The sequence below is a fragment of the Rhipicephalus sanguineus genome, chromosome 3 (assembly GCF_013339695.2).
Source record: "Rhipicephalus sanguineus isolate Rsan-2018 chromosome 3, BIME_Rsan_1.4, whole genome shotgun sequence".
NCBI lineage: Eukaryota > Metazoa > Arthropoda > Arachnida > Ixodida > Ixodidae > Rhipicephalus > Rhipicephalus sanguineus.
In genome coordinates, this window is record NC_051178.1 from 105971789 (window position 1) to 106043877 (window position 72089).

The window sequence follows — 72089 nt, forward strand, 5'->3', positions numbered from 1 at the left end:
GGATTCAAACCTGCGCACCCAGGTCAGCGTCCTTAACCACTTGGCTATTCAGGGACTTTTCTTTCTATATTACAGAGAAGGAAAAAGTTGCCCTTAGTGTTATATTAAAATATTAATAATCAGTCATACTAAAACACAAATCAAACACACGAAACCAGTCTAGAGCGTCACTAGAACGTTCATATATTCCGCGTATTTGAATCACTTGTTCCTGGAATATGTTTTTAGTTGATCGCGTAGGCTCAGCCTTTCTGTCAATCAGTCTTGCTCTCCAGAGACTATGCAGACCAATGAGAAAGATTAGGTCATAGGGGACTGTCCTGTCCTTTGTCGCATCAAGACACCTAATGTTTGCAGGATTGATTTCAAAGTCTTTTTTCACTGTTCGCTGCAGAACATCCCAAAAGAAGACTACATCATAACAATCAATAAAACAATGATCAATAGTTTTCTAATGTACTAACTCGAGTTAACAAAACGTGCGTGTCTCTGTGAACAAAGGATTTCCTTTTTAAAATGCACGCAGGTACTCTTGTTGTGTAGACATGGCAAAATGCTAAAGGGCTTTTTGTTCCCTGGGACGTAAATTGCAGATTGTGCAAAAGCTCGGCTATCCAGGCACGCTATAAGAGCATAGCATAGCCTTGAATAGTATAGTGTAGCAAAGGGGGGAGGGGAGTGGACGTGAAATGATGAGATGTAATGGTAGGGAGGAGGGAAAGGAGGAGGGGAGAAAGTGAAGCGTAGCATTGAAAGAATGAGAAAGAGAGAGAATACGAAGGCAGAAAGAAAAAGAGACAGAGAGAACGTCAACGAGAGAGAGAGAGAGAAAAGATAGAAATAAAGAGGAAGCAAGCATCGTGTCGTCTAGTGGCTAGATGCCCCATTGCGTGGCCAAGCCGCGCATGCGCAGTAGCTAAACGACGCTCACCGATGGAGACATCCTGCGCAACCTCCGCTCTGTAGACCTCGAGAACTGGTATGGTGGCGCTGCTGCTCTGGCCCTCTGTCGGGCCGGCGGCGCACTGTTAGGATTGTCGCCTACGTGCCCGTCTGCATGTTTGAAGACGGCGGTGACGGTAGCGGCGGTCGATATTCCCCAAGAACAGCCACCGTAGTTCTCTCTTTTTTTTTGTCTGCGTGCATTAATGCGCTGCGCTTACTTATGCTTACTTGTGTTTTTATTCCTATCAGAAAAACCTCTCAAACTACAGGTGTCTAGAGCTGTAGCGGAAAAACCGGCCTGCAGCGACTCTTGTTAACGTAAGCATTCAAGAAAACCTCGTCCCCTTTTCGCCTCGAGGCATTCGAGAAAGAGAGACCCCAATCAGTCATTCTTTTCGCTGAAAACCGAATTGCGAACTCTACTAACAAAGAAAAAGAAAAGATAAAACACGGCTGCTTGCGCCACAAACAAGTTCCGTTCAGTCACGCACACACACACATACACACACACACGCATTTAAGGCCATGAGATTGCAAGCGCTAATCAGTTCGTCACTGAATGTCGTCGGCTAGAGAAGCGCATCGCCAGACAAGGCCGCCAGCTGCGCGTGAGCATTAGCACGAGAAGCGACGATCGTGTGTTGTTCCGCGGTTTTCGTAGGACTGAATTCATGTGTTTAAAAAAAAAGTGGCTCGTCGCTTGGCACGAAGTTGCACACGAGTGGTCAGTGTGTCGTCTGAAAAAAGAATTGCTGTGCGTGGTGGAACCTTCGCGCTATTGGGAAATGCAAAGTGCAACTGAAAACCGTGCACTACGACGTTCGAGTGGAGGTGAGCTTGTGGTTTTTCAATATTCTACGTACGCTGAGCCACATCGAACTCTTTTCGTTCCAAATGAAGAGGACGCTGCTAATGCTTGTCTGATTCCGCACCGGCTGCACCTGCTCGCCGTTCCGACTGGCGAGAAATCCCGCGTGAGAGCAGAACAAGCATACTACCCCTCTAGGTGGCCGTTGTGAGACTGCCATCTCCCTATTTCTTTGTAACCTTGTTAGTTTGTGCATACATTTGAAATAAATAACAAAAGGCGAAAAAAAGCTCAGCAGAGTGAGGACACTTATGGAAGGAATTCGAGGCGTCGCTTACGCGCCGCACAGCCGCGGTCAGGAGTAGTCTTTAATTTTCGTAGGATTTCTACGCTAACAAGCAGAATTTTGCAGGTAGTTGCTTCCGAACGGTGTTCCTACAGCTATTGCGGCAGCTATGCACGCAGACGTACGAAAAAGTACCGGACTTCTGCTATGTTTTCACGTCCTATCGGCAAGGAGCCATGGTTTCCTACCGTCACAGCACGCCCGGGAGCAACAAACGACAATCCCAACTTTTCCGCCGCGGGCGTCTGGCGGCGCTGCCTGTTCGGTTCGAAGCAGCAATGCACGAAGCCTATAGTGCATAGCCTTGCTGCGTACTCTCGAGGAGGAAGCCGCGCATGTCGTAGCTAGGCGTGTCGGTCGACGGGGAGTACGAGCGGCGACGAGCCCGCGCTTAGCTGTGCCAAGCTTTGCCCGACTTCGAATTTTTTATTTTGCTTTTTATTTGATTTCTATCTATTTCCGACATAGCGTGTGCCGTTCGACGACTACCTTGATTCCAGCAGTAGTGAAGCTGGCAAAATATACGGGCGCCGTAGGCCCACTGTCACATCGTGTTGCCCCCGAGTGATACAAGCAAACCTGTGAGGCTCAACAACTGCGCCTTCGCAATTGCGGTTTACTCTATGGGAAGTTGCATGACAGCGACCGTTATAACAGTGGTGCCGTTATAACGTGACTTACCATACCGAGTGCCGATGGTCCAATGAAATTAAATTCACTTGTAGCTCTACCATTGCATCTTTAAGAATAATCGGCAAATTTTGTACTGCTGTATGGCGAGCAGCATACCAAATTCGTCTTACGTTATGTTTTGCCTTGAAGGATATATGCTGCCGCATATATCTTCCAAACACATACTAAGAAGCACACTGTCTAAACCGGCGTAGCTAAATAACGGACTTTTTAGAAAGCTCCTATAACATGTACATTATATCTCAAATTTCAAGCACCGTACGATATAAGGTTACCATGGCCGATACTGATCGGATGCCGAGGAAAATAACGTCGCGGCCGCGTAAACCATGTGTATCACCTGCGGGGTAACTTCTGGCACAGGCAAGATGCCAAGGATTTTTCGGGACATGGTGTATTTAAAAGCTGCCCACAGAAGAGGCGATTCTGTGCACTTCAGGACAGTGGGTACGAGCGAGAACGTCCACAGCAGAACCAGAACCGGGCACTACTGGCGTCTTCGCACTAAGCGAATTCCAAAAGTGCACGCCGTAGCTGTCGTTTACCGCACTCAGCACCACAGGCGCCATTGCAGGAATAAACAAGTTATTCCATATTTCCCACGGAACAACGAAGAACGTGGACTGATTCCAGAAATTGATGCGGCTAGAATATTCAGCGTCGGAAGGAAGCCGCGACATCAACCAAGGACCGCATACGAGCCGTGAGACAGGATTGTAGATGCGTGCGCACTTGTCAATAATCCTTGCGAGGGTGGGATGATGCTTGTCGAAGAACAGCATACCGTTTGCTACGGAAGCGCCCTCTTCCGTAGACTGGTAAAACGCGCTATTCCTTACTCCCTTCAGCGACTTCATCACGATCACGTCACTGTCCAAATAGCCGCCGCCTCTCTTCCAAAGCACGACGTATCGGAGAAAGTCGCTGAGATGAACTACAGAGTGAGGGCTTCGATGCAGCGCTCCTCCTTCTGCCTCCAACGGCGCCAGTGGAGTCCCCGCGAGTTCTGCTGTCACGTTCAGTGCAGACGATCGAAAGTTCGGGTATTTTGAGAGCGCGCGATGGTATCGGCAGGCAGAGGAGCTTATGTTTCCGGTGGACAGGAGATGCACAATACAGCCGTTGTTGTGGCGGCAAGTTGACTCGATGCTGCAGGCTTGTCTGGCGTTGAGTTTCCGTTTATAGGTGGTTTCGAGAAACCATATATGGTCATGGCTGCTGTTCCCAGATTCTGCACAGAAAAGGGAGAAACGCAAATGGTGTAGTTCACTTGACTCGGTCACTAATATTGAACGTGGATCCAGCTGACACTTGAGTGCACACTACGTGAGCACCTCCATGGATTGTTAAAGTGCATTTAGTATTTCAGCAACCTACAGCTACTTCCTACGATCCCTGTGCGCTCTATGACTTTCTTACTAGTTGAGATAGATAGCTAGACTAATGAATAATTAAGCATAAATACGTAATATCCTATAAAATGCGAGGCATTTTTCAGCTAACCATTGGCACTTTGAGCGTTTCTATCTACGTATCTATCTATCTATCTATCTATCTATCTATCTATCTATCTATCTAGCCGACTACGTATGAGTGCTCTCATGATCGCCTCCTTAACTTGCTGTAGACCAAAACTGGCATGGGAGGGTAAGAGGATTTGACGAATATGACTGTCGGGTCATGACATGAATAACATGACAATCCTGTCGAGTACGTCGTCAAACCCTTATCTCCAGACACTGGTGGCACATACCCGTTTACCACGAGCCGCGGTGTACGGGTAGGCGCCACAGGTGATTGACAGTTTTTATCTACCCAGGAACGGCGAGAACAGACATGGGTAATTGAAATGCGAGAGCATTCAGAGAAACCGACATCGGCAGCGTTGACCCGATGAATGGAAAGAATGAAAATTAGGATCCCAGCAGGAATCGAACCCAAGGATTCTGCGTGGCAGTCAGGTATTCTACCACAGAGCTACGCCAGGTCTATAAACTGATTTGGAAAAACAGCCTACGCAGGCGTAATATCTGTGCAACGTCAATTGAGGTTGTGGTGCTGGCTGGCTTCTTTTACAAGAAAGCAATAAACACTACACATACACTCCTACGATGCAGGTGTCATATCAGATTAATGCATGCGGTTCTAGTGTTGGCTGCGCTTTTAAAGCAGTGTAATAAACATTACATTTGTATTCCTATGATATAGCATGCTATATTGAAGCATTGCTCAACCACGAAGGAGAACGTTAACAAAAGTTACGTATGATATTCACATGATTGCACCATAAAGTGCACTTAGTTTCGATAATACTGACATATGTACTCTAACGTGAGGTCTGACGTTACGTCCACCATAAGTTACCTTTTAAACGCCATTGTTGTCGGCGTGCCTGTAAAACCCACGATGTGCACGCAGCTACTACACTCACAGAAACACGTCGATCCACCTCGTAACGCTTGGCTCAAAGCCATCAAATACAGCATAGAAGTACTCGCTGACTGCTTCGCGTAAAACCGATTCGCAAACCGCGTGGGATCTGCCGACTTTTTATTTCTGGACGCTGGAAGGATTATGTGTAGCGGTCTCCCTATTCCGCTTCCTCTGTTTACATCAATTTTAACCACCTGTGATTTTCTTAACCTCGACTTCAAATTATGAAGGAGCATTGTTGCGCATAGGCTCCGTCTAAATAGGCCACCGCGGCGTGCAGTCAAACTTAGCTCAATGAAAAAAAGAAAGAAGTCGCATCTTCAAGTGAAATGTGGTGCACTGATGGTGATAGCAATACTACATTGACAAGTACACAACGCCACACATTCCTGTGAACATCAGCATAATAATTAGTGACCTTGGTGACAACGCGTGCACGGGCAAACACGAACGCGTCTCATTCAACAACTGCGAGCACTAGCTTTTTTAGCGCTCGCCTGACGAACAGAAAGAAGCATCGCACCGCCGCCCGCAATTCAGTGAGATGACACGACCTCCAACAAGCACGCGAAGGCAGCCCGCACAATGTGATCAGCCATGTTGTCTTGCGTAGCCATTGAGCCCACAGCCGCCCTCAAAAATGGCTGCGTCGTGTCTGCGTATACTAATGGTGCCGCCGCTCAAGCCAGGCTAATTAAAGACCCAGCAGCACACTTAACCTACAGGCACAATTACCGGAGGTTCGCCGACCCCGAGACCATGGTCCACTTTGTGCCGATCACCTCTGGCCCATGAAAGCCCCATGGTCACAAAAACCTACAAACAACAATGCCTCTCTGCTGCAACGCCTCAAGTACATTGATGCACCCGGTGCGACCCCTCCTCCAAGCATTCCTCAGCCTGCTGGTGTTCGTGGAGACCACCGGCATCACCAGTAACCCCCGAGCTTCGGCCTCCCGAGGCTATTCCCATCGACATGTGTGCAACCGTATACAGTGGAACCTCGGTGATACGAATCTCATGGGATCACCAAAAATATTCGTATCATCCGAAATTCGTATCACCAGAAAGCATGGAAAATTAGCATGCGACAAATGAAAGCTGGCGTAAATTTTCATTTATTGTTTTTCAGGGCCGCAGCAACGTCAGGAAGAACCCTGAATGATTGTCAGTTAAGTATTTAGGGATTGGCAATCATACCAGCACTCGTAAATATACGACCCGTACACGCGCATTTAATTAATGGACCAGGTGCGTTGTCACCCGCGACAGCAGTAGCACCTTCCAAATTTTAGTGTGCTTTTGTTGCATTATACCGGAGTACTGCAGCAAAAGTAACAAAAGGCGCGCTTTGACGCGATGGATCAAGGCCACAAGATTACAGAACGACGGGCCTGTGTTATGATTTTGTTATCGCGGAGGTGTTGGGGATGTTTTTTTGGAGATTTTGGCCGTGCCTAAGACCGTCCTCGCCTTCTCTCGGTCCTCGTCCACCTTTCATAGGATGTGTGATGCACGAGGCAGGCACGTGTAAACACATTACAACGACAGTAGCCCGCGTCGACGCGTTAGAAAAAAAATCATGGCGCTAATGTCCCCTGTAATCTAAACGCGAAGGTACACGGAGGCACATGACAGCCTCAAAGATTCGCGCGCACAATCTCGGAGGTCGTGGCGCGTCTCTGAAGGTTTATTCTGACCGTAAGAAAAGTGTTTTTCTTACACCGTGATTCTGACGATTTAGCGGTGCGGCGCGGATTCCCACGCTTGCGTTCCCGCGCTCGCACGTGCTGGGCGCGTCTTCCGCGACAGCGCCTCTTCGTACCTGGGCGGTATACCGTACGTTCGTATCAAGCGTCGCTGGGGGAAAACCGGTTCGCAACAACCGTACTCATTACAGTGCAGGCTAATGGGCCTTGGCCAGGACCAACGAAAAATTCGTATCACCCCGAAATTCGTATGAGCTGTGATCGTACCACCGAGGTTTCACTGTATATAGAATGGACGAGACTCCTCCTTGTTTTTTTTTTTTTTTTTTTTTGGGGGGGGGGGGGGCGAAGCTCCTTAAAACGGCACCCGTTCGTCCCCGTCATAGTACGTAACCAGTCTTAACGCTAGTACCAGATCTTGACCTCTAAGGTGGTGCCGGTGGGAGATTTCTCCTGTGCGTTGTTGAACAATAAAAAATTCGCAGCGTGCGCGTTAACTAAAAGCCGACTTCTTCTGTCTCTCATTCCCCATTAGCAGCCATTGGCATGTTCCAGTAGGAAACGTTAGTAGAAGTAGCAGTGTAAGTGTTAGCTAAAAGCCGACTTCTTCTGTCTCTCATTCCCCATTAGCAGCCATTGTTTACCTCCAAGGTAGTGCCTGGTGAGATTTCTCCTGTACGTGATTAAACAATAAAAATGCACAGCGTACACGTAAAATTAAAGTGAGCTGCAAGTCGCCAGGACTCTCATCGACCCTTTAGTATAAACCGGCCCGATCTCACGTCGTTGATGATGTACTGGGCGTGAAGCTGCGCGACGTCGCCGCCAAGATCCTGCCGTACGAGAGCTTCGCCCCACTCATCATCATTCACCCCGTGGATATGCTGTGAAATTTTTTTTACAGCGAAAGCTGTTATGAGATCACAACAAGGGCCATTTTTGGCGCCGTAGTTGTCCGCCAGCGCCACCGCCGGTGTCCGTAACCACTATCGCTCGAAGCAAGAAAAAAAAAAAGACAGGTGAAAAAAATTTTCAAAAATAGAACAAGGTTCGAACCTGGGCCCTCTGCGTGGGATCCCAGTATTCTACCTCAGAGCCATGCTGGTGCTTGAAACTGCTTTGGCAAAAGACCCTATACTCTCTTCATGTCGGGAAGGAACCACATTACCATATGTAATGTAGCCTGGTGGAAGAGTAAAATAACAACCAAGTGTCACACAACGCGAATTCTGTAACCAGGCATCACACAATGCGAATTGCTCTAAGAGTGGATTGTTGAGTGCTTCCAACCCATTACAAAGGGCTCTGCCATAATTCTTCATCGTCATCAGCCACAGCATCAACATTGTGCACATAATGCCTTACAGGTGTTCTGCGCAGAATGACGGAAAATTGCATAGTGGCTGCTTCCCTACTTCACAGAAATTATGATGATTTACAGCGTAGTGCGTTCCTCGGAAGTGCACATCTATTGGTTGCCAAGGAAGCCCGTAAGGCCCCCAAGATCCATTTCCCCAGGGTCTCAATAAAGTTATTTCTCTCTCTCTCTATCTCTTTCTAACGTTAGCGTATGTTATAAAGCGTGATGGGAGAGTGAAATAACGACCTGGCGCCACAGAATGCGAATTACGTAACTAGTGGGTCCTTTGAAGCTTCCAACCCATTACAAAAGGCTCAGTCATAATTCTTCATCGTCACCACCCGTCGCATCAAGAAACTGCACAGAATGCCTTACAGATGGTACCTCGCTTCTCCGCAGAATGACGAGTAATGTCGTGGCGGGTGCTTCCCAACTTCAAAAAAATTATGATTTGTGGCGTAGTGGGTACTTTGCTAGTGCAGTTGTATTAGTAGCCACAAGAGAGTTTATAACGGGCTCTATAAATGCCGCTGTTTGAGCTTTCGCTGTGACTGTGCTGCGCTTTCCGCACAGGCCTGGCGTTTTTTTTTCTTTCTTTTCTCTCACTTTTCTTTAATTCCCCTAATCCCACTCCCTACGACACCGCACCATTCTCCCTTATGAGCTGCAGAACTCAACGTCGTTTCGACATCTCAATCTCTGATACTATCCATAGTAAATCTTAGTGACCAGATGACTAAAGCAAATACGACCATGTCGTAAGAGACGATTGGATCATGCGCAGACTTCCATGACACCTCACCAACACAGCACACTGATTGCGCAGAAACTAAAAAGGCAACAAAACGTTCAAGTTGTAAAAGGCGAGTGGGTCATACGCATATTGTCATGACGCCTGATCAACAAATCACACTGACTGAGCCGAATCTAGGAAAGCGAATTCCATGCTGAACAAAGTTAAGGACGGAACGCTGACGCACTGGGAACTAAGTGACCGTATATAAAATGTTTCTGATAACTCTGGGGTAGTGATGTCACGGCTACTTTTCAAAACAATATTCTATTTTAACAAGGCTTAGCCCTTGAACTGCTTGCAGTCTTGAGCTAAACGAGAGCCTGTTCCAGTCGGTAATGACCGTTTGCCTTCTCTAAGGCGCTCATTGGCACAGCGGCTTCATGGGCCCATATATAGCTTGCCACTTGACAATAGAATCTTGTATACCACACCAACGCTGCATTCTACACACTTCAGGTGTTTGTTTACACATTCTGAAACTCTATTATAAATTCCACGTTGTTGTAATAATATTAACAACAACAACAACAACAACAACAACAATAATAATAATAATAATAATAATAATAATAATAATAATAATAATAATAATAATAATAATATTATGGACTATAATTGAACTGGGCTCGTCATCTCATATTAGTTGTCCTAAGGATAATGAGATACTGCTTAACGTATTAGTTTGGATGGCCGTAGAGACCGAGATTGTCGGACAACGCACCGTAGTTACGATAGGGGTACACGTACGCGTCAGATGGCATAGATGTCGCTACGCTTTTTCCGTAAACAATGTTGAGCGTCTTCTCCTATCGTTGTCCGTCGCTCCTCTCGACGTCGTCTGCGCTTTCCCTTTTCTCTGTTGAGGTCCACATACTCCGACATAAACAGCCCCATTTCTTTATTTTTCTACTTTTTCTACAGGAATAGATCCAATCAAATTGGTGAACATCCTGGCAAACAGTGATTTGTATTAAAAGCAAACACTATTTGCTACCGAGCAGGATTTCCAGAAATCAACCATGAAGTAGGACCATTGGCACGCAACGTGGTCAACAAGTTCATATCAAAAGATCCTCAAATTTCTGCTACACAAAACAAACAACAATTTGATTGCCGTGCAGCACAATTTCTAGGACTTTAACGGGAAAATAAAATCAGGCGCTCCCAATTTTAGATGTAACGCCGGTGGAAGCAAATAAACTTCGAATAATATAAAGCTAGAGCCCCATTGATACTGAGGTCAAGTCAAGCACTCAAACGTTGGCAGGAACTAACTTCTTCGTCACCTACTCGATCTGACAGCTTCGTGCGCGCTTAAGTTGGAGACGCGCACACGGCACCTCTGTAAAATAATAGCAATTACAATAATTTCTTGACTTCTATATGCCACAACTATATTATCATTATGACGGAGGCCGTAGGAGGGTGCTAAGGTTTAATTTTAACAGCCCTAGTAACTTCTTTTTAATGGGACACTAAACAGAAACAATGATACGGTTTAGATTGATAAAGTGTACTTTGAGAACTATGATGTCGTTAATTTCACCATCATAGGTGTATTAATAAAGGAGAAAATGAAGTTCAAAGTTTCATTTTTAAATTTCGCGCCAGAATTTCCAAGCGTGTCGTCACGGATTTCAATGTGTACTCATCGAATTTTGGCGCCATTGGCTCAACAAAATTTTCTCAAACTTAGTGTGTTAACTTATGGCCTCTTCAGAAGACAGGTGTACTTCATTCTTAGCGTTTAGGAACTACGTAGGCCCTAGTAGGCGCCGTTAAAATATGTGACGTCACGGCGAATGGTGCGGGAACTTCAAGGTGGCGTCGGCACCCATATTTTCTTTTTGCGCGATTTCTCGCTTACAAAGCGTCTTCTCGCGGCAAGCGTCGTGTTTTTGGTATCGTGAAAGAATAATTTACTAATACGAGAACAATCGTTTTGCTCGTTAGTGTCCATTTAAGAACGTGCAATTGTAACTCCTTTGGTGTTGACAGAAGGACACAGGCATTGTGCAAGGGTAGTGTGATTGACTACTGAGCAGATACGTTACTCGGTCCGTAAAGGTTGGCAGTATGTCATTTTTATTAGACTTCTGTCCCTTCCCATCCCTATAGAAACCCGCATCAGCAATTATTGCTAAGAATTTCTCAGCTCTCATTGCATGAGAACACCCGAAAATTCCCAAAACAACCAATCCTACAAGTCTACCGATCGCAGAGACCACAAGTGGAGACCACTCACCATTTGTGAGATCATGTCCTTCCGTGAGCAGGATGCTTGCCCAGTGCTGTCCAGTCGGCGTTTTCGGAGTAACTGTACCTGCGATAATCCCCGTGAGCTCGTTATAGTTCTTAAACCACGAGAACGCCCGCGGATTCTCACAAAACCGTGATTGTGAAAAACTTACCGTGCGTCTTTTCGTAGAAAAAATATAAATCCTAAACGACGCGACATCGTGCCAACACCTCATCACTTTACCACAACTAAACTTATGCTACATAGAAATCAATGTTACAAAAGGCAGCCCGCCGTGGTAGATTCGACACTAAGGATTTGTGCTGCTAATCCAGAAGAAACGGGCTTCGTTTCCTGCCAGAGCGACATTTGCTCGATACTAGCGAAATGCAACATAAGTGCATATGGATTCCGGGGCACGTTAAAGAACTTGAGTTTGTCCAAGTTGATCCGGGTTCATTCGTTACGCAGTGGCCTGTAAGCATATCGTCAGTTCGGCAAGAAATACTCAAGAGCATATTTTAACTGCCCCTCTACACGCAAGTAATGCTCAAGAATGAAATTTAACTGCCTCTCTACACCCTTAACCATGGCGTTCTATTCCATTTCGGACCACATCCGTGAGCTTATAGTTCCGTCGCGAGCTGTCAGCTCAATCCGGCCGTCAACTCTACTGCTACCAGCGCGCACCTATTAAAAAAGATAACAAAATACTACCTATCAGATAATTAGTAATATCTACAATTGGGTGTTTGTTATATTCTTCAATCCTTTTTTTTTATTTTAGAAGGGTGCGTGTTCATACTAGTGTGAAGTCTTTATTTTCTGTCTTTGCAGTTGTGCTCTAGGGAGCTTATTGAGTATTTGTTTTTGCGCTCGCAATGCCTCGTGCTCGCTTCGTCTCATTTGCGAGGAGTACAAGTAAGATTCGTTATACTGCTCATTCATATGAAGTATATTTACTTGAAACTAAACCGGAAATGCGATGCCGTTAAAGAGCCCGTGCCGCAGAACTTCCGGTGCCGCCGTCGGCGGCATTTGTTGTGAGAAAAAAAATCGGCTTTTTCCTTGAGCTGAAAGTCTCGACAGATGCAAATATATAAATATTAAAAATCGTGCACTAGAGCGGAACTTTGAAACCAGGACTTCTGGGTAGGAGTCATGTGTTCTATTACAGAGCCACGCAAGGACTCAAGCATTTTCGCCTGAATCGAAAATGCGCCCCCGCGGCCGGGATTCGGTCCCTCGACCTTCCGGTCTGCAATCAAACACAATAAACACTAGACCACCGGGGCGGGTAATTATAACATGATTATGTTTCGCATGCGATCACGAGTGTACAGAAGGGTGGTGCGTGTTATTGAACACGCGGCCACGTGCCTTACTGCAACAATATATATATATATATATATATATATATATATATATATATATATATATATATATATATATATATATATATATATAGCTCGACAGAAGTAGAATTTTGCTATCTCATCAGCACTCTGAGGGTGTGTTCCTTGTTTCTAGCCCCTTGTTTATATTCGTAGATCTTGCTTTTGACGTTTTGCCCTGAGCGAGGGTAGTCAGATCGTGTGACATATGCGTCATATATATAAGCTTTCCTTTCTAAAAAAAACCGGTGTGGTGTTGTGCCAGAACACCTGACCGAACGTGGAAGCAGGAATCAACCCCTGCATGCTTTGTCTGCAATCCGGGGAAAACGGCGTCTTCACCCGGCCGGCTCCTTCAACTGACGCCAGTCGTTCTTCAAAGCTGCCCAGCTATGGAAAGGCTGCTCAACACCTGCGGCCGGCGGACGGTCAAGAGGTTAGAAGAAAGTCAACACCTGCGGCCGGCGGACGGTCAAGAGATTAGAAGAACGTCAACACCTGCGGCCGGCGGACGGTCAAGAGATGAGAAGAACGTCAGCACCTGCGGCCGGCGGACGGTCAAGAGATTAGAAGAAAGTCAACACCTGCGGCCGGCGGAAGGTCAAGACACTAGAAGAACGTCAACACCTGCGACCGGCGGACCGTCAACTGGACAATGGACGGCTAGAGGATTTAAGGCCGTGCCGGTCCATCGATCAGGGGGAATCGGAGAAGGAGAACGACTCGAACGGAGTCGAACCAGCCGACGTGGTCGGGCTGGCAGTTATGTTGCCTGGTAGCAAAAATATGTAAATAGTTTGTACATAAAATCTTTTCCTTCTTCACCTTGCCATTACTGACTACTCCGAGCACGATACACACCCGTGTTCGCACCGGCCACGCAACCCGAGTCCCAACAGCGGTTCCAGAGGAGGGATGCAACGACGCGTATTCCCAGCAGCGAGCCTGAGGGACGACATCGGAACCTAAAGGTGGCGGTAGCGATGGGCCACGCAACCTCAGTAAAGATGGCCAACCGGCACGCAGAGTGCCTCGGACGTGGGAAAGGCTCAGTTTTAGCCTTAGTGTCAGACGGCCTGCAGGAAGTAACTGAGGTTAAGGATACGTTGTTCAGCCAGTGGGGTAATGTAGGTTCGGCCGAATGCAAAGGCCCAAGAGAGAGGTCTCTGCAGGGCAGTGATAAAGCCCCAGTAATGGAAGAGACTCCTCAGAGCAAGCTGACTAGCTTAGAGAGCGTCGCGGCTGTCGTTCAGTCACAAGACATAACTGACGAAGACCGCGAAGGTAGCTCAGTTCAGCTGTTTGGAGCTTTGACTCCACAGAGTTCCGTACATGCGAGTACGAGGGACGAGGCGCCTAGTATTGCGAGCCGCTCCGAGGCGCAAGAGAATGAGGCGCGCCGCAGAGACCAAGAAGAGGTCGGGAAGCGTCGCGAGGCACAGGAGGCTGAGGCCCGTCGCGAGGCGCTTCAGGACGCAGAGGCGCGTCACAGGGCCCTAGAGGAAGAGGCGCATCAGAGAGAACGAGAGGCTGAGGGGCTTCGATGGGCGAGAGCGGACGAGGCGCTTCGAAAAGCGAAAGAGGCGCGAGAACAAGAGGCACTTCACATAGCGCGAGAAGCTGAGGCGCGTGAGGACGAAGCGCGTCGAAAAGTGCAAGACGAGGCGCGCCGCGGAGACCAAGAGGTCGAGATAAGTCGCGAAGCACAGGACGCAGACGACGCCTTCGGAGGCCTGAGAAAAGGGGCTATCCAGGATAGTGATAGATCACCTGAAGCTAGAGAGACATCTCAAGGCGAGCTAACTGAGTTAGGGAGTGCCGGGACTGTCGCTATGTCAGAAGTACAGACACCTAGCGACGACACCGAGGATAGGCTAGTTGAGCCGCCTGAGGTTTTGGCGGTGGATATCGAAGGCAGCGTACTTGCGCGCGCGTGCGTCGAAGCTGCCAGCATTCCGAGCCGTTCAGTGAGGAAAAGGCGCCGGCGAAAGAAAAAGGGGAACGAAAGAGAGACCAGTAGCGGTAAGCGTGCTAAAGCGCTAGCAGAACGCGACGACCGCATCTCTCGAGACGCCAAGTTGAAGGCTTGGCCTGAGATCCCAAAAAGGCGTGCTAGGAAACGTCCCAAGTTGAGAGTTCCGCGGGGATCTAGATTGTGCGCTAAGCGCATCGCGAGGAAACGAATGTCGCTGAGATTCAGGCGCCGAGGTTTCCGTCTGTTCTCATCTTTTTCACTGCCGTGTAGAGGCAGGAGCGCAACGAGGTGTCGCGCACATAGGTATCGTGACAAAGGCCCCAAAGTATGCACAAAGAGTCGTGCAAAAAGAAAGCGTCCGCAAGACAGAAATGCGGCAAAGGTCGCGACGCGTTTGAGGAAGAAGTTCGGACGTCGGCGCGAAATTGCGAGAGGGGCGCGATTGTCATTGTTGACCGGTTTCTACAGCATGCGTCTGAACCACCAAGAGAACAGGAGGAGAGTAGCGCATGGTTCGCGGAATCGGTCAGAGGATGAATTGATGCGCAATCATCAGGACAGTAAGCGCGAGACAGCTGAAGAGCATGTTGATGCGGATGAGCATCGGAGGCGGACGGAATGCTCCAAAGTCTGCACCAAGAAGCGTGCGAAAGGGAGAAAGCGTCCGAAAGATAGAAATGCGACAAAGGTCGCGATGCGGTTGAGAAAGAAGTTCAAAAGTCGGCGCGACATTGCAAGACAAGCGCGATTGCCGTCAGGGACAGGTTTCTACCGCATGCGCCCGAACCGCCGAAGGAAAAAGAAAAGAGAAACGCATGATTCGCGGAAAGGGTCAGTGGGTAAAAGAACTCCCCGTTGTTCCTTTCGCGGAACGTTGAAACAGGTGCGACAACGCGAGGTTGGTGACCTTCGCGAGGTGGCAGGAGGCGACAAAGAAAAGTCCGCTACAGGGAAAGTAGTGAGGCTCGACGAGGGGGTGATTAACTTTCATGCGTATCGTACACCCCGCTTGACGAGAAAAGCCTTCTGGGCGCGACCACCGCGAGTGCGCCTGAAGAGTTGTTGAGGACAGCTGTTAGCTTTTCCTGGAATATCGACTCCGGATTTGTTGGAAGGAATTTTGAGTGTTGATTTTGGTTACTAATTAGTATTCCTTGTATGAAAAGAGTTTGTGGCGTTTTCGTTGCGTGTCATGCGTAGACACAAGGAATCATTGGGCAGTTTTCGGGTGGCGTGCGCTGAGTTAGCGTTGGCGTTTGAGGCCTGCTGTTTCCGTCACTTAGCGGGAGCCCGCAAGCGGTTGGCGTATGACACGTGCGCAGTTACACGAAAGGCCGGCGCAGGGCTTTGTGTGCGCCGTTCGGGAGCTCCCTAGTTAGTCAAGGTGTCCCACGAGTTGTTAGCGGAACCTTAGGCGTTAAGCTGAGAGCTTGCGAGAAGGATAGGCAAGGCTAGGCTTTGTGCGAGTTTTGGTAGAGCCACGCGAAAATTGGTTTTGTTTGTTTGTTGTTCTTTTCGCGTGCGTTCTGTGTAGGAGCGAATGAGTAGAGGTTATAGCGAGTCACTCGGTTGTTTGTAAAAATTGTGACCGCAAGAGTAGAGCTAGGTTAGTCGTACATCCGCGGAGTAGAAGCTCGCAGTGGCACTAGTACGTGCAATGGGCCTTTTTCAGGTCCGAAGAGCGCCTCTAGTGGAGATCGCTGAAATCGAAACTGAGGGTCCATGGCCTCCGAAGTTGCCCACCGCGTGCCGGTAGATATTCTCGGAGGCCTGGCATTTTTCGGGAAAATTTGCAAATCTTCCACGCCAGGTGGCGCTCAGTCCGCTCCTGTCGCCACGCCGTGACCCTCAAAAAACATGGCGCGCGTGTCGTCACCGCCGCCGCGCATGCGCAGACTACCCTCCTGAAAAAAGGCCCATTACGGATGTCGTTTGCGAGTTCAGTTCCTGATGTGGGTGCAGCGTGACAGAGTGCTCACGGGAACATGCCTAGCTTTAGTGGCACAATATTAAGAATAACATGCGGAAGCAATGACCCGCATGGGAGTGAGTTGTCGGCGTAAAATAATACACGTTAGCCGTGAGTAAAGATTTGTACGACCGCTAATTGTGAAAGAGTGGTGTTTGTCGAGCGTAACCGAATGTTACTTGTTTGTGTTTACTGTAGAGGCAGTAATTTGGACCTATGTAGCGTCTATATTTTGGAGGGTAATCTCCTAGCGTTGTAGTTGAAAACGGTTTCAACAGAGGTAACTGTAGGTTGAGTTTTCTTTTGTTTTTGTACTAGTTAGCATGAGCTTTTGGGGCGAAAGGTAGTTCAACATTGTTTTTGTGAACGGTGTAAGCTTTATTTTCAATTTCAGTTCATAGTTAGTAGAACCATGTTGTGTTCTTATTGTGTTACGCTTACGCTGAGAGCGTTTAGTGTGGATTTAGCGAAGCCTTTGAGCTTCCGTTGGCTTCCTTGGTTGTTTATCTTCCATTCCTAAGCAGCTATAGTACAATTACAATTCTTGTATTACCTCGGAGTTGTTTCTTTAACAACACCTGAAATTGAGGTCTGTGGTTGAACTCGTCGCCATGAGATACGCACTTCTCCTCGTTTTATTTAAAGCGGGAACGTTAGTTGTCAGTAAGCTTTGTTTCATTCATGTCTGGCAATTGGAGGGAGTGCGGAGGGCACTTGCAGCGTTGGGTGTAGTTTGACAATGGTTGCCCTGTCGAGTTCGTCTTATCCTCAGGAATCTCGAGTCCATGCCAGCTGAGTGTTCGTGTGGAATGTCACGAGAGCAGTGATCCTGGGAGCTTCGCCTCGAGCCGTGGATGAGCCTGGTGTCCGGCCGCATCAATTCAGCCGAGCTACGTGGAGCAGCTCGTCCTCCTGATGCATTGTTTTGTGGCGGGGGTGCTGTTGTGCCAGAACACCTGACCGAACGTGGAAGCAGGGATCAACCCCTGCATGCTTTGTCTGCAATCCGGGGAAAACGGCGTCTTCACCCGGCCGGCTCCGTCAACTGACGCCAGTCGTTCTTCAAAGCTGCCCAGCTATGGAAAGGCTGCTCAACACCTGCGGCCGGCGGACGGTCAAGAGGTTAGAAGAAAGTCAACACCTGCGGCCGGCGGACGGTCAAGAGATTAGAAGAACGTCAACACCTGCGGCCGGCGGACGGTCAAGAGATGAGAAGAACGTCAGCACCTGCGGCCGGCGGACGGTCAAGAGATTAGAAGAAAGTCAACACCTGCGGCCGGCGGACGGTCAAGAGATTAGAAGAACGTCAACACCTGCGGCCGGCGGAAGGTCAAGACACTAGAAGAACGTCAACACCTGCGACCGGCGGACCGTCAACTGGACAATGGACGGCTAGAGGATTTAAGGCCGTGCCGGTCCATCGATCAGGGGGAATCGGAGAAGGAGAACGACTCGAACGGAGTCGAACCAGCCGACGTGGTCGGGCTGGCAGTCATGTTGCCTGGTAGCAAAAATATGTAAATAGTTTGTACATAAAATCTTTTCCTTCTTCACCTTGCCATTACTGACTACTCCGAGCACGATACACACCCGTGTTCGCACCGGCCACGCAACCCGAGTCCCAACAGCGGTTCCAGAGGAGGGATGCAACGACGCGTATTCCCAGCAGCGAGCCTGAGGGACGACATCGGAACCTAAAGGTGGCGGTAGCGAGGGGCCCTACCTCATTCCTAACAGTGGCGAGTCAGCGCATGTGCTGTTTCCGTCTTTCTTCTAGTGTCCGTGTTTGTGTGCGCGCCATATTCTGTCAAAATGAAAAGTCGACAAGAATTTTATCAATTCTCACAGCACGTGAAGACCCGGAAATTTCTTAATGTAGTCTTCTCACAAATTTGCCACATATACGTGTGCGCGAAGAGACCACAAGTAAATACCACTCACCATTGGGGGCATCACGTGCACGTTCTTCTTCCAAGATATATGTCATTTTCCAGACCGGCCTAAGCAGCATGCTCGCTGTAAGTGCACCTGCGGTAATTAGCGTGAGCTTGTTAGTGCTTACAGCGCGACAACTGCCGCAGATTCCCAAAAAACCACTCTAAAAATGAACTGCGCTCTCTGTGCACAAAACGCGAAAGTATGACAACAAAACGGCGCGATTTAGGGCGACATCAACTCCTTATTGGACGATTCAACCTTGAAGCGATATAGCATTCAATGTTGGAACAGGACACCCTCAGTGCTAGCTTAATCTAGCATTGCAGGTACGCGAGGACCGCGAACGTATCGCTTATCAGAGACGACGGCGCTTCCTTGCCATGCGCCACCATCAAAAATTATGACGCACTGTGAAGCCGACGCCTATAGTGTCGCGGTCCTCGGACATAGTTCTTTCGCTCGCAGTGGGGGTTAGAGGGCTGCATTGCGATAGCACATAAGCGCAGTCACGTTGTTTTACTTCATATTTCGTGATCGTTCTTTAAACGCTGAAAAAACAATTACACCATCTGCCGCTAAAGGGAACCATGTGTGGATGCGAAGCAGCTGGGAGATGGCTAGCTTCAGTGGGAGATGGTGTAATTTTTTTTCTTGCGTTCCCGAGCCTGTGCATTCCTCTGGCGTAGAATCAGCACTGTCTTCCAGTCTCCATCCAGCTCCCGCTGCGTGTAACTGCCAGCGTCCGCGGTATTCGACTTCCGCCAAGTCGCAAGATCATGTGCGTCTGCCTCTCTGCAGTCCATGCCATTGGTGTCGTCGTGGGATTCTTCAGCGAGGGTAGAAGAGCACGAGCGCCCCGCGTCTAGAGCCACAGAAGCAGAGGCGGCCATCGGCCGCTCGTGCCACAACAAGACGCCGGAGGCGTCGCTGCCTTCTACTCGTCGCAGGAGAGAATATAGAGTAATAGTAGAGTGACCTAGAATAGGGGGAGTGTCCAAAGCGCCGCGCGAATACATGGGAGCATAGAGTTTCCTACAATATTAGGAAACTCTATGCATGGGAGGAGCTGGGGCCTTTTGCGGTGAACTTCCACGCCGCGGCGCTGCCGTGCCGGACCCGTTAAAGGGCCCGTGGGCTTTCTCCGCGGCGGAAGCCGCGCCAAAGCGGCGAGCGTCTGCTACGCGCGTGATATTTTGGCCGCTATTTGCTAAAATTGTGGAAATTCGGGCAGCATTTAATACTGCGTCACTGCAACATAATACTGCAGCGACTCATCACACAGAGAGCGCGTTTGGGTGTTGTGAAACGGGGTTTTTGTATATATCCTTCCAGCTGGTTTGTCACCGCATTGGTCCACAATTCCGCGGCTGTTTGAGGAACGCATCCTGCGCGCACATCATCGTGAGAAAAGGCGCTTAGCTTACTTTCGTGTGGAATGATGAACGTAAACTTGCTGCAGGAGAGAATAAACTGGAGATAATCAGGAGAACGGTAGCACATGCACGTAGTAACTAGCTCATGCATGCTAACGCGTTTGCACCCTTCATATCCTATCTTTTATTTCGTGCATTCGATTTGTTTTACAAGGCTGCCTCCGGCGCTCTGCTGTTTCAAGCCATTTCATGCGAAGCCGAATGTGTCAGTCGGCGTGGCCGCGGCACCAAAAGTAAAAAATTACTCGCGTAACTCGCGTCTCGTTCACTTGGTATACACGAAAATTGGCACGGAGGGGCACGAATGTACGTATGCCCAACACGACCGACAGGTCATATGCATCACTAACTTGACAAGCTTGCCATTTGCGTAACGACTAACAATAATAATATGGTGTATGGCGCGCAAACCCGCATTTAGCCAGAAATAATTCTGACGATGTGTGGTCTGACGATTTGTTTCCGTCAGGTTATAAAAAACGTGGTGGTCACCAATATTGATGTCAACATGTTAGACTTACCCATGCATATTGAAGAACTGACCGCGTAGATAAAATGTATGCGAAAAAATTACATGAAAAAAAAGATGGTCCCTTTTGCATTCGCCTGAGATGACTCGAAAACGAAAGCCATCTTTTTCGTCAGTCGATGCATTGAACCTCCCTCGCCCCTCTCCGAAAGCTTTCTGCACATAACGTGGTTTCTGACTGCCCACAGGACCGAAGGCATTGCAAGCTTTCTGCACCTCACCTGCTTTTACATTGCCTACATCGGGGGCCGATCACGGAGGCAATGGAAAGCGACCATGTCATGTGATGGCGTCATCATATGACGTCATAGTGACGTCACAAGTTCTGTCGACGTAATCGCATGATGATTTTGTGCATCACTCGTGTTGGCTACGCGGGACGCCGATGGTCAATTTTCGTGTTTGATGAGGCATCTAAGGCTTTAGCGTTAAAAAAAAAAGACAAACCAAAGAAAATGAAACGATAACAGTGCAACATCGTGTATGCCTCACTTCATGTTACAATTGATCGCCCGAAAACAAACGCGATTCTCAGTTCAGAGCAGCTAATTGCACGCATCTGCGGGACAAAAGAGGCTTGCTTTACCCGTCTGGTCATCTCTTTATAGACGATTTTCCGTAGCGGCGCACGGGTGGTGCCATGTTTGATCACGTGATCGTAACTGGCCTTCCCCCAGCCATTTGCCCCAGCCAACGCATTGGGCCAGCGAAGCGGCCGTGGCCGTACTACACAAGCTGGTTGCTGCAGGGTGTAAGCAAGTCACATGCTTGCGCAGCAAAACATAGTTCTACATGTAATCGCCTCAGAGTTGAAAACGTTGAGACATTTGCGTTTGTTTGGTGCGTACCACGCCACGACGATAAGTGATATATTTAATCTGCGTCGTATTTATGGTGTATGTCTTTAATTGTTGTATTAGCAACCGCCAGTAGCTGGGGTTACAAGCCAACATGGCAGCACCCATGCAGACGCGACACCCCGCTTCGATCCGAACTCGCGTTTGCTACTCGCCCACTGTCCTCACAGCAATAAATAAATGGCAAAATCGGCCATCGCTTTGTGTCAGCTCACGCTGGAGAAGAAACGTCAGGTATGCTTTGTCTCTATTATTGCGATCAGCTGTGGTTATTTAGCCATGCCTGCTAAGCCTTGTCTCGGACAATATGAGAATGAATCTTGGAAATACTGCAAAATACCGACGAGTACATCGCTCTCGAAGCTTCAGGACGCGAATATAAAGCAAATAAATGCGTAGGTTTTGAACTTACGGGCCACACAGCACAGGACGACGACGTGATAAATTCGAGGCGGAAGGAAACTACATCCACAGGTGCCGCCATGTTTACTTTTCCGGCGCTGCCGTCTGCGCCGTCTGCTCGCTTTTACTCGTGTGCGCGCAGACGCTACGGGAACGCCGAGCCATCGCCTCCTATATTAAATATGCCTGAGGAATGGCTCGAGCTCCCAGCGGAGCCGGCCTGCCTTCAGTTTTGGACAAGCGCCGAGCGGTGGCGCTCGCGACCGACACTATTATCACGGCGGCGGGCTTAGTGTGTGCTTCGTTATCCATCCTTCTTGGTCTTTTTTTTCTTTTTTTCTCTTCCTTTCTTGTTTTTTTTTACCCGGCTTCAGAGACAACAGCCACCTATCATCATCATCATCTTCGAGATCGGCAACTTTGCACGGTTGTTTCGGAGGCTATGCCAAATGTCAAAACTACGGGAGCGGCCGCCACATGTGGCGCTAGCGACCGACACTAGTGGAAAGGAGGAAAAGGAGAGGGTTTGGCAGCTGGTTTTTTGGTGATGCGGCAGGCATCTTTAATATAGGAGGCGATGGCCGAGCAGACGACGCGACGCGGATGGAGACATATTGAGCAGCGCTGCCAAAGGTCGCGGCATGGGAATGGCCATGGAGACGGCCACGGTAGGGGGACGGCCACGGTGCGGTGGCGCCAGTGGCGCCATCTAGTTTGATTTAATAAACCAGCTACAGAAAATCGTCTATATTTATTCAAGAGATCTGCAGACTCGCTATTTAGCGCCAGAGCGCAAAGCTTAGCGGATAAAAAAGCAATAATGAGACGTGTCCGTTAAAATTGAACGCGATGCGCGCGTCTCCCTCCCTGTGCGAGTGCGCGGATTGTGGCCGGGCTACACGGGGGACGCGTGAGCGCGTCTACTTTCTGCGTGCCCCTAACGGCCAATGTCAGCGGACTTGGGACGGGCCAGTGCGAGGAACGCAGCTCCCTCTGGCCAGTGTACGGTGCCTATTGAGGTCATCAGGAAAAAGCGGGAAATTGCGGTCGGGTGCCCTGTTGGCGCGCACTCAACTGCCGCACAAACAATTGTATTTTATGTAACTACTCGTCCACATCTTTTCGTAAAGTCTCTGAACCGGGCGAACGCTAACCTCCGAGAACCGTGAAAACATCTGAAGTTGAGAATGATTGGTTTGAAACTGTTTTCATTTCGTGGCTTGAAGCAATGCACGCATCTCGCGCGAACGTTTCATAATGACGTTCAGCGATACAATGCAACATGCGATAATATATATATATATATATATATATATATATATATATATATATATATATATATATATATATATATATTGTATTTTCGTTCAGGCAGCTTGTACAGTAAGAATGGGGGCATTTGCAACTTTATTTCATGATACCTGGATATTTGCAAAGCATTTTCTATATTACGCCTTTTATGCAAAAACTTGCGGAATAAGGTTAGTTTACCTGGCATTGCTTTTCTTTCAAATGTTTGCGTACGCTGAGCCTTGTTGTACGCTACCTCAGAAACAAAAATAAGCCAACAGCATTGCGGTCGTATGGCCGTCTCTACTATTTTTTATCTTTTTTTTTGTTTCCCTTGCGTCTTCCCGGTGTGCTCCGTACATAATAAAGAGCTTGTGGAGGCTAATGAATTGTCAAATAAAGCGGTGTGCATATGGCTAGCAAACCAGTGGAGACTATGAGTAAAAAGCTCGTGAACTCACTGCGCGCAAGTATTTCAGCTGACTTCGCGTGCGATTTACTTTTTTTATAACTACTAATTCGTGCATGCGTGATGTTATTGCCCGATTACTCTTGCGAATAGGGTTTTTGTATTCGTTTTTTGCTTGTGCGTGTCTGTTTTGCGCGTTTTACACACGCACCAACGTTCTCGAACTCTGTGACCGGAACTAGGCCACGCTGATGCCGTTTGACACATAATTATTTTGCATTCTGTTGTTGCCCCAGCACTAACACAACGCTTAAAGATGGATAAGCTTCATTCCGCACCGCATTACTTAAGTTAAGTAGACTTCAAGTGCCCTGTGTGGAAACGCGGCGCAAGACACTACAGCGCATAGCAGACACCCCTCGCTTTCCGCGCGCTTCCCGAGCGCGGAAAGCCCACGGGTCCGGCGCAGCAGCGGCGCGGCGCGGGAGTTCACGGCAAAAGGACCACGCGGGAGCCGGCGCTTTGGACACTCCTCCTATTCTAGGTCACTCTAGTAATAGCTGGGCGGGTTTGCGAGCCAGCGGGCCCAGCGGACGAGTGGAGAGGCTACTGCGCATGCGCTGCACGGTGCTTTACGGAGCGAACCGCTCGCCCGCTCATTTCGTCTCCTCAGCGAAGTGTGCGCAGCGGACGAGCGTGCGAGTGTTTACCAAGATGGCAGCCCCCAACATGTCGTCGCATGTCGTCGGCGGCACCTCCAATAAATCAATTGAAATCTAAGAAAAAAGGCCTTTGATAATATTGTTTTCGCAGTAATTTCAAGTTAATTTGGCAGGTGACGAAGCAAGGCCTCTGCTCGATCGACAGTAACTTCAACCGTGTTCAACAGATGGCGCAACAATGCGATCCGCTGAAACGAGCGGGGCGACGCTTACCAATTACTCTTCTTTTCGTCTTGCGCTCCGCTGCCCTCTCCGCTCCTCCGCTGGGCCCGCTGGCCCGCTGAGCCGCTTAGCTATTACTCACTAATGAAGCGCCTGAGAGGGGCGGAGCGTAGGAGAGGAGAGAGAGGGGGAGAGGACGCGCATGCGCTGGCGCATCACGTGGGGGGAGAGGCTGCGCCGCGGCTGCAGCGCGGGGGAGGAGAGGAGAGAAGGCGATCGAATACCTGCGTAATGGCGGAGAGTGGGAGAGATTGTCTGCGCATGCGCAGTAAGGGTGGTCACGCCGCACACCACCACTACCGGATTGAACTCCACCATAAGGTCATCATCATCATCATCATCAGCCTGTCTACGCCCACTGCAGGGCAAAGGCCTCTCCCATGTTCCGCCAATCAACCCGGTCCTGTGCTTTCTGCTGCCACGTTATACCTACAAACTTCTTAATCTCATCTACCCACCTAATTTTCTGTCTCCCCCTCACGCGTTTACCATCTCTTGGAATCCAGTCAGTTACCCTTAACGACCACCGGTTATCCTGCCGACGTGCTACGTGCCCGGCCCATATCCATTTCTTCTTCTTGATTTCAACTATGATGTCCTTAACCCCCGTTTGTTCCCTGACCCACTCTGCTCTCTTCCTGTCTCTTAAGGTTACACCTATCATTTTCCTTTCCATCGCTCGCTGCGTCGTCCTCAATTTAAGTGCCACCATAAGGTACTTCGCATCTAAAATCGCCACGAGTTGCTCGGAGGATTTCACGCGAGACGGACGTGCCGCCCGCGATGCCCCGCTCGCCCGTTCAGGACGCGCTCGTGCCTCTCGCCGTCGGCGCACCGTGACGGCTGCCTCGACCGCCATGCCGTGCGCCTCTCATCGGCGGGGCCTTCGCCGCCTCGTCACCGACGTGCATCGTGCCCCTGGCTGAATCATGGTCCCTTCCGTGAACTCCTGTGACCGGCTCCCCAATCTTTCCTGTCCTCTTCTCTCTTCGTCGCCCCTGTCGACCTCTGATCACATCCTTCCCTATTTCTCTCTACTTTTCTTTTATCCCCCTTACGCCACCCCTATAAGGCACTGCGCCGTGTCGCCTAAAGGCAGACAGAAATTAGGTGCCTTTTTCCTTTTCCTCCCGAACTACCAAGAAGAAGAATCGCCACACAGCATGTACTACGTTGCCACAAAAAGTTGGATCGGTCGTTTTGCCATGCCCTCTACCACGCAACGAAACACGCTTGGCCCAGAAGTGAATAATAAAAATTTTGCATAATTGATCTTAGTTAAACTAAAAATTAGGAGAAATTTAAAAATAACCGAAAAACTTCCACACGGCAGCAAACCGTACGTTGTTGCTTTGGTTCAATTGGAATTTACCACTGTTTCTAAGTGCTTGGTTCTATTCATGTGAAACACCCAGTATGCTATTGATGTTTTTCATACACTGTTACCAAGCGATGCGAATTCTGTGAATTTTTGTTCGAATTTCATTACTCTACAATAATTCTCAGAGGCCGCTGATAGGCTGTTCATAGGAAGGACTTCGATTCTCCTATTTTACCTGACCGACGGTCTCCATTAATTAAATTGCTAATTAATTTAATTTGCTTAATCACTACCGTAATTGATATCTCGAGACGTCCTACGATGTCTCCCTCTCCAGAAAAAGCACTTATGAAGTAGCTCGCAAATATTCTATTTTCCTTATTTTTGAGGATTTTCGGACACATCCTGAGACACCCCGTAAAGCGCTACGATAGGTATGATCTTCAGATGAATTGACCATGCGCATGACGTTAACTCGCAGCGAAAACTTGCCCTGCTACCGTGAAAATATCATGGTACTGCGTATCGTATTTGGTGCGAGTGTGTTTGGTGCCTTGGTGAGTGAATTAGCACCCAGGAACTGTCGTTACAGGCTGCGCATCCTCTCGCGCCAGTGTTATGGCGATTTCTAAAAAGAAGAAAACAAAAAGCGCGCCGTGACGGGCCTGTAGACATGCAACCATGACAGCATGCATTATTAAGGTGAAACGCTTAGAGGCCTCATCACAAGTGAAAAGTGACAAAACAACGTAAGATTGGGGGTTAAAGGGGAGGGGGGGGAGTATCAATACAATCGTTTGACATGGAAAATAAGATGGCTTTCACTTTCGAGTCGTCTTAGGCAAACGTATAAAGGACGATGTGAGTTTTCTAAGCGTCACTATAGGAATGCCACTAACTACTGGAAACACATACAAAAACTATGCGGAACTACGACAAGGCTAGTTGAGTAACTATTCTTCGACTGTTAAAGGCAAGAAAGGCGCAGCTCTGCCTCGACTTTGCTCACCCCTAGTCCGCAATTCATACGCCACGATGCAAAATCCTGCGATTGCTGAAATCCAGACCAATGTTCTGAGCCTCTTGGGGGACGCATCTTTCAGCTCCATCCTGCCACTCTTGTCACCGCTGAGGCTTGCTTGATTTCTTGCCAGGTTGTCGTTGTTTTGTTCGGTTGGTTGATCAGTTGTTCCTCAGTAAAGTGGCGCAACCCACCCCGGTGCATCGGTCACGAAACGGACGCCAAGACAATTCGAGACCATTGACCAAAGCCGCGTTCTTCTTCTTGTCCACAGTAACTTATGATGGTGATTATAGGAACAATATTTCGCGCATGTAAATATTATTTGATAAATCTCGGTTGCTTATGAAAAGTGTTAAATCAATTAGAATGAACACTATATTTTTTTTTATTTATAACGTAAAAGCGTTGACGGCTGAGCAGCCCTACAGCCAACCGTACGGCCCTGCGGCTGAGCTACTGCATGCTGTCAGCGCCACGAGTGGCTTGTCGAAGCGGTAATGTCTTCCGAGATTTTGGACGATCACCGCTATGAAGAAATAGATGAATAGATAAAGAAAGAATTCCTTTCCGCTGTTCAGACCTGAACCCAGGCCCTCATGCTCCGAAGGTGAGTGTCTTTGCCACTGGGCTACACCAAGGATGGATGGTGGAACTTTATTAAATATAGTCCTGAGAGACGCGACTAGCGCGCAGTGGGCTTCTCCCACGTTGGGACGGGCAGGCTTAGCCTGACCGCCGCATCGTGGGCTCTCTGGACGGCCCAAAGCTGATCCCCCTTGTTGGGGCTTCTGATGGCGGAGCTCCACTTGGCTGGGTCGGCTTGTTCACTGCCCAGTAACGAGGGGCATCGCCAGAGCATATGCTCTAGGTTAGCTATTTCCCCACAAAGGGGACACGAGCTGCTAGTGTAAGTATCCGGGTAAATTTTGTGAAATAAGGCCAGATTTGGATATGAATCAGTCTGCAGGAGTCTAAGCGTCATGGCCTGGGCTCTGTGTAGTTTTCTGTGAGGAGGGGGGTTGACCCTCCTGCCTAGGTAGAAGTGCTGCGTAATTTCATTGTATGTGGTGGGCTGATCTCTATTTTCCAACGTCGTGGGCTGGGGAGAACCTCCGTGGGCGCGGAACGTCATACCTCGCGCCTTGGAGTGGGCCAGCTCGTTGAGGTTGGTGGGGCCTCCTTCAAAATGACCCATGTGAGCAGGGAACCACGTTAAGATGTGGTTAGAGATGTCTTTTTCACCGAGAATACGGCGTGCTTCCTTGGCGATTGCGCCGACGGCGAAGGCACGGACGGCTGCCCGTGAGTCGCTGGTAATTGTCGTCCACTGTGGCCGACGGGATACCCATGGCCATCAGGAGTCGCCTCCCAGCCTTCGTGCCCGAGAGTCTGATGACCTGTGCCCTCTCCTGTGCCTCTGCAATCTCCTCGAGCGTATTGTGCATTCCCAGCTGTAGGAGTCGTTCCGTCTGCGTGTAGTTCGGGATACCAAGAGCACTCTTGATGCCTCTCCGGATCATGGCGTTTAATTTATCCCGCTCAGCCCTCCTCCAGACATGCATGGCCGCGACGTAGGTAAAGTGGCACAGTAAGAACGCGTGGATAAGCCTGACCAGGTTGTCTTCTGCAAGACCACTGCGTCTGTTGGCGACCCTTCTGATAAGGCCGATGGTGCTTTCAGTCTTTTTTGCGAGCCGGAGGATCGTTTGGCTATTGGTGCCCGACGACTCCACGATCATACCGAGGATGCGGATCGACGCGACCCTAGGGATTATGTCCCCACTCTTCGTATGCAGGTTGATGTCACTCTCTGCCAGGGGCTTCCAGTCTTTTGGCTTGCGTCCCCGCCTGCTGGGTCTATACAAAAGCAGCTCTGATTTACTCGGTGAGCACCTGAGGCCCGTGTCCTGCAGAAAGGACTCTGTGTAGTCGATGGCTTCCTGGAGGGCAGATTCAATGTGCCCATCGCTGCCTTCAGCACACCAGATCGTTATGTCGTCCGCGTAAACAGTATGTCCGATGCCTTGAATCTTGCCCAGACCCTTCGATAGACCAACCATGGCGATAATGAACAATAGCGGTGAAATCACGGACCCTTGTGGGGTGCCCCTATTGCTCAGTGCCATTTTGTCCGTTTCGATCTCGCCGACCTTGAGCAGGGCGCTGCGTCCCTGGAGGAAAGATCGAACGAAAGCATGGAAGGCCGCGCCCAGGCCTAGGTTCGAGATTGAGTTGAGAATGAACGAGTGATGTATATTATCAAAAGCCTTCTCTAGGTCAAGACCGAGAATGGCCCTCGTGTCCCGGGTGTTACTGTCGAATATCTGAGTCTTGATGAGCCTCATAGCGTCCTGAGTTGAAAGACCGGGCCTAAATCCCACCATGTTGTGAGGAAACAGCTCGTTGTCCTCGATAAACCCTGTGATTCTGTTGTGGATGACGTGCTCTGCCACCTTCCCCACACAGGATGTAAGAGAGATAGGCCGTAGGCTTTCCAAGCTCGGTGGCTTGCCGGGCTTAGGAATGAGGATGACCCGCGCAATCTTCCACTGCTCAGGGACTGCGCCCTCCTTCCATATACAGTTGATTTCGTCCGCGAGAAACTCGACCGACTCGTCCTCGAGGTTTCTGAGTGCCTTGTTTGTTACACCATCCGGGCCTGGCGTTCAAGACAGTACACCAAGGAGAAATTTTTTTTAAAACCTCCTTGGGCTACACACCCATCCTTGACGAAATGTGAATACGTGTGCATCTAAACCATATGAATGCGTTTGTACCCACGGTGCAAAACGAATGTAAAGGCAGAACACTTTTTACGCACGCTTCACTGACTTTTGTGGCATTGCATTAAAAACCGTCTTCAGGACACGACGTAGAACCGACATGGATGATTTTACATATCAGTAAAATTTTTCCTTTGCAAAAATTTATTTCCACGCGCACTTTCGTTGGACCCCCTGAGGCGGCTGACCTGTGATATGCTGATATGCTGGGATGGATGGATGGATGGAATATGGAATATGGATGGATGCTACGAGCGTCCCTCTATAAAGGGTGTGGTCGCTCGATAAAAACAGAGGTGCGGCCCATAGAGTTTCATACAATAACCCAGAGAGGAAACTGGCGCTGCGATCGTTCAACCACCATGGGAATGATGGGAAGTACAGGCTTCGGATTGGATTCCGTTAGCTAGCGAACTGTCTACGGATCTTTTTCTACAGTTTCAGTTTCGTTCTTTGCCAGGCGTGGGCAGTGGGGTGAAAAGCACTCAAGCAGTGCCTTTGTTGTTCAAAGAGGCTGAAGACCGCTAGGTTTTAGGGGCGAATCTCCTTAAAGCGGCACCCGTTCGTCCCCGTCGTAGTGCGTAACCAGTCTTAACGCTAGTACCAGATCTTGACCTCCAAGGTGGTGCCGGTGGGAGATTTCTCCTATGCGTTGTTGAACAATAAAAAATTCGCAGCGTGCGCATTAACTAAAAGCCGAATTCTTCTGTCTCTCATTCCCCATTAGCAGCTATTGGCATGTTCCAGTAGGAAGCGTTAGTAGAAGTAGAAATGTAAGTGTTAGCTAAAAGCCGACTTCTGTCTCTCATTCCCATTAGACGCCATTGTTTACCTCCAAGGTAGTGCCTGGTGAGATTTCTCCTGTGCGTGATTAAACAATAAAAATTTTGTTCAAAACGCCGTTGATTGATGAAATAAACCAACGAAAGACGCCAGATGTTTTCTAAAAGCAAAACGAAAAGACGCCAGATGTTTCTAAAGCAAAACGAAAAGACGCCAGTTGCTTAAGTATATAATAAATAAAAAATAAAAAGTTGAATGTTCAAGGGCTAAAGGGGTCGTGGCAGCGCCAGTGCAAGTTGTCGAAACGAGTAACAATTTCACGGGAAGCCTTTAGTCAACGCCACTAAAGCCGGGTACATCTCCTTGGCGTGAACCCAACGGCAGCACATGCAATGACCCTCACAGTTAAACACGATGTGCGGTACACGCTTTTACTTCGTTGAAACAAGACGTCAAATGAAGCCTTGACGTTTACCTCAAATACGATAACAAGTACGGCGACTACAGACATAAATGCGGTATTTACGGCAACACAAGAGTCGAAATTCAAGAAGGCAATCTCAGGCCACTTCGCCATGCTTCGCTTTGAGTCACAGTTGCCATAGTTACAGCAGACAGTAAAAGAAACTGGTGGCGAAAGTTTCGTAAAAAAAAGGTTACAAGCGACCTTAGTAAATGTGATTAATGTTGCTGTTTTGTTTTATGAAATGGTAAGAAACAATTCCTTTATTTTAAATTTTACGCTAAATCTGACATTCTTTGTTTTTAATACCTAAATAGGTACTGCGCAGAAATAGACCTCGAGTGCCTCATTTCGTCCTCCCCGACTGGCATTTCAGTTACATGCACAGAAATGTGCGTAACACAGAAATGCGGTAAACTACGGCATTGCTTTGTCTTGTGGCCGGTGCTGCATCGGCTGGATGGGGCGCTGCTTAAACTATAGCACTTCAGAGAGCATGCATGCATGGGTCTCTGGGTAGCCACTTGGTTCAATGTTCCAAGTGTAAATGTATACCTAGTCTTCTCTGGACCCCAATAAAGTTTGCATCATCATCATCATCATCATCAGTTTTGATGATTGCCAAGTAATGGCAAGGTGCAGTGAAAAAAGGGCGCGGGAAATTCATGAAGCGTTTTTGATTAGCGAGGCAGGCAAGGATTGTGTGAGTGCACCGTCGATTCATCTGTTAGATAAGGAAATTCAGTATCTTATGACTAGAAGCCCGAATTTCAACATGTTAGCCATTTTGCACATGTGCATTCCCCTCCAATTTCTGACGCATCACCCCCATCCTAGTGCGTATATATTCCCGCCATTTCAACAATAAAGTTCGTTGTAAGGGGGTGTTATGTACCATTTTGCCCTCTGTTCAAGCATTATGCGCACTAAAAAAGGCCTCTTTATCGAATTAAGGCTGTGGACGTACGTTAGAAGTGTCTTCAAAGAAATTAGGATTAAGTATGCAAGTAGAGACATAGCACAAAATGAAAAAAAATGGCGCAGAAGTAAGTGGTAACACAAAGAGGTCATAATTGTGAAGCATGTAGTTCGTTTTTGACAAGTGGTAAAAAGTAGATAAGGCTATGCTGTATGTAATCGTGAAGTTCAGCTTGTTGCATTCACGCGCCACAAAAGAAATACGCTGATATCCTTCCGTATCGACGGGGGTTACTTTAATGATAGTGCGTGTTTATGTCGGGTTGGTCGTGTTTGCGTGACGGTTAAATACTCAGAACTGTCCATTTTCAATTCGTTATGGATAAGTTAGTACATAATTTTTATTCGTGCAATCTTGGCTCGATTATGTAAGGTTGAGAATACCATTCTGTTTTGGTAGATCCGTGGGTGAGTTTTAAATTATATTTATTGCAAATGCGTCGCAGTGCCTTCCTTCGAACTGCTTATTTTTTTATTAGCTCTTTAGTTATAGGAAACCAGAGAACGTTGGATCATCCAAAAATTATCTGACTCCCAAAAATTATCTGGCAAGTGTGTTATCAGCTTGTAGCGATGTGCTCCAGTGTGCTAGCCTGATATGTATGCTTAGAAAAAACGTTTTTTGTGCGGCAGAGGTATTATTGTTAACATGGCGTTCAAATGTGAAGCCATCTGGTAATCTTCAGCCAAGGTACTTAACTCCTTCACTGTGTTAAATTTGTCGTTATTTTTAGTGTAAATAATTTCTGATCGGCGCTTTTTTAATGTTTAATAGCTTTAATTTGATGTTTATGTAGCTGATTTTTAAAGTTTAGATTCATTTGCCACTCGTTGCACCTTGTAGGCTAATGATAAAGAGTCGCTCAAAGCTAGATAACCGTTATGTGAATTAATTTCTTGGTATAAAACGGAGTCCTCAGCAAAGAGTCTGATATTGACAGGAATATTAGTAGGTAGATGAGTAATATATAAAAGAACTAAAATAAAACCGAGGCCAGAACGCTTGCTCGTGGAATTCCGGATCTTACGCTAGATTTAGTGGAATATTGTTGGTTAACTTCCACAAAGTGAATGCCTTTATTTAGGTACTCTTTATTGCTGTCGTGAATAGCTACTTTGCCCAAGATAAGTTCGAGTTTATAAATTATTTTTTTTTTATGTTAGACGCGATCGAAACCTTTTGAAAAGTCTAAAAAGATGAGATCAATTTGTTTCTGTAGATCAATACTTGACAGTACATCGTGAAAAAGCTCAGTCGGGACGTCTAGTAAACGTAATTTAGTTTCTTGATATGTAAAGTGCTTCCTCAGAAATAATAAATCTAGTATGGAACAGCTGGATCTATATGCGTGCGCAAGGGGGGGGGGGAGTGAGGGGGGCTGGCCCCGCCCCCCTCCCTTTAACCGTCAAAGGGGGACAGACACCAAGTCTACCCCACACCTTCGCTCGGTCGAACCTGTCCCCTCATTTAGGCCTAACGCAGGTTCTTGACGATAACGACGACAGCCGAAGACCTCTGATATTGCATTCCAAGAACTGCTTACTTCCCAAAGATCGACCAAACGGAGAAACGGGAGGGGGGGGGGGGGAGCGCTGCGATGTAACTTGAATTTTAGTGCGTCTATGTAGATTGTCTGTAATCCAATCGAGAGTAGCTCCTCTTCTTAATGTTAGTTCTAGTTTATGAATTCTCTCCACCCACCCACCCCCTAATACGGTACCCTGCGCACGCCTATGGCCGGCTCTCTGTGCACGCGTAGGTTCAATCATTATTTGGGTAAGATTCAACGATGACATAAAATCGAACACATTCACACAGAGTGAATCATGTTGCTTTATCGACCAGTTCACTTTAGGACGATTGAAATCACCTGCGGTTATTATTCTAGACCCAGGCCCATATTGATCTGTATATGCATGAAACCGCGGGGCATCGTGCCGGGCCGGAAGAACGAATGCAATGAACGCACGCTACGACTGCAGTGCACGCTGCAAAACACAGCTTGCAAAAAAAAAAGTCAGTTTCGCTGCAGCGGCGAAGCAATGAATACGATAGCAACAAATTGGAATGTAACGCGAAGAACGGGATGCAGCTCGAAATTGCCAGCGCGTCGTTCAAGCCCAAAGGACGCACGAAAAGAACGCACACAGGACGAGCGCGAACTATCATGAGTCACAGCTCGACACTTGAAGCGCCCTGCTGAAACATAATGCAGGACGAACGAAACGAACGCACAGTAGTGACAGACTTTCGAGCAGCGGAGGGCACACGTGACCGTTAGCGGTGCTGATGGTAGGTAGCTCGCCGGGGACCTCGTTGAGGGCGATGTCAAATCCCAGCAGAATTTGCATGTGAGGACTTCGTGCGCAGTGTCTTCCGCGTGGTTCCTGACAGGGCTGACCTATTCGAAGTACCTCTATCCGAAGTACCTTTAAGGTCTGACCTATCAGACCTGACCTATCCTGATCCATCCATTTAACGGTGTGGGAGACGCTTGTGCAGTCGAGATGCCTACTGCTATTGTGATCGTTTGCGTGTGCATCAGACCGAACACGTCTCGTTGCAACGCGGAATCGTTCCTGAAAGGAACGATGAAGACCTTAAAGCCACATAGAACGCCGATTCTCAATGTGTAGATATCAATGTGTCGAAAGAACACGACATATCGACGGAGAGTTTCATACCAGATCGCTATTCGTTAAAACTGGAGACGCTACGGAGATTGGAAGTGCAATCGCTGTTGTAGGTGTAAGGGCGGTGTATGTATCTGTACAGTCGCCCGTGAAAGTGGGAGTACGTGTGTGCAATCAACGGCTACATGGTCTAAAATAAAGACCATACAACCTAACGAATTGTGCCTTCGACTTTAACGTTCAAAAAATGCAACCCTAAACAAGCAATCAAATCACATTTGCATCGCATCGGTTCGCTCAGCATTTCTTGGGTTCGCTGCGCGGTCATTCGCTTTGAACTTTGGCTTTGATTGAGCTTGCATGCGAGGAAGCTTCGCGTTCAATCATATTTCTTTAAGAAAGGCGGTCTTATTTTTTTTACTTGACACGAAGATTTTGGCTCACAGGAATGGCTGCTCATCCCCGGGCTGATCGCCTCAGAAAGGCTCGTTATCAAAAACAGTGATGGGCTTCGAATAAGCCAAGCTTCGACTACTTTGTATGCTTCTGAATGCGATTTTCTACAGGGTTCCATGTAACATGCGCTGCTGTTTCTAGCGCTTTGTTATGCTGCATCACGTAATATTTTCTCATTATTTTCTTTATTTGTAACTCGATGTGCACATGCGCAACAATATATGATAATGTTTCAAAACGGTGAGTGGGGACAGATGTTGATAGTAGCGCAAGTCTGTCGTCCGCCCTCTTATCTCTGTGTGTCGTTTTTTTTGTGTTCGATACTCTTTTTGTTAATACGTCACGTGAGAACTCTCCGCATATCACGCAGCGTCAATTTCATTTGAGTTCGCCGATTGGATGGCGAGTCTAGCCTCACTAGTAAAAAACAGTTCGGTCCGTTGAAAGATCCCCCACTACGCTGCCAGTGTCGAGTGTTCCTGCTAGCGTTCCTTCAGCAGACATCTCCTGGCCAAAGATGCGTGAAATCGTCCACATTCAGACAGGGCAATGTGGAAACCAGATCGGCGCGAAGGTAAGCAGCCTCTTTCTTTGCTCATTCAGCCTTTAGCTTGCAGGATTGCCTCCGGGCGTGGGCGCGGTTAGGCCGGGCGGTATGTCAAGTTCCCGCTCCGGCTAAAAACGACGCGCCGGTTAATTCGGTATACTATTGGTGCTAGCGTACTTCAGGATTACGTTCGAGGCTTTATCGTTAGCACGCGTATATGAGTGGGCATCTTTGTGCAGTGTGTAGAGCTTCGTCTACAAAAGTAAGCAGCCGAATAAGCCCGACCCGCCCACAATGCCGGCGCGATGGTGTTGTTTAGGCCGTTGAGAAAGAGCTGCTCCAGTGTGACTCACTTTGAAAGACTAACGACCTTTGTTTTTCGCTCCTGTCTTTAAAGGGGACAGCAGTAGTCAACGTTCACGCAGAATGCCACCCCCTTGCGCGTAGTTCTTCACTCCTAGGCCAGCCTGCTTGTCCGTCTAGTCATTGTGGGTGCGGAACAATATCGTATCCGAGTTTTCCTTCCGTGACCTATCCGTCCTTCATTACGTTCACTCGGCTGGGCCATTTCGACCTGCTTTCGATTTGCGATTCCACAAATCCGCTGTGCACATATCGTGGCACTCCTAACGTCATCTAGGACGCTCTGCCAATTGCTTTAGGGGGCACGCTCTCCGTGGTAAAGATTCCCTGAAACAATCCATTCTCTTGACAACTTCTGAAAGTCGGCTAATAAGTCTTCCTAATCGTGTTAACCGAAGTCGGAATTGCTAACATCGTCCCGTGCATCGTATGTTCTACGCAATAGCAAAACGCGCGAGCGTTGGGGACGAACGCGGATGAAGCAGAGATGAAACCCTGCGTTGGTTCCTCAAGCGAAAAGGGAACCCCCCGCTCGTCCTCCGTCGGGTGAAGGAGCTTTGATCATAAGGGCATCAAAAAATCAGATCATAAGGGCATCAGCAAACCGCCCATTCCGCGTTGAGATGATCGACAGCACGAAAATCGCTTCGCTCTCTGGAGAGGTCGTATTCCCTTGCACCAGTGTTGTTTAGTCATGCGAGATCAGATTCAAAGGTTAGCTGATAGCCTTATTCCAAAAAGATTCCCATTTATTGCCATCGCATCCATTGCTTAGCCATGGCTGCTAAGCAATGTTTTTTTTTTGTTGTTGTTTTTTCTACAGGCAGCTATCAGTCATTGTGGCCACCCGGCCGCATTTGCTTGTTTAGTGTCCATTTTGTGTGGCTTCTTACGGGGTGGTTTGGCTACGTGTTCTGTGTTAGTGTGGTGTTACTCCGAGACGCATTTTCAGCAGCGCGAAGATATTTCAAGTCACTGGTGTCGCATCGTCTTATCGGCTTCTCGTCATGCTTGGCTTTTACCTCTTATCTGAATTTGCGCGGGTATTGTCGGTGTTTTTAAGTCATAGTTGCCAGGCGACTTTTCAACCTTTAGCTTGCTGTCTTATTAACGCATCGAAATAAACTGCACTTCGTCAGTGTTCGAAGCCGGGGTGGCCGATATTGCAATGTTCGGGTCAGTTCAAGTGGTAGTACTTCGACTTTTGTCTGAAGACCCCTAAAAAAACCCTTCAATAAGGGACCACTTCCATCTGGCTTATCGCGCCCTCAAAAAAAAGTCAGCATCGAGTAGTTCTTCGCGAGAGTTTCTTCTTGCGCATCAAGGGCGTAGCCAGAGTTGGTCAACCCTCCCCCAAATTTATAGCTATCATAATGAAGTAGTTGTGATTTTTCTTAATGTAAGTACCTGAAACCTCATTTTAACGGTATCTAATGGTCGTCGGTAGATCCAACAAAAAATACGTGATACCGTGGTGGTGTAGGGGCAACGGTGCTGGGCTGCTAACCCGAAGGTCACGGGTTCGATCCCGGCCACGGCGGTCGCATTTAGATCGAGGCGAAATGCTAGAGGCCCGTGTAATGTGCGATGAGAGTGCACGTTAAAGAACGTCAGATGGTCGAAGAGTCCTCCACTACGGCATGCCTCATAATCATATCGTGGTTTTGGCACGTGAAAACCCAGAAATGACTTTTTACGTGATATTCGAAAACTGAATCTAAAACTGCGATTCAAGGGACGCTCATCACTCAGTTGCAAAAAAATATTTGGTGGTGGGTTGCGGCTTGGTGCATATTCTTGCGAGATATCGGAAGCTGCAATGGCCTTGCCAACTATAGTGCAGTTAATCATGTCCTGTACTGTTATAGCCCTCCCGCCCCGCTAGCTATCTGCGCCTGACGTGGTTTGGCACGGCCTCTGATCTGCCCACCCTTTACCAAGCTGCGATGTGATGTGATGACTTAATCATGAAATGGCATCACAAATTCGGGTGAGGTATTTCTCGTGTTGACGCCGTGGGACTCCGCCGACGGTTAATTTTCCCGTTTGATTAGGCATCTAAGGCTTCCGCCTTAATAAATGCACAGCTTAACTATTCGCATGCCTACACGAACACTCCTCAGGTGTCGCTGCCATTGGCAGTAAACTAAATACCTTGTCAGGCAGGTATTGTTTCCAACTAAGTCATCGGCTGTGACGATATTCGACAGATATCGCCCACCTGCAGCTCAGTGTTTTTTCTTTTTCATATCTGGCCCCAAGCTGGAAAGAGATCCAGTCAACAATTGCGTACACGATACCTCGGATATCTGCAGAGGTCTGTTGACCATATAAGCTCTTTACGAGGAATGTCTTTCACCCTTGCAGTTCTGGGAGGTGATCTCCGAGGAGCATGGCATTGATCCCACCGGCAGCTACCACGGTGACTCAGACTTGCAGCTGGAACGTATCAACGTCTATTACAATGAAGCTCATGGTGAGGTCCATACATTACTCCTTGGCTGTTGTGCGTTGCCCAGTGATCTATCGTTTTGTACCTTTCGTGTGCCCTTTTTATCCCAAAACATTGTGGCTCTCCATTTCCCTATTGAGATTGCTACGTTACGCTTATATCGGGCAGCATGTTAAAGCATAGAAACGCACGACAAGTGCAGTGGTACCACGGTGTAACAAAGTATTTCTTACACCGTGAGTAGAACCAACCTTATACGTTCTTCACGGGGCCGCAGCCGTCGCAACGCAGTAAACGGGGAAACGCAAAGCGCCAAGATCTCGTTAAAACTGGCGAAAGAAGCGTCGCCATATAAGAGAAAAGCATCACCGCACACGTCCTTTCCTCAGTGGAATTAGTTTATGGTTAAATGTTCTTGGTGTTAGCTTGCCATTCCTTTCGCGCCTCGGCAAGGACCCTCAACGTTTTCCTCCACTTAGGTGGCCTTGCGCCAGTCAACATCGAAAAACTCAATCGAGGTGCCTCCTCAGCACATCCAGCGCCACAACAGTTCGTGACGTAGTCGACGGGAACATTGCCGGGATAACGTGTGTAAAGGGGGATTGTGATGCATGGTTGTCAGCAGAATATATGTCGAGACAGGACCCCAGAAATGTCATGCGCGGGTAAACGTCTAGATGGCGGTTGACCACAATGCCACAACACGCGACTGTATTTAGTGTTGGTGCACTCGCAACCGCACACTCTACATAAATCCTACCCACGGACAGCGGAATCTTGATTTGTGACTGTCTTATTTTTCTCTGTGCAGGAGGCAAATACGTGCCGCGTGCAATTCTTGTGGATCTGGAGCCAGGCACCATGGACTCCGTGCGGTCTGGACCCTTCGGACAGATCTTCAGGCCAGACAACTTTGTCTTTGGTACGTAGTTTCGCATTTGTAGCTTCTTCGACGTTTCAACTTTTCTGGGCAGCTGTCTCGATCAGTTGACGTTGTGGCGAGTCGTGTATTTCGTTTTTTTGCCGCGGCGGCAGACTTCGCGAAAAGCCCGGCGCCGGCGAGTCAACGGAAATCTGGGTGTACACAAATAGGCCCTCGAAGTTGCGCCTATCACATGCACATTGTGAATCCCCGATGCTCGCTCAGTCGTGGACTTGTCAACGATCAGCCGTTTGTGATACTGAAATTTGACCCGTTATCGAGGTCACTTGTACTTTCCCGTTTGCACACTTCATTTTGCCTTTCGCTGGTGCAGTTCATTGTTTCACACATGACCGCCCTTGTTGCTGGTCGCGACAGAAGTATTGCGCTGCCAGTCACATGGGTGAACGTCCAATTCACGGCATGGAGAAAGGAAAAGGGGAGCAGTGCTCAATGCGAAAGGAATATAGATTGAAAAAATCTCGCTTGCCCCATTTTTTCCGATAGGCGAAGGGCTCCTATTTCTTTTTCTAATGTACCATGTCCTGGCAATCTGTCAACTTCATTTTGTTACCATTCCTTCGCACGAACCTGTTTTTAAGATTTATATAATCAGAGTTGGGCTATCTGAATGTTTTGTGCTAACCTTATCAAAATGTTTGATGGACAGTTGTGCGTGTGTCAGCACACCAGAGCTACACACAACTGACAGATACACTGCTTCCTGTTGATTTCGCGCCTTTTGAGTCTCCTCGCACGTTCTTTCTGCAGGATATTCGTGCTCGTTACTTAGTAGTGTTACATGTAAAGTTATATTGCGTGCAGTGCGCAGCACTCTGCTGTTTTTGCTTCCTTCTATGTCTCAAGTTTATTCAAATTTTTACCTTCCAAAATTTAAAAGGCCCTGAAATACACTGTAGGAATTGATGTAATGCGAAGCAGTCGGCGAGTACCTGCAAACACCTTGTCCTGTTTTAGGGACAAATCAAGACTCTCATGGCATGTCATTCGCCGTCTCATGTAGGAAAATTTTTTGGGAGGCTGGTTTCTTCATGTTCTTTGAAATAAATTCGACAGGCAATCAAACCACGGACTGCATCGACGGCGAGGGTTATTTTCGGCAAACTTTAATTTATTTCACTTTACTTCATTGTTACAACGCCACACTTAACGCGAACTAATGGCCCCTATGCTTTCCCTGGCCTAATTGTCGGTTGGGTTCAATTGGTTTTCCGTAAACGTGATGTGACCCTCTCGATCCGTTTTTGGTGAGCTGTTATTTCTTAGGCGTACTCACTTGACATGAATTTCACTCTGATCTGTCATTTATGTTCATCATTCGCCCATGTCATGCGACGGCAATTTATATATGTATCAAGTTCATTCACTGCCACGAGAGCACACAGACGTGGGCGGGTACATAGACTACGTCCAAATCCTTTTGGTTCTCCAAGACATGCACCCGAATGTGACATCAGCTTCCATAACTAAAATAAGCTCGAAGTCAAGCATGACCTCCTCATCCCCCACCTTCGTCCTTCCACGGAGATATACAGTCGCACCACTAAGCCGGAGGTCATGGGTTCTACTCCCCGCCAGTGTGCCCACATATTGATATGGTCTTTGCAGATATACCCTCATTTGCAGCAAACTCTATATAACTCGAAGGAACCCCCACACGCTTTGTCTCAGTGGCTAGATGCATTGATAATTATGACCTTTTGCAACAAATCGCACACATGTCCCATCACTTGCATTGCTGCTGCCCAGGTGTTTTTATTTCTGCTTTGGCACGTAGAGGCAGGTAATTTGGTTTCCTTCTAGATATTTCACAAAATTCTCACTTCAACGAAGCGCGAATGTTCAGCTACAACAAGCAACAGCGCCTAATATTTCTTAATACGAATAAGGAAGGTCCATTCATTCCTACCGGTGCACATTTGCACCTCATGAATTCCCAACGGTGAAGATTTTATTAAGCAGCTTTCAATTACCTTGAAGATATGGCGGGTAAACGAAGACCTTTAGTTTGTTTTCTATTCAGATTTGGAGTTCGAGTTATAGGAATTGTTATGTACCCTTTTTTTTTAGTTCCCTTGTCGCCTACGTTTATCCGATGTGCTTGCAGGCCAGAGCGGTGCGGGCAACAACTGGGCCAAGGGTCACTACACAGAGGGTGCCGAGCTCGTCGACTCCGTGCTGGACGTCGTTCGCAAGGAGGCCGAGGGTTGTGACTGCCTGCAGGGCTTCCAGCTCACGCACTCGCTTGGAGGCGGCACCGGTTCCGGCATGGGCACCCTGCTCATCTCCAAGATTCGCGAGGAGTACCCGGACCGCATCATGTGCACCTTCTCGGTCGTCCCCTCGCCCAAGGTTTCCGACACCGTAGTCGAGCCGTACAATGCGACCCTGTCGATCCACCAGCTAGTCGAGAACACCGACGAGACGTTTTGCATCGACAACGAGGCCCTCTACGACATATGTTTCCGCACGCTGAAGCTTACCACGCCCACGTACGGAGACCTGAACCACCTCGTGTCTGCAACTATGTCCGGTGTCACCACTTGCCTTAGGTGAGTCGTCATATCGGCCTTATCTTGGCTCGCTCTCCTAGCTACATTCAAAGAATACCAGTTAGATGGATATGGTTGTTTTGGGTATTAGCTAGCTCGCCCTAATGGGTTTGTGCCTCGTGCTCTTTCCAGGTTCCCAGGCCAGCTGAATGCTGACCTGCGCAAGCTAGCAGTCAACATGGTTCCCTTCCCCCGTCTGCACTTCTTCGTGCCCGGCTTCGCCCCCCTCACTGCCCGCGGCTCGCAGAAATACAGTGCTCTCACTGTACCCGAGCTGACCCAACAGATGTTCAACGCCAAGAACATGATGGCGGCGTGCGACCCAAGGCACGGACGCTACCTTACAGTGGCGGCCATCTTTCGTGGCCGCATGAGCATGCGCGAAGTGGATGACCAGATGATGAACATACAGAACAAGAACTCCCCTTACTTTGTCGAGTGGATCCCGAACAACGTCAAGACGGCCGTGTGCGACATTCCTCCGCGCGGGCTCAAGATGTCCGCCACATTTATCGGAAACACCACGGCCATCCAAGAGCTCTTCAAGCGAATCTCCGAGCAATTCACAGGTGGGTAGCAAGGGCCTCGCGTTGTTAATTGTAATATGGTGTGAAATGCAGAGTCTCGTTACTTCAAACACCGGTCTCTTAAATCGATGGAGGAAATGATGGCGGAATTACGGCTTCTGGTGGCTATTGGCTGTTATTAACGCCAGCCTTATCTCTTTCGACATTTGCAGGCAGTATGCTTGTTTTTCCTCGTGTATAACCTGTAAAAAATGTGCAGTAATACGCAGATAAAATCGAGTTGCGGTTTATAGGCAAATTCTTGTGCGCAAGTTGACTTACGGGTAATGCGAGAGAGAAGGCACTAAGCGGTGATATTTCTTTCAAATGTTTTCGCAATTGGAAAGTTAGTTATGCCCGAGAAAATACGGTAGACGCAGCTATGAGACGGGGATGCACCATTGGACTGTATGGCTTGCAGGACCTGTTTTCATTTTTCTTCGCGCGTAAAATATCGTATCAATTATGGAATGTAGGTGCAAGAGGCCAACGATGTCTTTCTGAAGAAACCATTCCCACTGCAGTTATTTTTTAACAGACATGTGCTCATTGTTCCGATTCGTGCACTTAATTTTCTACGCAGCCATGTTTCGCCGCAAGGCTTTCCTCCACTGGTACACGGGTGAGGGCATGGATGAGATGGAGTTCACTGAAGCAGAGTCCAACATGAACGACCTGGTCTCAGAGTACCAGCAGTACCAGGAGGCGACTGCAGACGACGAGGGAGAGTTCGAGGACGGGCCAGATGGCGACGCCGACGCTTAGTCAGACTTTTTTTTTTTTTCTCCTCCGTCGTTCTCACTCACCCCCCCCCCCCCCCCCCCCGCCACCCGTCTTCATTTTCTTGAGAATGAGATTTTTTGTTCATGTTTCGTTCTGAATAAATTTTCTTCAAGCCATGGATATGCCTCTTGTTCCACTGTAGAGCAAGCTACTGCAGTATAATGCCAGAAGTAGCATAGTGAGTGTTGCATACCACTCTTCCTGTACTCATGTCACCTCGTAGCCAACACTTCGAGACTGGCCAAGAAGAGTAGTTTCAAAAGAAAATCCTTAAAATTTGGTATATTATTCTTTAATTATTTTACAGCACGAGAACTTTCTAAGATGCACATATGACAGGACACAGCGCTATCAACTGAAATTTTTTATTCCGGAACCGGGTTTATACGGCAAGTACTGCAGATTGGGCAAGTTGGTGCATTACAATATCTTACTGGTATAGCGCAGCTCAGTTTGAGCATGAAGGAAAGAGGCAACAGGCACAGATTGTTAATGTGATTTTTGCGTAAACAGCGGTTTCTGGTCATGTGTGCTACGCAACAAGTCTAAAACAAATTCGGCAGATCCCACGCATTGTGGGAATCCGCATGCGAAGCAGTCGGCATGTAGCTTTCTATATTGTATTTTTGGCTTTGAGCCAGGCGTACGGGGCGGATCGACGTGTTTTTTAGTGTAGTAGCTGTGTGTGCATCGTGCGATTACCAGGCACGCACACTTCACTGACGTTTAAAAGGCAGCTTATGGTCTGACGTAACGTGACGACTCACTTTAGAGCACAGTCGTCAGTGTTATAGAGTGCACGCTAAAGGTCGATGATATGAATATCATACGTAGCATTCGGTAGCGTGTCCCTCCGGGGTCGAGCAGCGCTTGAATATTGCTTGCGGAATCGTTGAAATACATATGTAACGTTTATTAGACTGTTCTAAAAGTGGATCAACAATTCACAACCCAACAATGACGCCTGTATCATAGGAGTATATGCGGAATGTTTATTACCTCGTTGTAAAATTAGATAGCCAGCACTGCAAGCACAGTTGACGTTATACCGACATGACGCCTACGTATGATCTTTTTCGAAAGATCCATAATGGAACGGCAGCGCAACCACACACGGACTGAAGAAAGGAACACGGAACACAGCGCTAACTTACAACTGAATCTTTTATTTCAGTAAGGACACTTAAACGAACAACCACCGTAAGCTTCCCGCATGCGCAAACTGAAGGAACGCACCAATGACTGCGTATTGACAAAAAAAAACAAACAAACAAAGCGAACACAAGAAAACCTTGCTCGTCTAATTAATGAGAACTAACAGACAATAATGCCAAGGAAAGTATACGGGATGTTATTTGTTGTTATTAGAATATAAATGTGAAGAAAATAAAGTGGACAGGAAGATGACCACCGCAGTAGCTCAGTGATAGAGCATCGGACGCGTTATTCGAAGGTCACAGGTTCCGTCCCTGCCGGCGGCAAGTTAGGTTTTTGTTCACTTTACTTTCTTCACATTTATATTCTAATTACTACAAATAACATCCCCTATACTTCCCTTTGGCATTATTGTCTGTTCGTTCTCATTATTATTGTGCCTAACGAAGAAAAACGAGCCCTTGAAAAGTCATCTTCTTTCCTTCTTGCACATCTAAGCCACATGTACTCGTCTAAAAATTCACACCCACACTGAAATAAAAGATTCAGTTGTGAGTTAGCGCTGTGTTCCGTGTTCCTTTTTTCTTCAGTCCGTGTGTGGTTGCGCTGCCGTTCCATTATGAAGTACGACCAACAGGCCTAAGTTTCAATCTTATTACAATTTTTTTCTTCAAAAGCTGTTTCAAGAATTGTCATGGCTCAGTGGTAGAATGCTGGACTGCCACGCAGAATGTCTGGCTTCGGTTCCTACTGGTACCCTGATCCCTGATTTTTATTCTTTGCTCCCGCCAGGTCAACTCCACTGATGCCGGATTTTCTTAATGTTCTCGCGTTTGAATTAGGAATGTCTGTTCTCGCCGTTCCTGGTTAGATACAAACTGTGAAACACCTGTGGCGCATACCGGAATAACGCGGCCCGTGGGATACAGGGACGGGAGGATAGGGTTTCATGACATATACGACAGGATTTCCACGTTATTCATGTCATGACCAGACAGTCATGTTCGTCGTACCCTCATGCATTTCTACGCCGATTTTGGCCTACACCAAGTTAAGAAGGCGCCAACGAGAACACCCAGACATAGGCGGCTAGATAGGTATATTGATCGATAGAAACGTTCCACGTGCCTTAGGTTCGCTAAGAAATGCTTGGCATTTAAACAGTTATTTTTTATGACGGCACGAAGGTGCCAACAGTTAAACATAGGCGTTCAATTATCCGCTTTCCCGCACGGTTCGCAGAATACCGCCTCTCCTTTTATCCTCTAGCACGGCGAGTCAAGTGCCCACTGCCAAGTCAACACACCCCTGGGTCTCTTTGTTTCCGGCATGGCTGAAAAGGGCAGCACAGGAGCAGATAGCCAGACTGGTAAAAGACCGGGAGGGTGGAATGCCTCTTACTGGTCGGTTCTAATCGCGTGAAGACAATTTCTCCCCTGTCGGTGAACACCTTAATATGTCAATTACAAACAAACAAACAAAATCCGCCTAAACATCACAGCTTTGTTTCTTCTCCTTTCCCCTGACGACTCTCCATGGTTTCGCCTTCGCCAACCGCTCGCGCCATGTCAGCGCGGCGGCGTATTGCGGCCAGCGCGTCCCATTTCACTGCTGCTAGCGGTTGTTTTCCATATTTTGGTTGGACTAGAGGGCTAAGTCGTACCCCACAGAGTTCCGAACAGTCAATGTTGCCCGGTAACATAACTAGCGGTCTCAAACTGCACTTGAAAGCGAAATTTTGAGGTTAAATAGTGTTCATATAGGTACCAATTTTATAATAGGCATTTAGGCACAAACGCCACAATTAGGCATTTAGAGGCACTATAAAAACACTATAAAAGCCCTCCTTAACCCCTCATTCATGCTCGTATATCAAAGGGGGGCGATAGGAACGCAAGGAACAAAATAGACATTTGCCTAAAATCCCGTCTCTAGTGATTGGTGTAGCCCGTTGTGCGAATTGTGATGTTTTGTGTCTGCAGGAAACCAATTTCTTCCCGCTATCCGACGTGCTGGCTTTGAAACGAAAGTTCAACTTAGATTTTTATTTCTCTTTCACTACGTCTCGTTTTACGAAAGCAGGAACTATAACATTTAATCGGGCTTTATTGAGGGATCACCACGTTTTCTACGACGGCGTGGGAATAGTTTTCGCTTTAGGCTACGCCTACTTTTCTTTTAGACTGTGGACACTCTGCGTGCATGGGCCAGCACAAGCAGTACAAGGTCTTGGCTGGGGTTGGCCTGCATAGAACTCACGCGAGCGGCGCCGCTTTATCCAGCACTTTTTTTATTAGATGCGCACAGTGTCGTGCACGGAAATACCTTTGCTTGGACATGGCGTCGCGGACCGTCCTCTAGCAGGCTCGACCGGGCCTATATTCTACGTGCTTTAGAGGCGTTTGTATCCAATTTGCATGTTCTGCCCTTTCCACATTCTCTTGTGTGCACTTTTGATCATCGTCCTATTGTTCTAGAGCTCGAAATTCCATTTTCTTTTTCGGAAGAAGTAGCAGTTGTTTGGTGTACGAATACAACCGACAAGTGAAGCTCCTTAGAAATGGGACGCAAATGACTATGCGCCTGATCTCGCTGCTGGCTCTCATAAAGGCGGTAGGGTGGGGAGAGAATCTGCTGCGCTCGGTGGCGGGAACGACCGAGCGAGTGAATGTGCGGCGCGCGCAGCGCAACAGAGGGAGACGGGTAAAGAGGGGTGCAAGCGGTGATGCGGCGGCGACAGAGCGCCGCTCGCGGCGTTCGGCGTGCGCAGCGCTTTATTGTCTTTTTGTTTGCGCCGGCGCCGGGTGGGGAGATCTTCTGCTACTACCTTCGACAAAGCGCCCGTAGTGCTCTAGAATGATGGTTGTCTTTTCACAATCCACGATAAAGGTGGTGAAAGTGAAGACGGCCATTATAACCAGTTGTGCAAAGAGGTTATTTCTTGTAACCTTGAATTTCTGGTGCGCTAGAACCAAACCGCTCAAGGCCTAAACATTTCCTCTTAAATCACCGGCCACGGCAACCTAAAGCGATGCTTAAGAGAAGGGAGCTTCGACGGCGAGGAGGAGTGCGGGCCTAAGGAGCTTCGCTCCTAAAAACCAAGGCGCCTTGATGTTCGCGTCCTCCAGGACGCGCGCGCACGGCTGGTTTTGCCAGAACGCTGTGGCGTCTACACTGTTCAGTTAAAGGCCGTTCATTGCGTCGTCACGTTTTGAGAAGCTGGCCGATAGCGGAGCGAAGTTGCGCATCTCCCTGCGTGCCGAAACGCCGTCTCCCCCGGTGCGAGCTTGGCAGCGTGAGCTGCGTGAACGCTTCCAGTGCTTGATTGCTGCCGCGGCTCTGGCGGCGGCAGCGTGGCATTGTAGGCGGAACCGCTGTGCACATCCTGAGGTACTACTCTATGCGAGGCATTCGTTTTTCGGGCAGTCACACCGCTCTGTCTCTATGGCCATACAGGTACTACCTGCCCAGCCGCTTCCTAGGCATGATCGGTCTCTTTTCTCGACGCATTTCGAAGCGATGTCATGTTCGCCCATGCAGACAAACTGCGGCATATTACCGCCCATGCTTAGAGGGTTACCCTGTGTTTCTCAACAAGCCGCTGATTCTCTGCACGCCCCTCTGTCCCACGAAGAGGTAAAGGCCGCACTGCAGTCCATGAATCGTGGAACGGCTCCTGGGCGAAACAGTTTTACAGTTGAATTTTACCTGACATTTTCGAATGAGATTGGTGCTGCCTAAGCGCGGTTATCCGGCGGTGTTTTGAGGATGGCGTTTTCACTTAAGATTGTGAGATAGCCGCATTGTACTTAACCCAAAAGTTGACGCTTCCTCTGCTAGTCCTGAAGAATGGAGGCTTATCACGCTCCTTAATGTTCATTATAAGACCTTCGCAGCGGTAATAGTTCAACGTTTCAGGGCTATATGGTGGGTCATCATCAGGCTTCATCAGTGCCTGGACGACAAATACGCAGCTTGTCTTTTAACACACGTGATGTCATAGTCTATACGCTGTCGATGTCTGCGCGGGGTCTCCTTGTGTCTTTGGACCAGAATAAAGCGTTTGACCGATTGAAGCATGCGTATATCTTCAACGTGCTCACAGCCTTGGGCTTTTCGCATTCATTTTGGAATTAATTGAATACCTACGCCATTATAAAAAGCGCACTGGTTCTGGGTGCCTGTAAAAGTACTCCCTTTCCCAATACACGAGGGGTCCGTCAGAGATTTCCATTGTCCCCTGTGCTATTTGTCCTCAGCATTGAGCCATTTTTATGTGCTTCAGACGCGGATTCGCGCGTCCGAGGTCCTGTGCTTCCTGGCAGCAGTGTTGTGAAAGCTACAGCTTTTGTTGACGACATAACCCTGTATCTTTCAGATGAAGGTAGTGTTTCACACAGCCTGCGTTTATTCTTCGAGTACGTTGACATGTCAGGTGCAGCCCAGAACTTCTCAAAATCTCGGGATTTCTTCATTGGCTCTCCGAACTCAAGAAAGCTCCGTTTTCCCTATTCAAATAGCCACGCCCCTTTGTATTTTGGGTATTTTATGCAACCACTATGGCATTTGTGACTCCTTTTGGTTAACCGCTTTCTAAGAAGTAGGACGAAAAATTCAGGGCGCACAGGATTTCAATTTTCCCTTTTCGAGTGGAGGTACTTTGCGCAGACTGTATTTGCAGCATTAGGACAGCAGCGTTCCCAGAGAGGCTTCGCTTTCCATTCGGTGTCCGTACGCTGCCGACTACTGGCTCTGCGCTTCCTGTTGCGCCTTGTACAACGCGAAGAATCCCCCGCGCGAACCCTTGGTGTTACTTTCTGGGCACTCACCTCCGGTATTTGATGCCTAATGTGCACCTTAACAGAGACCCACAGGCAATAACACTCCCTGCATTTTATGCAACAGCTGTTGCATTTTTTTTCGCCATGTCCAGTCGATCTGTCCTCAAGTAAATATGCTGAACAATCCTATTGTTAATAGAACAGCTGCTCTGCTGCTCCCGTTAGTGCCTCCGGCTCGCCGCTTGCGCTCTAATCGTGGAGCGCTCTAACGACATCTTTTCTGGCTGGCCACCTCCGGGACTTCATGTGGCGCCTGGGATGGGCTGGGCTTCCCACTCTCCACCACCTCGAGCGGTGGAGAGTGGCCTGTTCAGCAACATGCCCGAACTGCTTCCTTCAGAAAACAAATCAGCAGGTTATGAGGCAATGTGTTATTGCTCCTATTTTCTGAAGGGCATGCTGGATTTCGCGGCCTCGGAGCAAATCGCTTCGTTTCTTCTTGGCGTTGTTCTCGAGCCCGCTTCGCGTGCCTTCTCATTATTGCCGGTGCTTTCTGTGTTTGCAGCAACCGCTGCGAGGCGGTTGCACCAGGCCGTCTCCTTTGCGCTCTCTCCCCGATTCTAGAGTGACTGAACTTGGAGCTTCTGTCTGTTCTGTCGGAGGAGCTCTTCTTTCTCGGTGACGAGGAATTCCTTCGGCACTGGTCTTGCCCATTTGTGTTGGTCTGTGAAAGACGCGTGCAGGTTCGGCCTGCCTGGTTTTGGTAGGCTGATGTGTCGGTTGGTACCGGCAGAAATACCATGTAAATACGCCAACTGTACATATTCCCGTTTTATTTTTTCTTTCTGTTTACCATGTAATGTGCACTTGTATACTCATCTTTCTGTGACAAACTTGATAAAACACCGATTTTACGTGTTGCCTCCGTGACATTTCTTGTTATAAGGCCATGTAACTGAAGTCTGTTTCGTCATTGTCGTAAACGTATGTCTAGCAAGCAAATCGTATGTTGAATTGTTCTTGATGTTCAACGTTTTTGATATCAATTTTTCTAAACAAACATAACCTAGCGTCCCCTAACCGACCGTCTACGAGCGTCCCCTTTATAGGCTGCGCGCCACCAAACTCGATAACAAAAAAAAAATTTAGTTTAAAGTTGGCCTAATGCCTTTTTACTTGTATTAAATCGATGTCGCTGTAGAAGAAAAAAAAAAAGACCATAAGCTCACAGCCCAACTCTCAGCCCCTTACGGCCGAATAGTCTTATTATTCTCACTATTTGTTTTGTCCCTTCTCTCTACTTTTCTGCGGACGTGTTTACTATTCGATTGTTCTCCCTAACATTCAAGGCATCAATAAGCTAGTGCCCGAACATTCAGAACATGCTCCGTTGTTTTCTTAGCTCTTTATGTTCAGCGTCGTACCTCCGCATAGCGCTCTCGATAACTATCATCACCATGAACGGTGCGCGCTTTCTTCGTCCTCTTCTGCTTCGCTCCCCGAATACGTGCGCCCGCCGCGTGCTCTCCCGTAGCGCCGATTTGTCCGGCGTGGTATGCAATAACTCGGATGTGTGAGAGAACGAGTGCAAAGAAAGAGAAATGAAGAGATAGAAGGACAGACAAAGCGAGAGAGAAAGGAAGGAAAGAGAAAAAAACATGGAAAAAATAGACTGACAGAGAAAGAAATAGAAAATAACAGACACAAAAAACAAATCGAAAAAACAGGGAGCACGACAGAAATAGAAAGAAAGAGAGAAAAGTCAAAGTTTCGCCGCAAGGGCGAAGCAATGAATGCAATAACAAGAAACTAATGCTATAGGAGGTGAGGCTCGCCAATAGATACTCTCAGTTTGAACAGCGCTCCTGTTGCAAAGGCGGCCGAAGCAGCGAAGGAAACTAGCGTGCTTGAAGTGTCGAGCTGTGACACTCGATAGTTCGCGCTCATTTTCTGTTTGTTAGTTTAGCGGCGTCCCTTGAGCTCGAGTGAGTTTCGTGCGCTCCGTTACATGAGCGCGGACATCACGGTGAAAGCTCGAAAGATCCCTGTTCCCCTCACCACGAGAAAACCGCGCGAGCAGACAGCGGAAGGGCAAGGTTCTCCCTGCGCAAATATAACAAGAAGCGAGTGAGCTCGCCGACGACTTTTAATTGCACCCGTCTAGGGTGCGTTGATGCCCGCGCGCTCCGCTGAGGGTGAGGACAGGCGCGTCGTCTGCTACGACGGCCGCCATTGCGAATCCCGCCGCAGCTCGGCAGCATGTGAAACGCGCTACACAAAGCGCTTGCGGTGCGCGGATACGTCCGGAAAAAAGTGCACGCTAGTGAGCTTTCTCTTTTTCTTTTCTTTTTTGTAGCTTGGGCAGCTTTTATTGCTGTTGTTGCCTAAATGTTTATTAAGGAAGCACGTAATTCATGTAAGCTGACGGCCTGTGCATGTGTAATGCGCTAGAGGTAGACGTAGACTCTGTTATGTTGAAAACGAATCCTCTTCCTTACGCCGGAAACGACGAAGTCTAAAGCCTTACTTAATTTTCTCGTAAGCTCTGCATTCGAAATACACAAATAATCGTTCAAAGTATTTGTATAAATGTCAGCAGCAGCAGTATATTTATCTGAACACACACAATTTAATGTTGCGAAGCTACCTAAGCGCGATTAAGGTGGCTCATTTTTGTAAGTTTGCAAACAATTTACTCGTTCATTATAAATGGCATCATACATATTGTACACAGAATGAAGGGCTGAGGGGCAGTATGGTGCGAATATCCTGCTAAAATGAAACGAAAGCTTCTTTATCATTATTACTGCTGACATTTCTTGCTCACAATCTGTAGCCGCTACTGTATCGGCACTCGAGTTGCACCTTGAGTCCTTATCAAAACGATGAATACGTCGCTGAGTAGTATGCCGTAAAACTTTGCATGCGCGCAGTGTCAGTGCGTTTTTCCTTCTTCTTTTTGTATCTGCAGTTTCTTTTTCTGTAGGTTTTCGCGCATGCACAATTGCATGCACATATTATTGAGTGTTTCCAATACTGTTTTACATTTTGTGCGGCAGATGCACGGCGTGCTTTAATTGTCTCTTTTATTAATAATAATATCTGGGGTTTTACTTGCCAGAACCATGATATGATTATGAGGCACGCCGTAGTGGAGGGCTCCATGAATTTTGACCATCTGGTGTTCTTTAACCTGCACTGACGTCGCACAGTACACGGGCCTCTAGCATTTCGCCTCCACCTAAATGCGACCGCCGCGGCCGGGATCGAACCCGTGACTTTCGGGTCAGCAGCCGAGCTCCGTCACCACTATACCACCGTGGTGGACGTATTCTTTAAGGCGAAAGCCTTGAATGCCTCATCAAACGCGAAATTAGACCGTCGGCGTCCCGCGTCTGCGGCGTCAGCATACCACGACGTTGGGGACGAGGGATGCAAAAACTCATCGTCGCGTGCTGACGTCACCATATGACGTCATCATGGCTTCATAAATTTTGACGTGACGTCATATGATGCTGTTATCACATGACATCGTAGCGTGGTCAAAAGTGGGCAGATCATGGAGGCAGTGCAAAACCAGGTATGGTGCCTCCGATCTTGGAGGCAACGCAAAACCATGCTTTGTGCGCAAAAAACTGAGAAGAAGATAGCTTTCGCTTTCGAGCCGTCTTAAGCGAACGCATACGGGAGCCTGTGAGTTTTCATTTCATTAACTGGTTTTCCATGACGTACTCATTGTACAACTTGACTTTGTTTCTTGTATTTTTTTACTGACATAGCGTGTCTACTGTACACAATGCTTCCCGGTTTTCTTGTTTTCATGCGTCTTCTTTGTATAGACGCTTCGCGAGAACTGTTTGTATGCGCATTCCTGTATGAGCCTTCCGGGCTTACATTATTAATAAACAAATTATGCTTGCTCGAAGAAATCAAATACTGAATGTGTGTGAGTGTGTGTGTGCGTGCGTAATATCAGTGTACAGGCCATTTATTTGTGCGCATTAATGCTGCACTGACAGAAGCAATTACACAAATAAAACGCAAATTACACAATACACAACTGCCACTAGTCGATTCCCAGTGATCGTAAATGATTAAAAAAGCAGAAACTGCTTTATTATTTAAGACAGGACGAAAATGTAACCTTGAAACACAGAAACAGGGAAGGATAAAAAACATTTAACTGCACACATACATACATGGGCATCAGACCAGCACAGAAGGCGTACTTGAAACACGGAAAGGAATAAAAAAAAACAAGAACCCGCCGTGGTTTTAGTTATGGTGCTTGACTGGTGACGCGAAGGTTGCGGGATGGAATCCCGATCGCAGCGGCCCCATTTCGATGGAGGTGAAATGACAGAGGCCCGCGTGCTTAGATTTAGGTCTACGTTAAGGAACAAGAGAGGGTCAAAATTTCGGGATGGATGGATGGATGAATAAACTTTATTTCGGTCCCTCGGAACGCGCCCTAGCACGTTGCGCCTTCCACTATATACGGCGCCTCTCATAATCATATCGGGGTTCTTGGGACGTAAATTCTCACAAATAATTATAATTAGGAAAAAAGAAGGATCCGATCTGCAGACAAACACGCATAATATATTCCATGATACATTTCAAATCACAAAAATAGCGAAAGCAAAAATCAAAGGCAGATACAGGACCAACCAAGTGCAGTAAAGAACGTTTGCGAAGAAAAATGCAAGATTCATGCACACGTGAACCAAAGCATTTTAAGCATGTAGCTGATATCAGTGTGTCCATTTATTATGCAAGGTTAACAGCGGCAGAAGTTATCCTTGCATGTGCATTCGAAATACCGGCCTGAAACTTACGCTGCAAGTGCATAATGTGTTCTTCGGATGCCGCTTGTCACGTTTGATTTCTACTGTCCAAAGAAACCTCGTATCTTCTAAAACGATACAGCTCCCGGCGTTTCTGGAATGATTGGTGCATTGCGGCACGCAACACCCGGCCATGGTGATGGTAGCGAGCGCATAAAACTGGAGGGAAACGAGCATCGACCTAAAAACAGCACGCGCGCCACGCACAAGTGACCGGGCGGGGGATTCAAAATGGGGGCCACGCTGCCGCCAAGGCCGAGGAGGCGGCACCTACCCTTTCAAAAGCTGACACCACTCTAAGCGGGGGCGCGCTCATCGAGGCACTCTACACCCGTCGCGCTCCTCGCGCCATCTCGCTGGTAATGAAGAAACGCTTATAAGCGCCTGCCGTCTCTGAGTCCTGCCAGCGGTAGATTGTTTGTATATAACGCTCGCCGTTCGCTACCTTAAGGATCTGCGCTGTCTGGCGTAGTGGTTAGCGCAACGCGCTGCGGAAGCATTTTTCTGAATTATTTTTCTTAGGAACTGTGATATATATATATATATATATATATACGGGGCATGACGACGGCGATGGCAAAATCCAGCCGAGAGGGTCCATATAATTGCTATCGCAATAAAAGAGCCAGAAAGAGTGACAAAGAAATAAGTAGAGAAAATAAGAAATAGAATGAAACAGAGACAAGGAGCGATATAAAAACAGAGAGGAGAGAAAAAGCGAAACAAAGAGAGCAAGAAAGAAAGAGAAAAAATAAAAAGAAACAAGTTAGTCCTACCAGCTACTCTGTACCTTCTGGCTTGGCACCGCTAGTACGAAGCTGGCTTAGTTTTTTTAAATGCGAAGCATTTCTTAGCGAACTTCTGCGACTTTGAGCGTATCTATCTATCTATCTATCTATCTATCTATCTATCTATCTATCTATCTATCTATCTATCTATCTATCTAGCCGCCTACGACTTTGTGCTCTCCTGGCCGTTTCTTTAATCGGATGTATACCAAAATTGGTATGGAATAGCATGACCATATTACGAACATAAATGACAGGTCATAACACGAAAATCATGACATGCATGTCATGAACAGCATGATTTACATTCCACGGCCTTGGGGCTCTTGCGGCCATTCCGTTAATTTCATATATACCAAAACTGGTATGATGTGACAAGAGTTTATGGCGAACATAATGACAGGTCCTAACGTTCAAATCATGACACGCATGTCATGTACAGCATGACATACGTGCCACGCTCATGGTGCGCTTGCGGCCGTTTCGCTAGCTTGATCTACACCGAAATTGGTATTGCGTGACGTGACTGTGTGACGAATATAAATAACGCACGATTTAACATGACAATCATGACACGCATGTCATGTACAGCATGACTTACGTGCCACGCTCATGGTGCGCTGGCGGCCGTTTCGCCAGCTTGATATACACCAAAATTGGTATCTTCCGACGTGACTGTGTGGCGAACATAAATAACACAAGTTAACATGACAATCATGACACGCATGTCATGTACAGCATGACTTACGTGCCACGCTCATGAGGCGCTGGTCGCCGTTTCGCCAGCTTGATATACACCAAAATTGGTATCTTGCGACGTGACCGTGTGACGAACATAAATAACACGAGTTATCATGAAAATCATGACACGCATGTCATGTACAGCATGACTTACGTGCCACGCTCATGGGGCGCTGGCGGCCGTTTCGCTAGATTGATATGCACCGAAATTGGTATGTTGCGACGTGACCGTGTGAAGAACATAAATAACACGAGTTATCATGAAAATCATGACACGCATGTCATGTACAGCATGACTTACGTGCCACGCTCATGGTGCGCTAGCAGCCGTTTCGCTAGCTTGATATACACCAATATTGGTCTCTTGCGACGTGACTGTGTGACGAACATAAATAACACGAGTTAAATTTAAAGTCATGACACGAATGTCATGTACAGCATGACTTACGTACCACGCTCATGGTGTGCTGGCGGCCGTTTCGCTAGCTTGATCTACCCCGAAGTTGGTATTGCGCGACGTTACTGTGTGACGAACATAAATAATATGAGTTAACATGAAAACCATGACACGCATTTTCCTTAGTGACATACAAGACGATGTATGCAGCTCTTTGCTGGCTGCTTCGCATTACACCGATTCCCACAATGCGTGGGATCTGCCGGCTTTTTTTTTCTTGGTCAATCTCGCTTTAAAACTATACGTTCTAAGGCAATCCGACCTCTCTCCAAACAGTAAAGAGCTTCCCCTTGAATTATAAGGAACTGACCCCCACTCCCCTTTCGATGTGGAAGCGCGCATACTCACGCCACCTGGTGGGTGGGCCGACTGTATAGGTGCACCTCGTCGACTGCAGAGTGCAGCTTCAACATACATTTGAATTTGCTAGATGCTTGCTGGTTCCACGGCAATGGACAAGCGGAACGCATTCGCGCATTCGCGGCGCGTGCTGTGAACTTTGCTTCTGGTATTCCTGAAGCTGGGCGCGTCGCAACTTTGAACTGGATGACAAAGACACTACCGAAACGGTCCAAAAGTATCGCACTTTAAGCGACTCCCGCTAAAGGCCGCTAAACCATAGGATGCCAAGCGCCAAGCAAACCTACAAGGCGACCGCTGACCCAAGAAATTGTGCGCCTTTCGCTGCAGCGGACTGCGAACCAGGCGTTTCGTGATTTGCTTCAGCTAGCGAATGACTCGCGGCAGCTCGAAAAGACGAGGAGAAAGAAAGAGCACAACTTCTTCCTTCTTTGTCCTCGTTTTTTTTTTTTTCGCGCTGCTTCAAGTTATTCGCAAGATGAACCGAATCGCCCAAACTTTCAAGTCGTTGCTATTACTTTAGCTACTCCGAGGAGTTGACCATGGTCGCCAACGTTAGCCATTGGAAAGAAATAGGCGTCAAGGTGTGTGCATCCACGTCAACTGGTGCCTTGCCGGGTAAATACGAATATACTTAGCGCAAGTTTGTAGTGTTATAATTCTGCTCTCTTGACGTATAGTAAATATGTGCTGCTGGTTTAGTGAAGGCGCGTTTCATTTTTATGTCATACCGATTGCTATGAAAGTGGGCTAAACCACACATTTTTGTGTTAACTCCTAGTAGCAGTATATATTGCTGTGTTCTCTTTAAGTTAACCATTTATCTGTTTGTTCTTTGTGCGCTATTGCACAATGCTTGTAGTTCATCCCGTATATGTTTCATTTTCTTTCTCATTCTTGATCAGTTGTGCTATATTTCAAGATAGTATCTGATGAACTGAGTCGCGCTATTCTTCGCAAATCCCCAGGTGGGGAAGCCAGTCATGTTGCGGGAGCACCGTCGTCATTACCATCATAACGAATTAAGCATGCTCCACGAGCGCGTGGTCTCGCATTCTGCAGCACCCGCTCGTGCAACCCGGGTTATCGCCATTCGCTGCAGCGAACCGCTCCGAGAACGACGCCTGTCCTCGATCGTCCTCTGCAAGAGTCCATCTGCCGCCCTTTTCTCTCTTCCAAGAATTCCTGGTCCCTAACAGCATCTCTGCCTTGAAGCTCCAAGTGCTTCTCAATCAAGACCGCAGCCTCTGGTCGGACGAAGGTTCCCGGTACTCCTGTCACGACAGTTTCGAGGGCGTTCTCCGACTTTCTCAGGCCAACCATGCAGCAGCCACTCGCGACACCACCGCAGCAGCCATTCGCGACACCGTCGCAGCAGGGCTATGAGGTGAGACGGCTGCACTCTTGCTTTTGTGCCAGAGCAGTCCTTCGTTTACCTCCACGCGTGCGTAAACGTACCAAGCTTCACACCTATAATTGCGCTTTGCTTAGACACACATTGATGATCTCCGTAAAGAGGAGGGTATGTTAATACACCAAGGGCCCCTATTGACAAACGAAGCTTATCCTTAACTTATGCCTTAAGTAACCGATCGGCGCTTAACGCGTTTCACAGAGCAATCTTGTACTTCAGGTAAACTTAAATAGGCACCTAACTACCGGAAAGTAAAGCGCAGCTTCTGGCTACCTTAAGGGCGTCTTCGCTGTTTTCTCGTCAAACAAGATGTCCGACTAATGCGGCAGTCTCACCGACTTCGCCGATTTTGCTGGCCGTGTGGAAGACATTACACAGGATGAAGCATATAGTTACGCGCCGCCGTTACGCCCAGTTCTCAGGGATCGGCAAAATCCCATATAGGCGAATAACGACGCGGAAGTCCTCTCGTAGTACCACTTTTCCAAGCGGGCAGTGCTGCGCCTGTTGGAAATGGTGCCGCCGGGTCCAAAGGACAACGAACGCGGTCACCCTGTTCCGCCACTGCATGCCGATGACATGCGTGAAATATATTCGAGAGGTGAGGTTCTTTCGCTAGCATCATTAAAAGGTGTCCGCAGTACGTCGGCAGACGCAGGCTTTCATTAGAAATGGCTGACGGCGCGCGTCCGTAGAGCTGCTGCGGGCGCCCAACCACATATATTGGAAGCCTGCGTCTGCAGAACAGCTGTGGACGCCCGAATAAACTGTGCAATGGAGCAAGTGAAAGTATCTCACTCGTTAAAATTTTTTTTATTATTGTTGGTTCCTTTCATATGGTATCACTCCCCTTATTAAGAAAAAAGCAAACGCACACGGACGCTCTGAAAATAAAAGAAATTAGAAAAATACACCAAACGCTGAGAAGCAGTAAAAGAATCCGAGGAGAGAAATGCACGTAAGGAGACAAACAAACCGCCCGTATTGCACGTGGTATCTCACCACAGTAACAGACGCGGACGACAAAATAAGGGCGAGTTGTGACATCCACCTTATAGCGACGGCCGCTGAGCGGCGCCGGCTTGGCGCCGGCTTTTTGTGGCCAGCCCAAGGCTGATAATCTGACAAAAGCGAGAAATATTTACTTCGCCCCTTACGAAGTGTACCTTGATAAACACTAGAACATTTACGGCCAGTGTTCCGCGAAAGTCAGTCATTTATTTGTGCGTTATTTAACGCGCTTTAGAGAATGAGGGGATGACGTACATGAGAAAATGGCCCTACGTAGATGGTAGTGCTGTGACGTCGCTCCTCTACGTAGACGACTGTGCTCTGACGTCGCCAACAGCAGCATGTGACACTGCGATAACTATTTCACACGACACGTGTAGTTTATGTAATTTTTTGCTTGAATAAATTAATAAAAGTTCAGAGGAATAATGAGACACACAAAGGGAATGTGTGCGTCTTTTTCATTTTTTTCGTGAAGAGCTGCGAGATGCGGGGCTAATGTGTCTCTCTTTCCAATGCGTTTGTGTCCCCGCGGTTAGCGCATCGAGCAGACGCCAGCCCTGGAAACGAAAGTAATGTTCTGGCGCGTTCGAGCACTCATTATGCTCATTTATTCTACCGCGTCCAAGTAAACGTGAATGCAGCACTGGCTCATGATACCGCCACTCTCGTGCCCGTACAAATGTCTCAACTTTCATGCCCGTCCCGCAGAAACAGGCAGTACACCACAGGGAACGCCGACAAAACGCCCACGGCCGCTACATAAAAAAAATTGGCCACGTATCTGCGTGCTTCGCTGCAAATGTCGTGTAAAGACGATAGAAGAGGCGCTGTGTGAGATATGGACGCCATCTGGCAATACGTCGGGAAACATGAGTGCTGTGTTGCGTGCTGGTAGTCCCGGCGCAGCAGCAGGCGAAGACCTTTGCAGAGAAACGTCCGCACTCAACGAGTACTCTCCACACACTCTTTTATTTACACGTCGCCTGGGTAAAACAGGAACGCCAGAGCGGCGCGCACAACCGGCAGCCTGAAGGCCGCCCACAACGCTGCTTTTTCATTTTTTAAATATTTTTTTTCACCTTCTTGGCCTTCTCAAAACTAAAGTTTTTCAACACCAACCCATGGCATTCGTACAGTGCAATACAGAACCGAAACCGAAACACAACAATGAGCTCGTGCGAAGGGCACGGAGGAAGGCAAATTTCAGCGCAGTCGCATTTTCAGCTTTGTTGAAACAGCGCTCACTAGACGATGACGAAGTAAAAGAAGGCACAGGACAGGCAGCGCCTGTCCTGTGCCTTCTTTTACTTCGTTGTCGTCTAGTGAGCGCTGTTTCAACAAAGATGAACGCATACCAACTCGCTCAAGCTTCCATTCTTATGCATTTTCAGCGCAGCTTAAGAAACTAGGGTCCTTAAAATTACGTATGTATGCATTTTCTATTAAAGGAACACGCCACCTAATACTTACCTAGTGATGTTGCACCTCAGATATGCATGATATTTACTTCTTGATCGACAACGTTCACAAGTATGAACAGCCGTACCAGTTCAAGACGGCTGGCCCTTGGGCAAGTGGTTCAACTTTGGCCGAGTGGCTGAATCGAGGGACGTGCCGACAAACAGAAAGACAGAAAGACAGACCAAAATTTCTGCGTTTAAGTTCCCCAAGAAAGATTATCGTCTTTAAAAAGGTAGCGGCCGTGCAACGCCGCTCGCGTGCTCGGGCACGTCATGCGCACGTGACCATGCATGCGCATGACGTGTTCATGCGTATGTGTCAAGTGAAGAGGGCAGGGAAGGGATTTGGCTTGCTAAGGCTACAGGGGGCGAGTGGCAAGGGTTTGCAACTCGCCTCCTCGCATCATGGTTTCGCTCCGCTACAAATTGTTTTTCTCAGCTCGTAATGAACCGATTTGAAAAATTCTTGCGGCATACTGCTCTTCATTCGGCCCGCAACAACTTCCAGCGTCTAACTAAAATTTGCTATGTGGCCTGGTGAGGGGCCCTTTAAGTGTGGTTCTTGAAACTTTCCTCGAACTTATCCCAAACTTACACTTTCCTTGTAATTTCTCAAGTCAACTTAGTTCTGTTGGATGCGGGCCAAGGAGGTTTCAAAAAATGTCGGTGTAAAAGCTCTCGCAATTACCCCTCAGTAAGTGTAAAGCAAGCCTTTGCCTATGGTATACCTTAAAAACATAGCCTTTTCAAGTTATTCGCGGTTTTATATAAAGAGTTCCTGTTCTGCCAACATAAACGCTATAGGTTAATTACAAAATAACAAGTCGCTGTTCCCGACGAAAATATTTTATCGGGATGAATTTTGGCAATGTGATCTGGATTAAAATTTGTCAAGACATCGCTTAAGGAAACCAGTAACACAACGGGACACGTTGAACTGTATGTTTCCGCAACAATTACCAGTCAATCTCGCGGTGCGTGAGTGTAATCGCTTTTTCTTCGCGGTGAGCTGACTTTTTGTCGTGCCTATATGGTAAGGCGGCGGAGGTCTCGCTTCGCTTTCGGAACGGAATTTCCACTCCAGCATTTTGCTTTTTAAACCTCCTTCTTCAGCCCCTCGCCAACACTTACGCAATCAGCGCGCCGCGCTAGATTGGACAGTCCACTTAGTGGACGCTTACGGAATAGCCCCACCCCACTCCCATGCATACCCCTTTCTAACATGGGCTTGCAGGAACACGGTAATTGTGGTGAAGTATGATACTGTAGTAGTGGCCTGGATCATAGCTTCCTACAATTACCTAGAGGGAACTCTGGCGCTGCGATCGTTCAGCCACCATGGGAATGATTGGTAGTACACGGATTTGCCTAATCTTCGTGCTTACGGCTTCGAGCGCACTTGTGGCTTTTTTATTGCTGTGTTTTGGCGTTCGTTTCGGACAATAGAATGTACCGTTGTCAACTTCGTGGCCAGATTTGAATTGGGGAGCCTAAAAAGGTTAAAGTAGTGACGTGGAACTGCTGACTTTTGCTGAACTTCATCTTGCGACAAAGCGGATGCAGGCGACGCGGAGCCACTGAGCCGAAGGAACGAAGTTTAGACAAATTCGTGTACTACCCATCATTCCCACGCTGGCTGAAGCGCCATGCGTTGCAGCTCCCATAGACGCTAGCGCCAGAGTTTCGTCTAGAGTATCTATAGGAAACTCTATGGCCTGGATGACCCTTTCCATGGCGGTGTTCGTGCATTTCCGCTCTCTTTGCACTTCGCCAGCAGTTAGAGCGACGATCCGCTCACCTTTATCAACGGATCAGCAAGCCGTGAGCGGCGCATAATTGCATATATTCGGGCCGAAGGCATTACTACAAGACAGCTTTGAGGTGATATTGTTTCAAAGATATACTGTAGTGCCACAAATACGCGACGCAAAGCAGCGAAAAAGGCGTTCGCGGGCTGCCCAAACGGCCGCGGGCTTTCAGAAACGCGTCGTCGCCATCCACAATCACGTTGTTGGTACGTAATGAGATATGGGCTCGGAGCACCTTTCGGATTAAGACGCGGGGTCTTGAGCCACGTTCCCTTTGTGAAAGAAGTCGCAAATGATGAAAACTGCGGCTTTTGCGCTGTTCTTATGCAAAATAAATACTGGGTTTTCGTATTCCTCAGGAAAGTGAAATGGCAATGATGGAATAAACGTTTGTTAATTGTTTTCTTGACACTTTTGATAATTCGGCATTCGCTTAATTCGGACATCTTATCGGGCCCCGTGAAATCCGAAATTCCCCGTGAAATCCCCGTGAAGTCCCACCATTACAGTATTGTGGTTCATAGCACACTGGCGAGTAACATAAGCAAGCGTTCGGTTAGCAACAAACGCCAGTCACCACCACAATTTCGTAAGAATTTAAGTAGTTAAGGTGTGCTTACTCACGGCTGGGTAGAGGGGAGACGCGACGTCCGCGCAATGAAGGAACGCGCGCGCCTACCCCCTAACTCGCGTCATCCTCAATGTTAAGGTTTCATTGGCCCCGCCACTATGGTCTAGTGGGTATGGCGCTCGACTGCTGACCCGAAGGTTGCGGGATCGAATCCCAAGCCGCGGCGGCTGCATTTTTGGTGGAGGCGAAAATGTTTCAGGCCCGTGTACTTAAATTCAGAGACACGTTAAAGAACCCCAGGTGGTCGAAATTTCCGGAGCCCTCTACTACGGCGTCTCTCATAATCATATCGTGGTTTTGGGATTATTATTAAGGCTTCATTTATTTTTATTTTTAGCAAACTCATTTCACACCAGCGCGCAATGAGCTGCTTAGAATCGCACGCATTGCCATAGAAAGTGCATAACATTGTTAGATTTCGATGTGCGTTGGTTATAGCGTTTACGTATAAATACAAAAAATAGTGTACTCGCTAGGAAAAAGAATGCAAAGCAAAATGGCGGGGATGCGCAATCTTTTTTCTTTAGGCAACAGATTTAGCCAGTATTTTTTTGTTTTTTGTTTTTATTTATCGTCAACAAGCAATGACGTGAAGTAGTAGCACCAGCCAGGATATTCGGATGGCAGGACACAAATGCAAGAATAGTTTTTCTCAGTGAAAGCACACATTCCTTCGGTTAAAATTTCGTTGAGAAAGTTGTTACACTTCTCAATTATGTCCGCATTTCCGCGTAATTTTTCATAAACCACCTTAATGCTCTACCAGCGTCCGAGCGCAGATTAAGGTAGCGTTTTCGCCAAGTGTAGGTTCTTATTTTCAAGCCTGTGAAGGAGCACAGAGGTGCAAATAAAATTTTCAGAGATGTAATACCGAATTTTTTTCTCCGACCATTTCTATTCCGAAAAATTTCCCCACAGAACTTTATGCAGTGCACTATGACATTTGTGCTAAATGAAAAAGAAACATGAAACGATTTTTTGAAACTATCTTCCAATCATCGCAAAAAACGTAAAACCTTCAAATAACGCGAAAAACAGTGGTTCTCATCTTTTTCGCGCCTCGGTTTTCATCGTTGCGTAAATTTCAAAGGGCCCTCAAGTGCCCAATTTTTTTTAGGGGCGAAGCTCCTTATAGCGGCACCCGTTCGTCCCCGTCGCAGTAGTGTGTAACCAGTCTTAAAAACGGAGGGGGCGTGCACACATGAAGGCTCCCTAAAGACAATGCGCTGTGACAGTACGTGATATGTATCGCCCTCTCCTCTCCTACGCTTCCCCCTCTTTCTCCTCTCCTACGTTTGTATGTGTGTGTGTACATATACGCAAGCAAAAGTGAAAATTTGCGGGGGGGTTTGACCCCCCCCCCCCCTTGTCTACGCCCCTGTTGCACACGCTCAAAGGTTCACTCAGTGGTCGTCTTGGTCAACAATGAGTGACTTGTAACGGCGGCAAAAGTATTGCTTGCTGGTTGCGCAGTGTTAAATAAATTAGTCTTCCAAGCTTTCGCCATGCATCTCGCGATCTTATGATACATCTCGTATCCTTATGAGTTTTGTATTTATTGTAATCTTAGCGTGCGACGCAGAAACGCGGTACAACCTCGTCGTTCAAGGGGCATGGAATTTGTGTCGTCCCGTCTTTGTTAGTTGCTATGGTGTAGTCTCATTTTCTTCTAAGATCCGATGACAAGCGTGGAATTTACGAAAATCGGCTTCGAGGCTTCTTTTCTTCTTTTTTCTTTTTTTTTGGTAGATGTTGCACTTATCGGAAGTATGTCTCGAGAGGAATTCGTGGCGCTTCACGTCTAGCGTTGTGCTGGATGAATGTAGCGGCACGAGAAATTAACTATGGCATTTTTCTTTTCTTTTCCTCCTCCGCTACCGTCCGCATCACGCGGTGTGCTACGCACCAACAGCGAATGGACAAGGAACCGGCGCGCAGAGACAACCCGAACAAGGGCCCGTCGCCCGTCGTCCTGATGCTCTTGCTCGCGCTCATTCCGGTCATGTTCTGCGTAGCGCTGGGTATCCGATACATGACGAGAGGCCCACGCGTTGTGCACCATGACGGGCCTACGACTCCGCCTGATGGGGGTACTACTACTACTACTGCTGCTATTCACACTACTCATCATACCAACCCTATTAACCCACCCCCACCAGCCCCCACCAATCTGACGGTGCCGTACCAGCCGAAGCCAGGGACTGAGCAGTATAGCGGAGCACTACCGACAGACCTCGAGCCGGTGCATCATAGCGTCACCATTGTGCTGAACGGTGAGATCGTTATTCCCTACAGTGACTCTCTCGGTTTGCATCGCGCGTGCCAAATTATTTGTGGCGAGATGTCTCGTACCAGGTCTAACTGCCTGGTTTTGCCAACGAAATGATTGGCGTGCGGTAGACTGGACGGTAACACTCCTCGTAGGGTGACACCACTTCGTGATAAATTCGCAGTGTTTAGCGAAATAACATGTAATAAAGTAAGTCAGTGTCGCCGCAAGAGCTAAACAACGAATGTGATTGCAATTAATTGGAATTTTTCGCAAATCGAAGCTAGCAGCTAACTCCATTAGGATCCGATCTGGCATAGCTCGGCAAAACGCTGGCATAATTTAATAAGGCCGCTCCTGGTAGCGGAGCGGTTTTCTTGCCATCTCTCGCTTCAACGCGAAGTGAGCAGTGAGAGCGCAGCACGTTTACACGCAAGGGCAGGAGCCATTTATACTGATGTCTGGCAAGATAACGCGCGTGCAGACGCGCCATTTTGATCAAAGTTCGCAGTTCTCAGATGATTCCCAAGGCAAAGAGAAGCGAGGCGGATGCTTGGTGGAAGGTATATTTGAGGGCCCCACTGGCCTTAGCGCCCTTAAGCTGCAGTGGCTGGACATTCGCACTTCCCACTGCACCGGCGAGTGTGTTGGTGCTGCCGACTGTTTTTCACGTGTGGGGGCTGCTCTGAGCAGCCTCAGGTGATGCGGTTAAGGTGTAGAATGTGCTCCCCACCTTGACAGCGCGTCGGTAAAGTGGCGTGGAATTTTTTTTTTAATTAATAATTACAAATACTTCTGTCTCGATTTGAAGACATAGCAGGAGTGGGTATATATTTTAGTACCAACTACAAAAGAACAAGCGCTAAAATAATACAAAACAGATTACAATGGTCACGTAACTACTCAACGAACTCTTCGATCAGGACAGTGTACAGATATTAGCACAAACAACAAAATAACAAACGCTAAGATTGCACAAAACAGATTAAAATGTGATGTGGTTAGGCAGTTACCCAACGAACTCTTCATAAGGAATTAAAAAGGAGAGGTTAAACATATTCGAACGTTTCTCCATCGGAGGGCCTCCTGCCTTGTTAGATCTTCTTGTAGAGGGGCAAATGCCAATCCTCTTTAATATAAACTCGATTCGCTGCGGTCCAGTGGTTTGGGCAAGTGTCGTTTCGCGCGTAAGCCGTTTGAATTACCCTTGTCCTTGAACAAGTAACAGGGAAAGCAAACGGTCACTCTGCTGACTGTAAAGATTTGCACCAGGGTGCGTCTGTCTTCCTCTTTCATTTCTTGTTTTTGATGCGTAAGTTGACGCATCATTTTCACTACGTTGTTGGTCATCGTTCGTAGGGCCTGGGCCACGTGACTGGCCCACCCATTCTGCTGCACCCCAAAAACCATGAATTGTGGGCTTTTGTATAACTTCTGTGTGTAGCGGCCATTAATGCAAAATCCTGCTATTTTAGTTTTTCTGCGACTGTTACACGGGGCCACTATATACGGTAATTACACATTTTTCGGGTTCGCGATGCAGGCGGCTCTGTTGTGCAAAGGCTGACAACGCGCCAGTGATCTGCTGTAAGGTCCATTCTTTATTTCCCAAGCGAGCCTTTAGATGTCCGTATTAGGGTATAAGGTGCAGCCTAGGTCTGGTATTTCTCTAGTCATCTGCAATGATCGAGCGTTGGTAAGTGTAACAGTAAAAATAAAGAACCCTTGGCTGGCTTCTCGGAAATTGACTGGCCGTCTGTTCTCTGAGCCTATATAGTTATGATGCTTTACCGTGATAAAGTTGTGTATGTAGGTGAAGACGCGTTCACCGCTGTTTCGCAGAGTGGCCGTCGCAGAATGTCCTCGTGCTACACATTGTCAAATGCTCGTGTGAGATCCAGAGCTATAGTGTTAGGCTTTCGTTTCCAGAAGGCCACGTTTTTAAGCATCCTAGCGGGGATAGGTCTTCTCGGAGCCCTATCATAATTTACGGAAAGAGTTGTTTTTCGACGCATCTTTGCAGTCTGCGTTCCATTTTCCCAGATAGGACGTCAAAGCTACGTGTCGAAGGCTATTTAGCGATGGAGTTTTGCCGGCTTAGGGAATAAGAAAAAATTTGGGTGCCTTTCCAGTCTTCGGGCATTCTTTCGGTTTCCTATATTCATAGTTTTCATATTCATAATCATAGATTTCAATGACGAGCTCAGTGGTCGGATCATCTGGTGTCTGCGGAGCAAAACAGGTGCAAGACGTTGAATGTTATTGTGCGCAATGTGCGCATTAATTACGCAGTGTTGTCTACATCTTTCTTCTGTGCTCGTCCTCTGGCGCGAAATGTCATCCGTCAATATTATCGCCAACGGACGAAACATTCAGAAGATTCTTTTTAGGAAAGCGGCCGTCCCCTCAGAGCAAACAGATGAACAAGTAAGGAAGCTATAGAGTGTTGCTGGAAGCTTCGTGCCGCTTCGCTGTCGGCCTGAATTAACGCGCCACAGACACCCTCAAATGTGAGAGGCTCTCGCCATAAGCGCTACTTCTGACACGTCTATACGTTGCCTCGCGTATGTGGCTACAGGTGGCAATACTCAAGGTATATTTTCTTGAACGCTCTCAGGAACGGCCTTGAAAGACCCCAAGCTGAAAGTGAACGGCAAAGCAGAGGCCCAGCTCAAGGTCGCTAAGGCCACCCAGAAAGTCATCCTGAAGGCCGATCCGGCGACCATCAAGGAACTCAAAATGGCACTCCTGGACGGCGCGACACCGCCCAACGGTATGAACATCACGACCCTGAGCGTCTCCACCTCGTTTCTGATCGCTGATCTCGACAAGCCCCTCGAACTCGGGAAGACCTACACTCTGCTGACGGAGTACGAAGTCGACAAAACCGCACCAATCACCGTGACGGCAGAGTGAGTATATAGGACATTTTACTTGTACCGTGTATCTATAAACCAGTACTGACCAGTTGACGCACCCATTGACGCGAACGACAGCTACAAAGAAAAACAAAAAGTAGGCAGCTCAATGTATCGAGATAGCATAAGCCGATGCTGGTGCTATAACAGCTGATATCCGACGTTAGTGCTCATTTGGCCGTCACTAGCCGTCGTGAACGAGTTCTAACTGTTTGGACGTAAACGTGGTGCTTAAGTCACACGACTTAAGGCTCGTTCCCACCTGCGGCTACCACCTGTCTCGCGACCAAATTAGGCCCAAAGCGACTGGTCCCAGGTGGCCGTCTTGGTGGAAAAACGACCGCCTTTCCGAGCACTCGTTCACTGCTCGAATTCCCAGTCGCCAAACTGCAGTCGCACACCTCCGTACCAATCAGATGCGCAGGAACAGGAAGTTATCTCATTTTACGAGACAATGACAGTGTGAGCATGTGCGAATTCGGGTTTTAACCGGTGTGAACGTCGCTTGCATTAGTCACCAGTCGTAAAGGATCGCGCAACCGGTGCTATAGACGCCGGTGGGAATGAGCCTTTAGCAATAGAGACGCTCGTTAACGTGAACTTCTTCCGGAGTCGGCCTCATATTCGCGAATAATCGGGCCTCGTACCGTGTGGCTGAATGCGGGTCGAACAGGTCAAAGAGAACGCTGTGAAGCGTGGTTAAAATTCTAGCTGTCATCATCCTGGTGCGAACCACCTCGCGCATTATAGCGGAGCTGTATGTGCACATCTTCTTGATCTTGCGGCGTACATCCGTCTCCCCCGTCCGTGAACCGAAAACGAACCCGTTATCACCTTACAGCAAGTGATGACGTCACATATCACCAAAATTTGTGACATCATGACGTCGCTACATACGTCACACAAATTTTAATGAAAACCAGCATATCATAAAGCAAAAGGATGGTATAGGGAACGTTAACCGTACTGTTTTAAGTGTATTGCAATATATACAGAGGCGGTCTCGTCCACTTATCCGGTACTTATGTGTATGCAAACCCTGGGAGCGTTAGTCGGCGTCGCTCTCAGCCATGACGGCGAGTGTAGAACGCTTTCTTTTTGCCAGATGGCGTCACGTACCACGTGAACGTTTCATGAGCGGACAGCTGATCAATGTGTTGCACGACAATGTGTTGCACGACAATGTGCTGCACGGCAGGGACATCCCTACAAAACAACGCCACTTTCTGTCGTTCCGGCGTTGTGCGCGCGATGTGTTGTGATGGTCATTTAATTACGCGCAACTGCAACTCATCTAAAAGAGCAGCTTCGATGGTGCTCAGTGTTGCTTGATCATTATTTTATGTCCGTTTCCCTGTCCCATGTGGTGTTCTTTCTCTGTCAATTGCATACACGCCTTTCATTTATATAAACTGGTACTGTCGCGTTCTGTAATGGGAACAAAAAAAAATTGTGTGCACATTTTAATACCTTCAAATACTTCTAAATATAATAGCGAGAGGTATCCGCGTCATATTGTGCGTGTTCTTGGTGAGGGCACTTTACCGAGCTCACACGGGGCAATTTTTGGGCCACTTTCGTTGTCTACTAGATTTTGTGCTCACCGGGCACACCAAATATTGTGATTTAGATATGCATTGTTAGCGTATTCCTTCCTTATTTTCCGCGATTTACATCGCTCTAGTGCTGCTTTTTTTTTAACGTGACAGCGTCGGAGAGTTCGTTTCACAGAAATTTTCGCGTCGTTGTCGGCGCCGTTATTTGTGAACGAAAAATCGTTGCCCGTGAGCGAAAAATCGCGATGGGCGCAAAGCAAAATAACAGGGGTCCCTTACGCATTCGCCTAACATGACTCGAAGGTGAAAGGCGTGGCCATCTGCATGGCAAGCAGCAGGTGCTCTGCCACATAGCTACAACAGTGCTTCGAACTATTTTGGAATAACACCGCATACAGGCCAACGAAAGGTTACTTTTAAGGGCTCGTTTTTCTTTGTTAGATACAGTACTAATGAGAACTAACAGACAATAATGCCAAGGACAGGATAGGGAATGTTATTTATGTTACCGTATTTATTCGAATCCAAGCTGATGTCTTTTTTTTTTTGAGAAACGATGTGCGATAGGGTGTTGGGGGGGTCGGCTTAGATTCGAGTGCAATGACTGTTTTTCTGCCCTTGCGAATTTTGGGGGTTCCCTTAGATCCGGGGCCGGCCAATTATGATGTAAGTGTGAAGAAAGTAAACTGGACGAAAAGATAACTTGCCACCGGCAGCCGGCAAGTTATCTTTTCGCGCACTTTTTTTTCTTCACATTTATATCATAATTACTACAAATAACATCCCCTATACTGTCCTTGGCATTATCGTCTGTTCTCATTAATACCGTATACAGGTGTTACATAGTACGAGGAGTCTAGTTGTTTCATGTAATATTGCGTGGCAGGAACGTTTTAGAATCGCACCTGGTGCCGCACCATGTGAATTGCGCAAAGAGTGTGTGGTTTGAAGGCCCACTCGTTAAAACGCGCACCGGCATATTTAGTGATTACCATCAGCAACAGCATCAACAAAGCGTTCAGCTGCATATGTGCGAGTGTTGCCTTATACGGACCCGTGGTGAGTACGCCGATTCGCGGACTGAGGAATTATGGCGTAGCGGGCACTTCGCAACTGCACTGGCAGTAGGCATTCTAGGACAGTTTAGAACGGCCAATGTTGCGCGTATGGGCGCCCTGTTCTCGCGGAACAATTGAGGAGCCCACCGAGATGCGAAGACTGGCTAGTGAATCGGAAGTCGACGCGAACGGTGCCCAATTACGCTATCGCGTTACTCTTTCAAGTTCGAAGCTCAAGCCTCTTCCTAGTTTCTTTTTTTCTTTTTTTTTATTCCAGTTATTATTTTAAATGTTGCTACAATATGCTTAGCCCGTTCTGGCAAGATCTTCACGACACATGAAGCGCGGAAAGTGTGTGTGGAATATTCAGCTTCTGTTCCTATCCTCTGGCATTGCTGTGGAGCTTTTGCTCCACGAAACACGCACGACAGCCAATATCTGTCCTGCAGTGATTTTTCATCCCATACTCTGAACGCAATCCAGCTTTCGTGGAACTTTTCGTTTCGTCACCCTGGAACTGAATTGCATCAAGACGTAAAACTGCGGTCTTCTTGTGCTATTTTTTTGCGCATATAGTTCGGCACTGGGGTATGTATTGTATATTAATAAATTACGTTTAAAAAGGCGCGCCGTAGCTTCTGCTCTCGGACAAACGTTGATATACGATCATATGCAAAAATATTTTCATTTCGTTCATGCTTTCTTTTCTTGCTCGAATACAACCTGTCATAGCACTACACTTTACGACAATTTAGTCTAGTGGGTTTAGCGTTTACACGGACAACTGCGCTGACTCGCCGATTCGCATTCTCGCCTTAACTCCTGTCATATGAACAGCCACATTTATTGGATGCCCCGTGATACATGTCTAGGTGTCCTTACACGTGTATCGGTGACAAGTGACGCTGCTCTTACTGGGTGGACGTGCATTTTACATACAAAGCGGCGCCCGGAATTCTAAACGCAGTTTCGCCAAAATGCAACTGAAAAAGGACTCGGCGAACCAGGCCTTCCCGTGCTTTGAAAAGCCCGGCTGGAATATTCCAGTCACTCTGACTCTCTACACGCCCCCGAACCTCGTCGCTGTCTCGAATGCGCCGCAGGATGGACAGCCCACAACGTGAGTTCTTAATAACGTCTGTTCTCGCAAATGAATGGGCACCGATGCGACATTCGTGTTGTTTGTATGCGGTGAGCCCCGAGACAATGCAGTGCTAAGTAAAGACAATCCCTGCTCGTAATATATATATAATATTGTGTGTGTTTGTAGTCGTATAGGTGGCCTCCCTTTAACTGGCCCTATTTACTCCACTCCCCGTTGTAAAATTTGGCTATACACTGAAAGTTCATGTTAAATATGTACTAACTAGCTAAGCTCTCTGTTATTCCACACACCGAAAGTTGCAAGGCGCTGGCTAGGCAGAATTGTCCTTAAAAATGCGACCGAAATTGGGAAACGGAGGGGCCGAACAGGTCGTAATAACACATTGACGCACTTGGGGCCCATGCAACCGTAGCGTTATTGTTCAGCACCTTGCGATGTAGGGCCATAAATTGAGCCTGATCACACATGCATGGGTATACACGTTTATCACGTCTCTGAAGAGATTTGAGGGGTGGGCCGATCATTATGAAACAGTAGGTATAGCTGAAGGCCCTGTGTTCATTTATTTTCGGTATAACACCCACTTGATCAAAAGTGTGGGGCAGGCGGG

At 47.8% G+C, this 72089-nt stretch overlaps 1 protein-coding gene across 1 annotated transcript; it reads left to right on the forward strand.

Annotated features, from left to right (window-relative positions):
* Positions 1-35367: 35367 nt before the first annotated feature.
* LOC119386903 (tubulin beta chain-like) lies at positions 35368-43141 on the forward strand. Its single transcript, XM_037654179.2, has 6 exons — positions 35368-35485; positions 38189-38297; positions 39085-39195; positions 41324-41768; positions 41901-42337; positions 42918-43141. The coding sequence occupies exons 1-6, from the start codon at positions 35429-35431 to the stop codon at positions 43097-43099; spliced, it is 1341 nt and encodes a 446-aa protein (XP_037510107.1). The 5' UTR covers positions 35368-35428; the 3' UTR covers positions 43100-43141.
* Positions 43142-72089: the final 28948 nt, after the last annotated feature.

What these genes read in the sequence shown, in the direction of transcription:
- LOC119386903 (XM_037654179.2), top strand. Translation starts at nt 35,429, where the DNA reads ATGCGTGAAATCGTCCACATTCAGACAGGGCAATGTGGAAACCAGATC. An exon ending in CTATTACAATGAAGCTCATG is followed by an intron (nt 38,298 to 39,084) that starts GTGAGGTCCATA and finishes TTCTCTGTGCAG; the next exon opens with GAGGCAAATACGTGCCGCGT. An exon ending in GGTGTCACCACTTGCCTTAG is followed by an intron (nt 41,769 to 41,900) that starts GTGAGTCGTCAT and finishes TGCTCTTTCCAG; the next exon opens with GTTCCCAGGCCAGCTGAATG.